The 69492-nt window shown below is 38.5% G+C and overlaps 2 protein-coding genes across 11 annotated transcripts; both read left to right on the forward strand.

The window, feature by feature from the left end:
* The first annotated feature begins 137 nt into the window (after positions 1 to 137).
* On the forward strand, positions 138 to 22561 carry LOC127441684 (metal-response element-binding transcription factor 2-like). Of its 5 annotated transcripts, XM_051699340.1 has the most exons (16): positions 138 to 364; positions 922 to 1123; positions 1221 to 1302; positions 1691 to 1765; positions 6281 to 6373; positions 6536 to 6636; positions 12607 to 12755; positions 13851 to 13946; positions 14048 to 14116; positions 16768 to 16891; positions 16989 to 17056; positions 17168 to 17338; positions 17469 to 17571; positions 17686 to 17744; positions 17845 to 17943; positions 20878 to 22561. In XM_051699340.1, exons 1-16 carry the CDS (start codon positions 360 to 362, stop codon positions 21251 to 21253), a joined length of 1872 nt encoding a protein of 623 aa, XP_051555300.1. In that variant the 5' UTR covers positions 138 to 359; the 3' UTR covers positions 21254 to 22561. The 5 variants fall into 5 exon arrangements, with proteins under 5 accessions (XP_051555300.1, XP_051555301.1, XP_051555302.1 ...); XM_051699341.1 differs by lacking the exon at positions 1691 to 1765; XM_051699342.1 differs by lacking the exon at positions 138 to 364 and having other exon boundaries at positions 949 to 1123; positions 1225 to 1302.
* An 8020-nt stretch (positions 22562 to 30581) lies between these two features.
* LOC127441681 (coiled-coil domain-containing protein 18-like) lies at positions 30582 to 49750 on the forward strand. Of its 6 annotated transcripts, none has more exons than XR_007897354.1 (19): positions 30584 to 30875; positions 31045 to 31166; positions 31415 to 31583; positions 31768 to 31917; positions 32957 to 33066; positions 33156 to 33284; positions 33855 to 33951; positions 34064 to 34185; positions 34443 to 34731; positions 37207 to 37285; positions 37423 to 37640; positions 39576 to 39686; positions 39940 to 40071; positions 40167 to 40301; positions 40413 to 40490; positions 42630 to 42797; positions 45186 to 45385; positions 49295 to 49394; positions 49489 to 49529. XR_007897354.1 is itself a non-coding variant. In XM_051699336.1 (19 exons), the coding sequence occupies exons 2-19, from the start codon at positions 31066 to 31068 to the stop codon at positions 49621 to 49623; spliced, it is 2466 nt and encodes an 821-aa protein (XP_051555296.1). In that variant the 5' UTR covers positions 30585 to 30875; positions 31032 to 31065; the 3' UTR covers positions 49624 to 49750. The 6 variants fall into 6 exon arrangements, 4 of the variants coding, with proteins under 4 accessions (XP_051555297.1, XP_051555296.1, XP_051555294.1 ...); XM_051699336.1 differs by having other exon boundaries at positions 30585 to 30875; positions 31032 to 31166; positions 45186 to 45328; positions 49489 to 49750; XM_051699334.1 differs by having other exon boundaries at positions 30585 to 30875; positions 45186 to 45328; positions 49489 to 49750.
* Positions 49751 to 69492: the final 19742 nt, after the last annotated feature.

Below are 69492 nucleotides of genomic sequence, written 5' to 3' on the forward strand. Positions count from 1 at the left end.
GAAACATCAAGTCGTTTTTTTGTTTTACCGATTTGAATTCCTAATTGAATATGAAATGAACGAATGATACACGGATTTGAACATCCTCCCACTAACGCTTTTTCAAATTTGTGAGGGAAAGTGAGTCCGCGCGGAGCGCTTCCCACAATGCACCCGCCGCTCAGCGGGAAACCAAAATGGCGAGAGCGAGCGAACAAAATCAGCCGTTTATCATAGTGTAAAAAATCACTTTATGCGTTTGAATCGTTTCTCTAAAGAAATCAGTTCACTGCAGCTTTAACGGGAACGGAGCTCCCGTTGTCAGTTCATGGTGTAGTTCTTTGTGTTTGTGAAACGTTGGTACCCGGGAAAGTGACCGAATGAGGTAAGAGATCCAGACCGGAATAAACATATCATCAGTATAATGTGATCAGGGGGTGTGCGGGCGGCTTTTATCAATCGCTTACCAGCAGGGAAACATTACTGGACTGAAACATGTCTTTACTGATATCATTGAAACCCAACTGTCCTGGCGTTGTGAATGGGAGGCATTTATTTAATGGAATAGGGTTTTGAATTGGAAATCCTGTTAGCTTTGTCCAGCTATGCTGCTAACAATAGAGGCTTTTTGTATTCACTGTCATTCTGAATGAGCGATTCACTGACCAGCCAATGCAGAGTGCTGCTCTCTATCTTAAAGAAGATCACGCATACATTTCACATGTAAAATACCTCTGCCTGTGCAAATGCAGTATACTACTGTACCAATACTAATCTTTTAGCATGTAATGTTTTATATTTTGAGATAGATAATTGCAGTTGCATGGCATGTCGAGTATAACTTTTTAGTCTGGTGCAACTACAGTTAGGCCTATCTGTGCCACCAAAAGTAGGTTTGTGACTCAATCATGATTGCCATGAGGTGCTTTGCGTTTGTGACAGAGACTCGACAAGTTCGGATAACCTGGCTGCCCATCAAAAATCACCCCCCAATCGCCAACGCAAGTCACCGGTGTCCTTGTCACAGTTTCCCTTGAAAGATGGGCTGACCGACACTGCCAAGCTCGCCGGCAAGTTTGAGGAGGGGCAGGATGTCCTGGCTCGATGGTCAGATGGCCTCTTTTACCTGGGCACTATTGCCAAGGTGTGTAAGCAGCAGTTTACTCTATATCACCAAAAAGTTGTTCATTTTTATCTAAAGTAACCTGAACTTCTTTTGATAAGATTTATGGTTTCCACAGATAGATACACTTAAGCATCGCTGCTTTGTGATTTTTGAAGATCAGTCTAAATCCTGGGTTCTGTGGAAGGACATTCAGACAGGTAAATGCCAATAGCTTTGCATTCATCGTGAATGAACAATGCTTATGCTTCTGTCTCTTTATGAGAAGTGATTTCCAGAATTAGATTTATGGGCTTGTTTTTGTAAACACACCATCTACTGACTCATTCGGATGCTGTTTGCTCTGTTATAGCATTATATAGGCTACCAGTTCCATTTATATTCTTTCTTTCTTTTTTTTTTCTTTTTTTTTTTTTTTGTTTCCAATGAGAATTTTTATAGAAGATGCTTCAGTTCTTCTATAATGTTGCAGCTGTTCTTTCTTTCTTTCATGCTGTAAGTTGTGGTTTTTCTGTTTGCCGCCTTTTGAGTTTCTCTTCCCTATCTCCTTTATTCAGCCTGAGTTATCTCTTAATTTGTCCTTGACAGTTGACAAACCACAGAGTCTCCAGGCTTACACAAACCGTAAGTCCCACATCGAGCCAGGAGACGAGAATAGGGAAGGTACCTATGGAATCTGTCGGTGTATCTCTTGGTAACAATCCAACAAAGGGGTCTATACTAGGGGTGAGCGTTATGAACGTAATTTTATATGACGTGAGGTTTTGCTGGAAATTCAAAAAAAAATTTTTTTATATATTACATAATCATTTAATGTCTTTTTTTAATAATCTAGTGAATTACATTCTTGAAAGGTACTTTCAAGGTGCAAATTCATGCAAATTAAAGGTACCTCATCTCATTAAATTATTTTAGTTTTTATTTGGAACTGGATGGCCAAAAGCCAAAAGATTTTTCATAACAAATGCATCAAGACAAAATTACTCTCGAAATAAAAACTAAAGATTAAAAACGGTTATCGGGGCTATTAAAAATCTTATTGGATGGGCCATGTTTGAAATAGCAGATACACACGACAATTACATTTTTTATGTTTTAAAAAGAAAATGATAATTTTCTTGACTAAAGATGCTTTAAATTGATCAAGAATCACAGTAAAGACATTTATACTGTTACAAATGAAATGCTGAATTCTACAAACTTTCTGTTTATCCAAAAATCCTCCACTTGCAGCAATGATGCCTTGGGCATTTAGCAGTTTAAGATGTTCAGATTCATCTCTTGCTTTCTGTAGAACTTCCCAAAGATGTAATTGGTTTGACAGTGGATCTCAATTTTTTTGGTTACGTCCCCCTTTTAAACAAAGAAAACTTGCCCCCCCCCCCCAAATCTGACTGGGGGAAAAATAAATTGCTTTTAAAAGATTACTTGCATTTTTATGGAAATATTTTAATGACAAATGTCTTTGGGAAAAAATGCACGCTTTGTTGTGCACATTTAAAAATAAACGCATTATATTAGGGCTGCCCCCGACCAAAGATTTTCCTAGTCGACTAGTAGGCGTTAATTTAAGCCATTAGTCGACTAGTCGCACATTTATGGTATTAAATTAATTACTTAAATATATATTTTTTGGGGGGCATCAGAAAATGGTTTGAGTTCCAGGGCTGAGAAAGAATGTTATAAGTAACATTGCTAACACTGTTCTACATTACAGTGAAATACTAAACCATAATAATGATCCTTTAAAATATCAATTTTACAAGCACGTGCACGCACGAAGGAGCCGCAGCGACACCGGCAAAAGCGGTCATAATTCTGAATGTGTCGGAAAAACCAGCAAGGAGACTGTCTGAACATTTTGTTAATTTATAGAGAGAAATGCACATTAGGGTTGTGCCGACAGACGATGATCTCGGGGATCGAAGAATTATTATTATCAGTTACAATGACCCTTAAAGGAGTGAAAACAGAAGTTGTGTTTTTTTTTTTTTTTTTTTTTTGGTTGAACAGATGCTTTATTGTAATTGAAACTTGAAAGCATTTTTTTTATTTTTTTTATTGAAGTTTGTGTTTAAAAAAAAAAAGTCTCCCTTTTGAAAATAAATAAAATAAATAAGAAAGCTAACAGAATTATAATAATAAACCGAATTATAAACATGATACAAAAATAGCATGTAATTATAACATGTTATATAACTAAAGCATGTTAGTTTACATGTTAGCATAGCATGTTAAATTAACTACTAAATAAAAAATAACATTAGCTGTGTGGGCTTTTAAAGTAATGTTCTGAGTATTAACAATTAACATTTACTGTAGGTGCGTGACAGCGCATCCAGACTGCTCCTGTCTGTACCTTTAACTCAACTGGTTTTGCTTCAGGACCCAGATTTTACATTGGAAATCAAGTGGTGACACACCATAGTAAAACCATAACCTGTATTTAATGTATCCTGGGTCGCATTTCCTTTTATGTTGCACAGTTTTGTTCATGGTTTTCAAGAACAACGACATGCATCAAGTGACATTATTTTTGTTGTTGATCTACGGAAAGTTTTCTCTCCCCCCTTTTAAAAATTGAAGAGCATATTTACTTATATGAGCCCATTATTTTCCCGTTTGTTTCCTAATTTCAAACATAATTCAAACACACAAAATACATATTACACAGGAGGAAAGGCTCCTCATCGCCATGGTTAGGTCAGTACAGCTAGTCTTATACAGCTAAATAATAGTAATAATAATAACAAATTATTGTATTTATGAAAAAATAAGTACTAGCTGAAACACATCTTGAAACTAACTACAACTGCCACTGTTGATATGAAATGAGGTCTAATAGAGTCTACCTTTAGATTATTTCATATGAAACTATAACATTGTGTCAAAATATAACAGTTACTTTTACTCATGTGAAATCGTGAAACAGTTTTGTAAAGGTGATGATGTATAATGAAAAAGAAAAAAATTAGCGCATAGCACAGTGTTGCTCTTTTCCTCAGTGCTGTTTGGCATGTCAGGGCTGCCTACTGTTTGAGAGGTTCGACTTGACTAATGCTTTAAACTAGAAATGTCTCACTATAATTGAAATTGGTCACATCAGTTTTGAGGTCTGCGCTCCGCAATATCAAGGAAAGCCCAGTTGTTGCACGCGCGCGCCAGAGAGAAGAGCAGATCATGATCGCGAGCTGGTTCCGTTACACTCGTGTGAAAGTGCAGATGAGAAGCCTTTAGCTGATTGCGAGATTATCATTAAATCTACTTCGGGAGTCCTAAATAGGCTATCACTTGGGCGGCCACCGAAATATCTTCAATGGGAGAACCATGGCATTGTTCTTTCCCTGCTGTCCGCGACCCACCAGTTGAGAAACACTGCTTTAACTCACACACACACTCACTCTTGTCAGAACCCTCGCCTCGCTTCTCTCTGAGATTTTCTCTACTGCATGTTTGTGTGTGGCGCAAGTTGATGAGTCTGACAGGCAGACGAGGAGTAAAGGAGATGCGCATGCGCAGGTGAGATTCTCTGTCCGGTTAAAAAAAATTTCTCAATACCGTAGATAAGCAAATGTACATGTTATGATAACCGTCAATTTTCATACCGTGTATACCGTGAAACCGTTATACGTTGCAACCCTACACATGAGTCATATGGAGTACTGTTTACGGACCCGGTTATTCACTTTTGGTGGAAAGCGTGTTTTAAGGGAGCACACTACAATTGCACATCAATTTCATCATAAATGAACCTAGAATTGTTACTGTGAGAATATGTAGTTAAAGATGCTCATTGTTGTACTTGTAATAAGTGGTGTTTTATTAAAAATAAATTAACTGAATGGTTAAAATATTTGTATTTAATTACCGTTGTCTGCTGAGCTGCAAAAAGATGCTCTGATGTTTACCTTTCAATCTGCTACATTACTGACTGCACTGACAAACTACAGCTGGCTAACAGCAAACAGACATGAGTGACATGGTTGTCAGGGACAAGGTTAATGTTATATTAGTTATATTGAAAAGGGAAAATGATGGGGTCATTGTTTAATAACTTTCAGTGTGTATTTCACAAACTAGTTAGCAATGCTTAACTCCGCATCGCTTAACTCCACCCTGTCTGCAGAGCCACCTTCAGTTCAGAGTCAGCTCTGTAAATAATGGAGTCAGAGCGGACTCTGCTGGGCAAAGTGTTATGACACCAATTCTAAAGCATTGTTTTCTGCATTATATGTTCTAAAAAAGTTTTCATATCCGCGCATATCGGTAAACATATACGCCGATACCGATATATCGGTGAGGCTAATATCGGCCGACCGATATATCGGTCGGGCACTACTAGGTGATACAGTCTCTATGTGTTGTAGTTTATCTGACTTGTGTGACGTCTCAGTGCACTAAATCTTACATTTTTTCTGCTTATTGTAATTTTGGGAAAACAATAAACTGCGTCTGGGATTGTAATTTTTTTTGTAGCCCCTATATCTGTGCCTTTCATTGTTAAGAAAAAATATGATTTTTTTGTGTGTATATATATATATATATATATATATATATATATATATATATATATATATATATATATATATATATATATATATATATATATATATATTCTATAAATACATTTTAAAAACAATCTGCCGATTGATTGGTTATCAGCTATTTCCACCAACTTAGTTATCGGTAGCAGCAAAATCCACTATTGGTCGACCTCACAATCATCGGCAAGCACAATCATTACCGCTTTACACATTTCTGCTGTCACGCTGTATAAATCACCATAACGTCCGGCCCTAGTCTATATGTACCCTAGTAAAAGATCTTATGTAATGTGGTTATAGTTTTACCTTCAGCAAATATTTCAAGTGCCACTTGCAATGACACCATATTTCACTGAGGTGTGAACACCATACAAGCGCTGATGGTTGTGACCTATTGCACATCTTTCCTCCTCTTGTGAGTTGTGACAAACTGGTTTTCATGCGCTGGCTATATTGCACAGTTTTCATCTGATTATGATTTGTATTAGGAGAAAAATTTGGGAACTTTACCTTCTTTTTGACATGTTACTATTTTTAACACTTCCACCTGTGTACAAACTGTGATGCACACAGATGTAGTTACAGTTTCTAGCTGCCCTTATGTTAATTAGTTTGTTCCTTCTCTCTGTTTCAGGGGACAGTGGAGGGGAGATGCTCTGCTCTATATGCCAGAATGAAAGCTCGGATCCTCCCAATGAAATAGTAATTTGTGACAAATGTGGTCAAGGTAGGCTGTCCTCACTCTTTGTTTTGCCTGTAAATCGACCAAGGGACATATCCATATGCCTTTTTATGGAAAATTAGATGTCACTTTATATGTATATCTTATGTCAAAAAGATACAACTCTTTGTGATGCAAAATCCATTGCTGATAATAACTCATCTGCAGGATACCATCAGCTGTGCCATGCCCCCATAATCGACTCAGATGTCATTGCCTCTGATGACAAATGGCTCTGCCGACAGTGCGTGTTTGCCACAACAACAAAGGTTTGTTGATGGCATATTTACTCCCACTTTGTTAAAGTTTACAGATCCATAACTGGTGTCTACGATTGTCTTTTCCCATTATGTGTAATGTTTTCAAAATGCTACATTTTTAAACATGTCAGAAACTCCTACACACCCAGTAGCTGTGTCCAAACTCACATTCTGTCAGAGTATGTACTGCATTTGATGAAGAACATATTTGGCCATTAACTAAATGCATTCTTTAGGCATGCAAGTGAATATTGTGAATACATTCCCGTACACACTTCATCCAGGAATGTGGGCATTGTCCTGTGACCGGAATACATGACGTAATAACAACTGTGAAAATAATTTACTTATAAAACTCCTGCGATTATTAGCTCAAACCATAAGGTATAAATCAACAACATGAGCCTTCTCAAGTGAAAAGATTTGAAGTCTGCCTAAAGCATCTGCTTTTTTTGCAGAAATAGGGCCAGCTAATTCTGTTATTAACAATTTTTATTGATTCTTGTGTATATGTGTGTGTGTGTGTGTGTATACAGAATCAGCTTTAACCCCCATTGTTTCCCCCTCCCCTCCCCAACCCCACCCTGTTGCTCAACAAACATCCCTGTGGTCAAAGCCTAAACTGCACAATGCACACATATAAACAAACAACCAAACAAAAAATATTTGAGAAAATAAAAAATATAAAAAAAAAAAGAGAAAAGAATTCGAAAAAGAACACAATTTCTCCAGCAGTTTTGTCTCTCTCCACATGGTCCTCACTGAGAGCCTTCCAGAAAGGACAAATTCCTGTCCCATTTCTTACCGTATGCGTCTAATCTGCCAAGCTGCTTATATGATATCTTTTCAAATGCCGCCACCCTGCCCAATTTGGTGAACCACTCTTGAAATGAGGGAGTTGCAGTTGACTTCCATCCTCTAAGAATTATCTGTCTGCCAATCACTACACTAGTTTGGACCCAGCTGTTTGTATGTTTCTCACCTACTTTAATAACCGCCCCATCACCCAATATGCATAATCTGGGTCAGAATGAAATTTGAGTATCTAAAACCTCACAGATAAAATTGTGGACACTTACCCAGAATCCTTGACAAACCACAGGGCATGGGCTATGTCTCTATCCTCCAACTGACATCGCCAGCAGGTAGGAGTGTATTTTAAACCAAGCCTAAACAATCTTGAGGGAGTCCAGTAGAAACTATGCAAAAACTGAATAAGGCGTACCCTTGCAACCCTAGACATAGTTTAAATTTTTTTTTAAATCCTTTGCCACTTCCCATCCAAGTTAAAATTTCTTCCCCATAACATCTTAAGAGCAGTTAAGGCCCCATCACCAAGTCTCTGAATCAACTAGGAATAATATACTGATGCTTCATGACCCTTTCCAGAGGCCATGAGCATCACACAGAGGGTGTCTGCAGCTTTAGGGGGCTGTTTACTACCCCCAAAAATAGGACAAAGTAGATGCCGCAACTGTAAATACCTGAAAAATTGAGACCTTGAAATCCCAAATTGCTGTGTTATATTTTCAAATGATCTCAAAGCTCCATTTTCATGAAGGTCACCAAGTGTAGCAACACCCCTCTCAATCCATTCTTTCCAGCAAAAGGGGGACTTGTTTATGCATAATATGGGGTTCAGCCATATGCTAGAGGACACATTTAGGTAAGTATCAAAACTGAACAAATGGGAAACCTTTGTCCATACTCATTGTAAGTGTGAAATAAAGCAATGCATTTTTACTTCTCTAGGCAGTTTGATTGAAAGACTTTGCAAAGGTGAGATTGGGGCAAGGACCGCTTGTTAAATGTTGTACCAGGGAGGAGATCTCTCGGGTGGAAGAGACCAATGGGCAAGGTGTCTGAGACTAAAAGCATAGTTATAAAACTAAATTTTGGGGAGGCCTAAACCTTCTTTTGTCAGTTGGTTTATGTAACTTACTGAAATGTAACCGAGGTCGTTTACCATTCCAAATAAAAGACTTAGATATTCTATCAAATTGTTTAAAATAAGAAAGAGGAACTTCTAGAGGAAGATACTTTAGTAGATAATTGAATTTGGGGATACAGTTAATTTTTATAACATTGACCTTCCCTACCATAGACAAACATAGTGAAGCCCACCTATCCACATCACACGACACCCTTTTCATTAATGGATCAAAATTAACTCCAACTAAATCTCAAATTTGCTGGAAATAAAATGTCTAAATACCTAATGCCTTGCTTGGGCCATTGAAAGGTGCTACAATTCCAGGAAAATCATCCTCTTTTCTTATAGCAGCTGCTAATGGTTCCAGAGCAAGACAGAACAATAAAGGGTAGAGAGGACAGCCTTGCAGGTTTCCCCGACCAAGGAAAAAAATCCTGAATCCATTAGTTTGCACTGCCGCTAATGGTTGTTTATAAAGTAACTTAATCCACCCAATAAAAGTGTTCCCAAACCCGTAAATTTCCAAAATCTTAAAAAGATAGTCCCATTCCACCCTATCAAATGCCTTCTCGGCGTCAAGTGAGATGGCAGCAATCGGGATCTGATAATTCGCTACTGACCACATAATATTTCTAAAACGTCTAATATTATCAGAAGAACTACGGCCACGAATAAACCCCACTTGATCTATATGTATAATAGATGTAATTACTCTGCATAATCGATTAGTCAGAATTTTAGACAAAATGTTTGGACCAGGTAAATTGGACAATAACTTTTACACTCATTTGGGTCTTTATCTTTTTTAAGAATGAGACTGATCAGGGCTTGCGTCATGGTTGGCAGAAGGTCACCTTTCTTTAATGACTCTGTGTAAACTTCTAACATAAGTGGAGCCAGTTCCGTGACATAAGATCTAAAAAATTCTGCAGCAAAACCATCTGGCCCCAGTGCCTTACCTGTTGGCAAGGCTTTAATTACCTCAAAAAACTCCTCCAAAGTAATATCTGAGTCAAGAAGTCTTTTGATCACTCGTCAATTTGGGGAGTTCTAATGGCTCTACGAAGTTGCTAATGTTCTTATCGGTAGACATAGATGTGGCGCTATAAAGATCAAAATAGAATTCTTTAAAGGCTTTATTAACATCTGTGGCAGAAGTAAATATATTGCCTCCAGAAGACTTAACTGAAGGAATGGTGAAAAAAAAACTCTGTTTTATGTATCTGGCAAGAAGTCTCCCTGCCTTGTCCCCCGACTCAAAACATGTCTTGCCCTGAATAACCAAAACTCTACATTCTGTGACAATAGTATTGTACCTATACTTTAGTTGAGTCAACTCTAAGACCTTTGGATGACATTCGGCACTTCAGCTCTGTATCAGCACTTTTAATACTCTTTTCCAATTCTATGAATTCTTGAGCTTTGATCTTTTTTTAATGAATGAGGCATATTATATGATCCATCCCTAAGAACTGCCTTAAGCTCCTCCCATGCCATGTCCACAGAGGACATTGAGGACCAATTGGTTTCTACATAAGCATTGACTTCTGTCTTTAACATTTGTGTAAATGCTGGGTCCTGTAGAAAGGATATATTAAAGTGCCATCTATATGATTTTGTTTTCTCTATATCAGCATATCTAAACACACCAAAGCATGATTTGAAACTAAAATGTTACCAGTTGAGCAGTCAGTGGCAGATGGAATAAGTGACTTTATATATATATATAATCTAGAGTAAATTTTATGAACTGATGAATAAAAGGTGTAGTCTCTCCAAGATGGATTCAGGAGTCTCCAAATGTCTGTAAGACCAAGATTTTTACACATCCTCTGTAGTGTCAATGTTGCTCTAAATGGTCTACACACCTTTGCATCAGTATGATCAAGGACTAGATCCATTAAAAGACTGAAGTCTCCACACAAAACCATATCATGAAGGATCCCAGCTGCTTGTAACTTTCCCTCAGGATCTATAAAAAAAAAAGCGTCGGGTGCATAAATATTAGCAAAAATAAGATTTTGCCCCAGTATTTCAGCCAAAACAATAATGACTCTTCCTAAATTATCTTTGACCTGTTTGAGACATTTAAATATTAAATGCTTGCTTATCAATGTGATGACTCCCCTGCTCTTACTCGAACCATCACTACAAAACACATGCCCACCCCATGCTCTGCCAAGTTTTTCAGTTTCCTCTGGAGAAAGGTGCGTTTCTGGAAGGAACACTATACTCAGATATACTAACACTACTCCCAATTCTTTACTCTTAAGAAAAGATACCACCTTCTTTTTATAGGGTGCCCCAGCCCATTAACATTCCACGTGGAGGGAAACATTTGACCTGTATTAAAGTGTGACATTGACATGCAAAGAAAAATGTGTACCCAAGGCTAAATTATATAGACCACTATCCAACATTGATGCAACCTCAAAATCCCCAACAACCCACAGAACAGGAAAAAATTTGCTTCAACCTCGCATATAACAGTACAAACTGGTGTCCATCGCTCTGAAATCCGGCGGTCCATGCACGCTCATGAGATTTTCTGCGACATTGTTACCAGATTGCTCAAGTCTGGTGATTTTTACACATACACACACACACATATATATACACACACACACACACACACACACACACACATACACACACTGATGGCCAAAAGTTTGGAATAATGTACAGATTTCAGAGAGTCAGGCAGGAGCCAGTGGGCAGACAACAGAGCAACAAACCCTCTCAGGCTGCATCAGTAAAATGCACGATGTGTAGTCTGTATTGTTGATTGAGTGCAGGCAAAATTACCCACTCATACCATTGATTGAATGAAGGCCATAGCTTGTCATGGGCATGTAAAAGTCTTGCATCCGTCCTTGGCGTCAATTCTCAGCTTTGCAGGAATGTGAAGCTTACCTTCTGTTGGTGCAGCAATTTTTTACACTATTTGAAACCATCCCACTTCACTTGGGTCGCTCTAACAAAGTCTAGAAAAACCATGATGTCGTGGTCCTCCCAGCACAACCCGCCCTCATTCCTTGCCACCCGCAGAAATAAGTCTCCACCAGCCGACCACAAGAATCTTGCCAGAATAGATTCTGGGTCTGTCATCTGCCCTGGGAAGCTGACCGAGAGCTCTGTGCATGCGAGCCGGCGACCTGCTGTTTCGATCAAACTCTGAATAATCCCCTCCAAAAACCTCACCACATCCCGACCTTCCTTTCCCTCGGGGATTCCAATGAAACGAACATCATTACGTCTGCTCAGATTTTCCATAACCTCTAGTCTTTCTCACACCTGCTCCACATCAGCCTTGGAAGCAGGCGGTTGTGATCAGGGTGGAAAGTTTCGCCTCCATAGATATGATCGCTCGATGTATTTCTGCGAGGCCCTCTGTGGGCCGAGATTTTCATTAGTGCTGCATAAATGTTCAAGATATCCTGACCTACATCATGAAGCTTGCTGCTGTCACTATCGACTGGATCTCCGCCATCTTGATCCTGCGAGGTGTCCGACGTGTGAGAACATAAGTGCTTTTTAATGTCCCCACAAGTCAACGATTTCAAATTTTTCGACATCCTACCCTCCCAGCACAGTTTAACAAACAAAAACTATTACAGTCCTCACCGGTTAATATTGCTTAAAATAATAATTTTGGCAAAGTTTAAGCAGAGCTCGCCTCTAAGTGATCAACCCTCACATAGCGTCACGTGACTTCCCAGCTAATTCTGAATCATGAGAAACTTGCATCCCAACTACAATTGCATCAGCTGCAGGTTAGGTAGGTAGCTAGGGTTATCACTTGCTGGTTTATCTCCCAACCATCTATAGAAACATAAAATATGAATGGCATATTTCACAGTCAGAAAGCTCCTAAAAAAAATCCCAGGGCTGTTTTGCTCATATGACTGGAACAGAAATGTAAACCCAGTTTTGAATAAATCTCCAGAGCTGAAGACTCCACCTTTGAATTAAGTGACTCTTTGAGTGCTAGCAAGAGCCATGTTTATCTATCATAAATTATTGTTGACATATCTCTGATATTATAGAGAGGTGGTGCTCTGAAGAAGGGGCCAAATGCCAAAGCCCTGCAGGAAATGAAGCAGTCCCTGCCGTATGCTCTGGAAGACCTGGTGTGGGACCAGGGCCACAAGACCAACATCCAGCAATGCTACTGCTACTGTGGAGGGCCTGGAGAGTGAGTGGAACACACTGACACCATTATTGAAAACACTTGTAGCTTGCATTATAATTTAGTGCTGGGTATGTTGTCTTTTATAATGATTTTAATAATGCAACATTTAGTTTTTTTGGAATGGTTTAATCAACAGTTCTGAGCACGGTAGGGAGCGGTTACAGTAGCATTTCCACATGAGCACGGTTCAGCATGGCACGATTACAAACCGTTCTTGGCCCAGAATTCTTGGCACAGTTAGCTAACCATACTCAACCGTGTTGGTGGAATGGCTTTAATATGTGGTGACTCACAATTGTCAATTTGCCAACACCAAGGTAACTTTTAGTTGTTTCTAGCTTGCCGAATTTACTAATATTTGGCTGAAGTTAATAAAGGTTCATAAAAATAGTGTATGTTTAGTGTATCTTCATTATTTTATGAAGATGGTTTACTACTGTAGCTACATTTAGTTTTCTACACACCGTTTTCTTCAGGGAAGTTGATCGCTAGCTTATTAAATCTCAATGTATCAATATATTTTCATAGAATACTTATATAATAATTGTCAATAAATGTCCTTTTTAGCTAGTCTGGGAACCTTTTCCCAACCCAACTGCATGTTCATGTCCGGCAGCATACACAAGCCCTCTTAAACTTCTTGCGTTTTTCTCGTTGCTTTCATTTCTTCGACATGGGACATGTCTTTCCTGTGAATTAGCAGAGTGAAAACAAAAGCAGTCCTAAAAACTGGAATATGCGATCATCCTTTATAGCGCAATCACTCAAATGTTTACCTCTCACGTTGTCGCCAAAAACGTATCTGTTACACACATTCTTCTGATTTCACTACAACATAGTGTAAAAAGGAAATGTAACCTCGCCAGTTGGCCCAGAACGGCACTGTTATGCATCGAGAACCGTTCAGCCCGATGGTGGAAAAGCGGCTAAAGTTTCAAAATCCATGTATTCATTCAGTCTTGAGCTGTTGAGGTGTTTTGAATTGTTTTGGATAAACGGTAAAAGGATCCAGTGCTGATTGAAACATAAATTGCAGAGTATTGTGGGAAGAGAAAAAAACCTATAGGCTAATTCTGAGGACTGTGTTTTCTTCCACAGCTGGTTTCTGAAGATGCTGCAGTGTAATAAGTGTAAGCAGTGGTTTCATGAAGCATGCATCCAGTGTTTTCAGAAGCCAATGCTCTATGGAGACAGGTGGAGTACTGCTCTCAACCTATCTAAATGAAGCTGTACAAAAATAATTCAAGTCTTGTTTAGAGTATAATGTATTTTAATTTTTATAATTTTTTTCTCAGGTTCTATCTATTTATTTGTTCAGTTTGTAACAGTGGACCAGAGTACCTCAAACGCATGCCTTTGAGATGGTGAGTTCTAACTAGATTTTTTGGTGCAAAAAAAAAAAAAAGTGGTGCGTGCCTGTGCAGAGCTCGCCGTCATGGTACTAGGGTGTTGTGGGTGACTGGGTGGTGCTGTGCTGATGTTTTGGGTGGTGGTAGGGCATTGTTCAAAGGTTGCTAGGGTGTTCTGGGCCGTTGCTTCCTGACATAAGTCAATTTTTATCCTTAGATATGCCTTAAATCCCTCAATCAAGCTATGTCTGTTAGATTTTTCTCACCTGTTTTATTTACATTACATTTGCATTTATTCAAAGCGACTTGCATATGAAGAGAACAACAGAAGCAAATCATCCTAAAAAGGCAGTAATAACACAAGTGCTGTAATACAAGTTTCAAAATTGTTTAGAGAAGTACCCCTAGCAAGGAGGGTTTTTATTTTTTATATATATACAGGTGCATCTCAATAAATTAGAATGTCGTGGAAAAGTTCATTTATTTCAGTAATTCAACTCAAATTGTGAAACTCGTGTATTAAATAAATTCAATGCACACAGACTGAAGTAGTTTAAGTCTTTGGTTCTTTTAATTGTGATGATTTTGGCTCACATTTAACAAAAACCCACCAATTCACTATCTCAAAAAATTAGAATACATCATAAGACCAATAAAAAAAACATTTTTAGTGAATTGTTGGCCTTCTGGAAAGTATGTTAATTTACTGTATATGTACTCAATACTTGGTAGGGGCTCCTTTTGCTTTAATTACTGCCTCAATTCGGCGTGGCATGGAGGTGATCAGTTTGTGGCACTGCTGTGGTGGTATGGAAGCCCAGGTTTCTTTGACAGTGGCCTTCAGCTCATCTGCATTTTTTGGTCTCTTGTTTCTCATTTTCCTCTTGACAATAGGTCAGGTCTGGTGAGTTTGCTGGCCAGTCAAGCGCACCAACACCATGGTCATTTAACCAACTTTTGGTGCTTTTGGCAGTGTGGGCAGGTGCCAAATCCTGCTGGAAAATGAAATCAGCATCTTTAAAAAGCTGGTCAGCAGAAGGAAGCATGAAGTGCTCCAAAATTTCTTGGTAAATGGGTGCAGTGACTTTGCTTTTCAAAAAACACAATGGACCAACACCAGCAGATGACATTGCACCCCAAATCATCACAGACTGTGGAAACTTAACACTGGACTTCAAGCAACTTGGGCTATGAGCTTCTCCACCCTTCCTCCAGACTCTAGGACCTTGGTTTCCAAATGAAATACAAAACTTGCTCTCATCTGAAAAGAGGACTTTGGACCACTGGGCAACAGTCCAGTTCTTCTTCTCCTTAGCCCAGGTAAGACGCCTCTGACGTTGTCTGTGGTTCAGGAGTGGCTTAACAAGAGGAATACGACAACTGTAGCCAAATTCCTTGACATGTCTGTGTGTGGTGGCTCTTGATGCCTTGACCCCAGCCTCAGTCCATTCCTTGTGAAGTTCACCCAAATTCTTGAATCGATTTTGCTGGACAATCATAAGGCTGCGGTTCTCTCGGTTGGTTGTGCATCTTTTTCTTCCACACTTTTTCCTTCCACTCAACTTTCTGTTAACATGCTTGGATACAGCACTCTGTGAACAGCCAGCTTTTTTGGCAATGAATGTTTGTGGCTTACCCTCCTTGTGAAGGGTGTCACTGATTGTCTTCTGGACAACTGTCAGATCAGCAGTCTTCCCTATGATTGTGTAGCCTAGTGAACCAAACTGAGAGACCATTTTGAAGGCTCAGGAAACCTTTGCAGGTGTTTTGAGTTGATTAGCTGATTGGCATGTCAAAATATTCTAATTTTTTGAGATAGTGAATTGGTGGGTTTTTGTTAAATGTGAGCCAAAATCATCACAATTAAAAGAACCAAAGACTTAAACTACTTCAGTCTGTGTGCATTGAATTTATTTAATACACGAGTTTCACAATTTGAGTTGAATTACTGAAATAAATGAACTTTTCCATGACATTCTAATTTATTGAGATGCACCTGTATATATAAGAAGACTGCACTAAAGGGGTTTGGTCAAGTGCTCAAGGAAGAGCTGTGTCTTTAGATGCTTTTTGAAGGATGTTAGAAAACCAGCTGCTCAGGTGGAGTTTGGCAGGTCATTCCAACTGCAAGGAACAGTCCTGGACAGTGATTTTTTTGCTTCTTTGAGATGGCACTATGAGGTGCCATTCACCCACTGAATGCAAACTTCTGGAGGGCACGTAGACCTGAAGTAGTGAGTGTAGATAGAGGGGTGCAGAGCCGGTGGTTGTTCTGTAAGCAATCATCAATGCCTTGAACTTAACCCGAGCAACCATTGGCAGCTTGTGCAGTTTGAAGAATAGAGGCGTGACGTGTGCTTTTTCGGGCTCGTTGAAGACCAGTCGCGCTTCTGCATTCTGGATCAATTGCAGAGGTTTGACTGTACATGCTGGAAGGCCTGCCAGAAGACCATTGCAGTAGTCCAGCCTGGATAGCATAAATGCCTGGACGAGGAGTTGTGTGGCATGCTCAGATAGGAAGTGTCAGATTTTCCTGATGTTGTACAGAGCAGGTCCGTTAATTTAACTGATCATCGAATACAACCCCAAGATTTCTGACTGTCTTGGATGGTGTGATCATTGACGAGACTAGTTGAATGGTGAAAATGTTGTCTGTTTATTCACAGGGTAGATGTTGCACACCTGAGCCTGTATAACCTGAGTGTAATTCATAAAAAGAAATACTTTGACTCAGAGCTGGAACTGATGGCTTACATCAATGATAACTGGGACAGGCTACAGCTTGGCGAGGTATAAGTCTCTCCTGTGGATTTCTTAATTGCTAATGAACTAATAAATCAACTGGTATTAATGACACTTTCTGTCATTTATCTCTTTGTACCCCCAGCTTGCAGACACTCCAAGAGCAGAACGATATGAATGCATTCTGGAAGCACTTAACAGCAACCTCAACATGTGGGTTTAGCTTTATTTATCCATCCATAGGCATTTTATATTGATGAGGCATCGGCTTCAGAACACAGGTTTGGATGATTTTCTCTGTCCTCTTGCACTGATGGCTTCTAGGTTCATGTCAGGGAAGGAGATAAAGAAAAAGAAGCACCTGTTTGGATTACGGATTCGCTTCCCACCAGGCCCTCAGTGCTCAGAGCTCCAATCAGACCGAGAGCAGGAAAAAGCTTCCCATGAGATCAAGATCAAAGGCAGGAAGGCCAGCAAACCCCCTCATTTAACCAGGTTAGTCATCATTCATCACTCATATCTTTCTCAAAGGCCCTACAGGTAGCTGTAAAGAATACATTTTATGCAGTGTTGTAAAGCCCTAAAATAACGTATGTTTTTATTGCATATATTGTAATTGTTTTAGCACTGTCACTAATGGATCAGTAAAGAAGGGGACGAGGAAACATCGCACACACTCATTAGAGACATTGGCCAAATTGAGAAGATCAAGTGAAATTTTGGCACAGGTAAAGAAGTGGAAGTGCTGGTTGTTTTGTCATTAATCCAAAAAAGTTTTCAGCTTAAATTTATTTGGACATTATAAGAACTTTTTTTTTTTTTTTACATTTTATTGAATCTAGAATGATGTGAAGTGTCCAACTCTAGACAATAACTCACTGGACCTGATGGCCTCAAAAAGGTGAGAGACAAAGATCAACACAAAATTCTGGTATTTGAAGTGACTAAATTATAAATGTCTAAATCGTGTGTGTGTGTGTGTGTGTGTGTGGTGCCAAAAGTGAAAAATCTTTGCCCTCATCAAGTACCTCTGATGTTGAATCTGTTGGTGCCACCAGCACCAGTGAAACTACCTCAACCACCATCTCAAGGCAGTCCAGGTACCATTTCATTATCAATTAATGTTGCTCCTGTACATGGACTGGGTCAATCTAACTAAAAATCTGTCAATGACATGTCATATACAGGGCTCAACATTAAACATCGTCAAACACTTGTCGGAGTAAAAAAAATTACTTGTCTGTAGAGAAAAGGGATGAAAATAATTTACAGCTAGTAGGGATCACATTAAGAACAGTGCAGAAAGAAAAGTTTAATCATTATTCACCCTCAACCCTGTCTGAATTTCTCTCCTCTGAGGAACACAAAATGAGATTCTTGGCCGAATGTTAGTCTCGGTCACCATTCACTCTCACTGTATCATTTTTTCATACAGTGAAAGTGAATGGTGACTGAAACTAACATATCTCCTTTCGAGTTTCACTGAACAAAGAAAGTCATAGAGGTTTGCATTACAACAACATTAGGGCAAGTAATGCTGAAAGAATTTTAATTTTTACATGAATTATCTCTTTAAGAGTATAAGTCAATTCTCACCAGTTACAATAAAAATGGCAGTTTAATGTTGAAAAAAATGCTTTAACTGGTAAATCCTGAGAGTGAAACCTTGCTGATAAATCAGTTATGATGTATATTGAAACAGATATGTATATTAGTGGTCAACCAATATGGGTTTTTTAATGGCCGATGCCAATATTCAGAGAGCAGGGTGTCCAATAAGCCGATACAATGCCGATATATGCCAATAACAAGATGGCCGCTCAAACACTTCCGGTGGCTGATTATAAACTGGAGTGATATTTTTACAGCATCGCTCGCTTGCAGACATTGTACAGCACCATTCATATGTTGAATTAACAGGTTTATAATATTTAATATCTGTAAAATCTTATGTTCAGTAAATATGCGCTTCCTCACTGTGCGCTCAAGTCAAGTCATTTTTATTTGTATATCGTTTCAAAGCAGCGTTACAGGAAATCATGCATTTAAAAAAAATGAAACTGTAATATCTATAAAGTCTTAAAGTCATCATTGTGTAGTTTGATTAAATATGATTGTAAAATGTGTATAGAAATTAAATAATTATATTTAGAACTCCAGTGAGCAAGCCAAAGGCGACTGTGGCAAGGAACACAAAACTTCATAAGATGTTGGTTAATGGAGAAAAATAACCTTGGGAGAAACCAGACTCACTGTGGGGGCCAGTTCCCCTCTGGCTAACATCATGAATATAATGCCATTATTAATTATTTGTGTGCCCTGAGTTTTTACGTTATTAAGATTTTAATCAGGTTACAATCCTCTTTCACTTACCCCTTTAAAAATCCATTTGTCCCGGACAAGCGTTAATGTCAAGCCCTGATATGTAAAATGTGTTTACCTATTAAGAAATGTGATTGACGAACATGTTTCCATGAGATTCAGCTAATTAGAGGTCTGCTACCTGACCCGAGTGAGGCCGATATAACTTGGGGTTTGTTTGAAGTTTGGGTTTGTAGTTAAAAGGTTAGTTCACCCAAAAATTCTCTCATGCTTTACTCACCCTCCTGGCATCCCAGATGTGTATGACTTACTTTCTTCTACAAACACAAACAAAGATTTTTAGAAGAATATTTCAACTCTGTTGGTCCTCACAATGCAAGTGAATGGGTGCCAAAATGTAAAGCTCCAAAATCAACATAAAGGCAACATGAAAGTAATCCGTATGACTCCAGTGGTTAAATCCATGTGTTCAGACACGACATGATAGGTGTGGGTGAGAAACGGAACAATATTTTGCCCAGTAGGGGGCGATATGCACGAAGAATATGAATCACCAAAAACAGGAGGAGGAGAAAGTGAAGTGGAGCTTGACTGAGCAGGCAGGAGAGTTTATAGCAAAATAGGACTTAAATATTGATCTGTTTCTCACCCACACCTCTCGTATTCCTTCAGTAGATATGGATTTAACCACCAGAGTCGTCTGGAGTACTTTTATGTTGCCTTTATGTGGATTTTAGGGCTTCAAAATGTTTTTGCATTTTATGGACCTACAGAGCTGAAATATTCTTCTAAAAATCTTAATTTGTGTTCAGCAGAAGAAAGCAAGTAATAAACTTCTTAGAAGGCATGAGGGTAAGTAAATCATGAAAGAATTTTCATTTTGGGGTGAATAACCCTTTAATGAAAAAATAAACGCCACGCCACGCTGTTAGAACCCATTCTTCTGGGTGTACTTGCTCAGAGATTCAATAAAAAGAGAACTGAGTGATTTTAGTCTTAAAATTGGACTGTTTGGGAAGGGTCAAAAGGTCTCATTTTAAGAGCGGGTGTCATATTCCAAGTCTTTTGAAGTAGAAGTAGACAGATATATCGGTTTTATCGATTAAGCGGTGCCGATAGTTGCTTTGTGAAACTATCTGTTATCAGCAAAAATCTTTGTTGAGAGTTGCTGACTTATTCGTCAAACCACATCTGGTGAAATATTTATACACAAAACCCTTGATCTGGTAAATATATAGCTTAATTTGGTTTAATACTTAATAAATGGCATTGTAATGGGGCCAAGTCTTCGTCATTTCAAATGAAAGAGTCCCAGTTGTGGTTTCTGACTTGTTTATAAAAACAGATTTTTAAGAAATATTGACCAATTGGTTATCGGCCTTTCCCAACACCTTAGTTATTAGTATCAGCAAAATCCAAGATCAATCGACCTTTATTCTGAAGGCAAACAATAGGATTTGGTGAGAAACAACCTGAAATGTAAGTCACTTTTCAGTGAAAATCTTGACGTCTGTTGCATGTTCAATAGCACTATAAGAGAAGCTCGTTCTCAATGGCTTACATGTTCACACACAAACTTGTGCTGTTAAAAGGAGCCATTGTAATCAAATCTTTATTTTAGGTGAACTACTCCTCCAATTTTTCAAAAGGAACAGAATAGAGTGATTTAGCATGATATGTACCCAATGCATCTCTCACTTTCACCAATCCAGCATAGGCAGTCCAAGTGGACCACGCACTGGATGCTTCTGGCCCACCGTCACGCAGCCCCTGATGAAGAGGCGCCGGGGACGTCCACGACGAGCACTGCAGCCGCCAAATCCTGAGATTCCTCCACCCTGCAACCCTGAACCACATCCCAGCAACAACGTCCCTGATCCCAGACCCCTTCCCTCCTGTCTCTACAGCAGCATGGACATGATGCAGGACCTGGACCCTGACACCCAGCTCAAAAGCTCCATCAGCACTTACTTCGGAGCCGCGGGTCGCTTGGCCTGTGGTGAGAAGTATCGTGTGCTGGCCCGCCGTGTCACTCATGATGGCAAAGTACAGTACTTGGTGGAATGGGAGGGGGTTACAGCCTCCTGAACTGGTCATGGGTCTGGTCACATACAGTGTATGCCTGGTGGGCCACCAGTAATGTGCTTTGTTTTGCGACAATAAAAATGTAATTCATATGGAGGTGAATGGAGCAGTGAATGTGACTGAATACACATGGTTGACTGAGATGTTTGAGTGGCCTCAGGACTACCATAAAGAGGTGGGACTTCGTAGTGTTCTCTCTGCAAATTCAAAGGACTGCCTTCACATGGATTGACACATTGGAGGTGGTCAGAATTTCAGGTTGAAGACATAATCAATTCACTGCTATGTCAAAATAACTCAAGTCCTTTCTTTTTGCCTCTGATGTACAGGTGCCTTAAAGGGTTGTCAAACATACTATATATGCTGCTGGAGACTAAGGATTTTGCTTTCCTTATTCAGTCAAAACTTTTCTCAAATGAGCAAGGAGAGAGAGCGCTATTATGGATAGGGCACTTTTATTTACATTTCATTTGATTGCACATAAGCTCTCATCCTCAACATCCACTGTTGTCTCGTCTCAGTTTAAATGAACTAGTGTACGGATTTCGTTACAAAATGAAACATTAAAAAATTAAAAATGAGAGACATTCTCCTCCCACAAAGCAAAATTAAAATATTAACAGCATTAATAGATCTTAGCATTTTGTGAGACATTACACAAATTCACTGTTAGCTCATTTAAAATTGTTTATTGAGGGTTCCTTCCCTCCCTTAAAAGTACACGACAGAGCGCTGCAGCATGAAGACATCGCCACGTATCCCCCTTTTTATACAGATATAATAAAACCGTTCAGCTGTTAATAGCTGCCACATGAGTGGTTTGAGTTCTAAAGGTTTTTTAGGCAAGAGCCATTTTAGTTTAATTCCCTCAGTTAAATGATTTTAAATATGATATCTAATTTTCATTTTTGGGGGGAATTTTTATATATATAAATATATATATATATATATATATATATATATGTATGCAACTGGATCTGTGTATTTTTCTTCAGCTTCACCATAAAATCCAAAAACAGCAGCAATATTTTTGTTACTATCGACTCAGGCTTTTTGTTTAATTGAAAAGTATTTATTACTTTCATACAGCAGTGTACACTAACCATTCACGAGAGCACTCAGGATACTTTTCACAACTTAATTGTAAGAGTTGATAGGATGTTCAGATATATTCTGCAAGAAATGAAATTAGATGTTCAATTCTCAGTTTTGTATATTCATACAATTCTAAAATCCTAATTTTAGGTTTATTCAAAATTCTCAAGTTCTGTTGAGGTAGCAAACTTTTTTTTTTTTAACTTGAGAATGCCCTGTACTCCATAACATTATCTTACCACTTGCAGAGGTTGGAAGGATACTTGGTTTCAGGCAAGTGTTTGACTTCAACATTAATACCTCCTCATTTTGATACAATGAACAAATATTAAGCTCTTGTTATGTTGTGAATTAAGCAATTTTTCAGTTGGTGTACCAGTGTTAGTAAAGCTTGCTTTGTATTTTACTGGCTTTGTGCAGGCTTTAGCCAAAGAATAAAGATCTCAAAACGTACTGGTGTGTCTGTCCATGTGTGAAAGGCCTTCAGAAACATTTTGCATCCAGTCTAGTGGTGGTGTGGCATAGTGGCTGAAGCTCAAGGCCGATAGATGGAAGGTTACAGGTTTGAGCTCTGATCTGTCACCACCATGCCCTTTAGTGAGGTGCTTTACCCCAGGTTACTCCAAGTCTAAGGGGATTGTCTCTGTAAAATGTGAACTAAGTCACTTTGAATAAAAGGGGTCTACTAAATGACCACTTGCAGTGGTAGTTAGTTTTACTAAAATGAAATTGGTGGTTGGCCTCAAATTATTAGTACTGTATTACTAAATTATTTGCTAGAAAGTGGAAAATGATGCCAACGGCCAGAGACTAGTTAGCCTGAGACGGAGCACTTACCAAGTATGCATACACATACAAGGAATTTGTTTTGGTGACCGGAGCTTCCAGTGTACAACAATACAAAAACAGCAGCAAGACAGATAATAATAAAAAATATTATATATTACTATACACATACGTACAGACGTACATACATACATATACATACGTAGTGCAATCTAATACAAATCTGTTATCTGTTATGTACAGTGCAAATGTTTTTTTTTTTTTTTGTTTTTTTTTTGCAATGAAATGGCAGAAGAGGTTGGATGTGTTGGATAAATATAAAAAAAGACTAAACTGTGTATTGTACATAGTTATTGCTCAATGGGGCAATTTAACTGTTCATGAGATGGATAGCCTGAGGGAAAAAACTGTCCCTGTGCCTGACGGTTCTGGTGCTCAGAGCTCTGAAGCGTCGGCCAGAAGGCAACAGTTCAAAAAGGTAATGGGCAGGGTGAGTGGGGTTCAGAGTGATTTTTCCAGCCTTTTTCCTCACTCTGGAAGTGTATAGTTCTTGAAGGGGGAGCAATTAATAATCCTCTCAGCAGTCCGAATTGGCCTTTGTAGTCTTCTACAAGTTTTGTATGTCTGATTTCGTAGCTGAACCAAACCAGACAGTTACTGAAGTGCAGAGGACAGACTCAGTGACCGCTGAGTAGAACTGTATCAGCAGCACCTGTGGCAGGTTGAATTTCCTCAGCTGGCGAAGGAAGCACAACCTCTGCTGGGCCTTTTTCACAATGGAGTCAATGTGTGTCTCCCACTTCAGGTCCTGTGAGATGGTAGTGCCCAGGAACCTGAATGACTCCACTGCTGCCACAGTGCTGTTTAGAATGGTGAGGGGGGGGTCAGGGTTGGAGTGTTCCTCCTAAAGTCCACAATCATCTCCACCGTTCAGCTCAAGGTTGTTTTGACTGCACCTGTTCAACCTCCCTTCTGTATGCAGACTCATCGTCATCTCAGATGAGGCCGATGACAGTGGTGTCGTCTGCAAACTTCAGGAGCTTGACAGAGGGGTCCTTGACGATGCAGTCATTGTTGTAGAGGGAGAAGAGTAGTGGGGTGGGGGGGGGGGGGGGCATCAGTGCTGATTGTATAGGTGCTAGAAGTTAATTTCCCCTGTCTCACAAGCTGCTGCCTGTCCATCAAAAGCTGGTAATCCACTGACAGATAGATGTGGGAACAGAGAGTTGGTGTAATTTAGTCCAGAGAATAGCTGGGATGATGGTGTTGAAAGCCGAACTGAAGTCCACAAAAAGGATCCTTGCATATGTCCCTGGTCTGTCCAGATGTTGCAGGATATGATGCAATCCCATGTTGACTGCATCATCCACAGACCTGTTTGCTCGATAAGCAAATTTAAGGGGATCTAGAAAATGTCCAGTGATGTTCTTCAGGTGGGCCAACACTAGTCTCTCAAATGACTTCATGACCACAGACGTCAGGGCAACAGGTCTGTAGTCATTAAGTCCTGTGATTTTTGGTTTCTTTGGGACAGGAATAATGATTGACTGAAGCAGCATGGGACTTCACACTGCTCCAGTGATCTTTTGAAGATCTGTGTGAAGATGGGGGCCAGCTGGTTAGCACAGGATCGAAGACACACTGTTGAGACGCCATCTGAGCCTGAAGCTTTCCTCATCATTTGTTTCCGAAAGACGCGGCTCACATCATCTTCACAGATCTTAAGTGCAGGTTGAGTAGCAGGAGGGGGGAGGAGGAGGGTTGCAGGAGGTGTTGTGTTTGTGTGAAGTGAAGGTCAGAGTGGGTGTGGGTTGTGAGATTGGGCCTTTCAGATCTGCAGTATAACACATTCAGGTCGTCAGCCAGTTGTTGGTTCCCTACAGGGTTGGGGGTTGGAGTCCTGTAATTTGTGAGTTGTTTCATGCCACTCCACATTGATGCAGGGTCGTTAGCTGAAAACTTGTTTTTTTTTTTCAGCTTCTTTTAGCCACTCTGATTTCCTTATTCAGTGTGTTCCTGGCCTGATTGTACAAGACTTTATCACCACCCCTGTAAGCATCCTCTTTGGCCTGACGAAGCTGCCTGAGCTCTGCTGTAAACCACGGTTTGTCGTTGTTGAACTTTAAGTCCTAGTAGGAATGCACATATCCTCACAGAAATTGATATATGATGTAACAGTATCTGTGAGCTCGTCCAGGTCTGTGGCTGCAGCCTCAAAAACACTCCAATCCATGCAATCGAAGCAGGCTTGTAGTTCCCGCTCTGCTTCACTGGTCCATCTCTTTACAGTCCTTACTACTGGCTTGGTTGATTTTAATTTCTGTCTGTAGGTTGTAAGAAGATGAACCAGACAATGATCAGAGAGTCCCAAAGCTGCTCTAGGGACAGAGCGATATGCATCCTTTATTATTGTGTAGCAATGATCCAGTATGTTCCTGTCTCTGGTGGGGCATGTAATGTGCTGTTTGTATTTGGGCAGTTCACGTGTGAGATTTCCTTTGTTAAAATCCCCAAGAATAATAATAACTGAGTCCGGGTATTGTTGTTCCGTGTCTGTGATTCGATCAGCCAGCTGTTGCAGCGCCGCATTCAAACACACGTTACACACCAGAATAAACGATGAAAACTTCCGCGGCGAGTAGAAAGGCTTACAGTTAATAAAGCGCGCTTCCAAATTAGGACAGCACATCCTCTTTAACGTTGTTACATCTGTACACCAACTTTCATTGATGTAAAAGCATGTTCCACCGCCTCTCGTTTTCCCCGTTAACTCCGCAATGCGATCCGCTCTGAACAGCTGAAAGCCCGGCAGATGTAACGCACTGTCCGGAATGGCTTCACTCAGCCAGGTTTCTGTGAAGCACAAGGCAGCAGAGGTTAAAAAGTCCTTGTTTGTACTGGGTGAGGAGATGTAGTTCGTTCATTTTGTTAGGAAGAGAGCGGAGATTCGCAAGATGAATGCTCGGCAGCATTGTTCGAAAACCCCGCCGACGGAGTTTGACTAGCGCACTGGCTCTTCTTCCTCGCCTGCGTCTCCTGAACAACAGAACTGCGCCTCCAACTAAAATGTCTAGCAAAACGTCTGAATATTCAAAAACTGGGAAAAGACTGTCTGGTATAAGCTGTTGAATGTTCAGCAGTTCGTCTCTGGTAAAACTGACAGGAAAAAGATTACTAAACACAGGACAAACAAACAAAAACAACAAAACAATAGGAGCGCTCCACACCGAGGCGACCATCCGCGGCGCCATCATGATGTATCGAGAGAAATTGGAACACCCAATATGGCAGATGTAGAACAGGAAGTCCCGACTTAAAGGTAAAAGAGCCAGTCGCCTTTCAAATACAGACAAAGCCTGTCAGTCAACTCGAGAACGCACATGCACATTAGCTGGACCAGCCTGAAAAATACAGTTTTTAGTGTGATCCAAGCTAAAGAAGCACAATTTGTGATGCCGTTGGTGACAGATTTTACTGCTGATTTTAAATATTTTCTTTGATCATAATATTGACCAACCATTTTGGAGATTTCAGCAAAGGGTCAAGCAAAAAGAGATGTCATAACAGCCAGATTTATTTTTCCCCAAAATTTGTTTACAAACCTTAAAAGGATAGTTAACCCAAAAAAGATTTACTCACCCTTATATTTTTATATTCTATGAAACAAAATATGTTGGGCAAAGTGTTAGCCTAAGGGGCAGTCAAACTGTCATCCTATGTATTCGCGATTGGTACGCAGCATAGTACGAAAATTTCGCATGAGGCTGCGTTTCCGTTCGGATGTGTTTGAATGGCAGTGAATGGAGCGCAAAGTGTAGTGTGACCACCCCTTTAGGAGCAGTCACATTTAACTTTGCACAACGAAATTCATGTGACTTCCGGTGGCAAAGAATTTCCCCTTGCAGATTTTGCGTGGTGTTCAAGTTTGGTGAACTTTGACATGCAAATTCGCCATGTTTACTAGTAGGAGGTTGCTTGGTTTGGCAGTAACCTCTGTGTGGGTGGTGCTTTGTACATCGCTACACTGAATATTCACAATGGGCAAGGATTATTGGGAGTTTATTTTTAACTTCACTCCCAGAGTATAAAGTTTAGCATAAAAAAAGAGGCTGCTTTGCAGTTATTTTTGCTGGTTTCACATGCACTCAACATTGGCCTGCACTTTCTTCGCCCACAGAATTTCGCAGCAGAGACATTCGGTTCATTCTGAGCAAAAACATTATTTTTTCATTCCGGTTCAGAAGTTCCACAGTCTCCTTTCCAAAAGGTAACCGGTTAGAACAAAATAAAAGAACGGTTAATAAAGTTATTTTTAGAATGACAGTACTCTGCACTAATGAGTGGGTGAAATACCAATTGCAGTGTTGCCAAATCTCGCAAGAGAAACAAGCAACCTGGTCTGGAAATACAAGCCCAAAATAAGCCACTTGCCTCACCAAAATAAATTAAAATAAACCATTACATTTTTTCCTGTGTGGTGGATTTATCAGCATAGAAATCATAACAAGCAAACAGTTAATTAACAGTTAAGTATAATTTTAATTACAGATCTGCTTCTGAGTCAAAACCCCACAGCATCAAATCTGTATGAATGCATCATATCTTACAATAATTCAGTGAAGACTTGGAAACAACTGAGCAATGTTTTTACCTCTAATAATATTTCCTTGTATCTGGATTAGTTGTGCATGTACAGTAAATGTAGTAATTATACATAGTTGTTAAAAAGATCTTCAATCACAGAATGTAACTTCCACAACGGGCAATTAGGCAAAGAAATGTGTGATGAAGTGGTTTCTTTCAGGATCAAAGCACATGTTTTTTCGGGCAACACGAAGTGGTGTTATTCCAAAAATTTACTGATAAACCCTTTGGCTTCATGAAAAAAATATATATATATATATATATATATATATTGGAACGAAAGTAGTTCTAAGCGAGAGTAAGTGATAACAGAATTTTCATTTTTGGGTGAACTATCCCTTGAACCCCATCAAACAAAACAAAAAACATCTGCCATTTGCAAATATGAAATGTGACGTGTAAATAACAACAGAATTAAAATAGTGAATTAGTCGAATAAAATAATCAAATATATAATAAAAAATCATATTTAAACTTATTTATCCAACATATGATCAAAGAAAACATCAAAAGTCATTCATGCAAATATACTGTATATAATTATATTACATATAATTCAAAGTATTTTAACAACAATACTGTGGCTGCATTGTGAAACAGTAGAAATAAATTAAAACATATAAAATTGGAAATAATGTCAAAAAGTAAGGCCTCTGTTACTGTAACCACATGGTCAACAATGATGGCTGAATTGCCAGTAAGCTGCCTCCATCCCTCTGATGTTCACTTCCTTGAGGAGGCTCTCTTTGGCAGTGTCTACGTCAACCTCTTTGACCCCTCTGCAGGTTTCCTCTCTCTTACAGTCTATTCTGCTCCATGTTTGCACATTAAATGCTCTACATACAGTTCTACTTACTGTATATGGTAACCAATTGTGATTACCAGGTGAAAGAAATGAGTAATAATAGTGATTTATTATGTTTGGTTTGGTCGTGATTGAAATCTCTTGTAGAAATTACAGTAGTTGATATCTTACTAACACACAATAATCAGACCAGTTAAAAATCTATAGAAACACCAAAGGATTCATTGATTAACCATTAAGATCAGTTGGATTAAATAATATACACATGTATTAAACTGAAAGAGAACAGATGCACATGAAGTTTATTTAGTGAAGAAGTTACTTTGTGATTTTGTGTATTGTACTAAAACAATTGAAAATATGCTGAAATATTTGAAAAAAGGTGCATTTTTGATGATCAGTTGTGAGATTAGTACTAAGAGTTTTGAAAATGTACCACTTTTATGGGATCAAAATCCCGTCAAAAGTATTGTGTTCGCGTGAATCAAGAAATAAGTGCAGATAAAAAAAATAATAAGCACAAAAATAAATAAAAAGCACAGATCAAAATAATTAGCGCAGATAAAAAAATAACATGCATGAGTCAAAAATATATAAACACATTTAAAATATGCTGCTGCTGCTGCTGCTGCAAAAAAAAAAATAAAGTCATCAGAATTGCAAACAAAATCATATTTTCCTTGGTTATATTACTGTTTTTTGTGCTTTCTGACAATTTTGCTCATATTTTCTTTTTTTCTTAGGCTTACACTGTATTTTTCTTTGCTTTTGTTTCCAAGTTCTGCGCTTGGTTTTCCAAACTTGTGAATAGAGTTTCATGTAAATCAGGGGGCGTTTTGCATCCCTATTGGTCCACTAGTTCTTGATCGACAGCTCCTCTAGCCAATCATTCGAAAAGGGGAGGTGACGTCACTCCAATGCAACTCCGACGGCTGCTGCTCAATATTATATTATGTGTGGTTGATAGATAGGATGCTTGTGTTTGTTTTGAGTATTTTCTGCCAGCTCTAGGAAACATTGTGTTGTCCGAGTTCAGAACCCAACTTGATCCGCTTTTCCTCGACACCAAGGCCTATTATAATACTGATGAATATAGAAATGCTAACATATAATTTGACTTTTTTTTATTATTATATCAAAAATCTAAAAGGTGTGCATTATTGCTGACACCTACATGCACACTTTGGAGTTGGTTGTATGACTGTAAGTCATTTGCTTCAAATGCTATTGAAGTTGCTTGGTCACTTGTTTCTGATTTCACTGCAGTATCGTGGAAAAAGAAACTACATGTAGCCGTGCCAACGATGCCAATGTAGGATCGGTACATAACGGCACATTCAGCAACATGGAAAAGCGGATCAAGTTGGGTTCTGAACTCGTGACTACATTGGTACAGCTAATAAAAACATGCATCAAACATCCACACCAACCCAGCCTTGTTTTTTTTTCTTTTTTTCGATATGCAGCCAATAACCTACAAACAAGGAAGTCTTAAATAATGCCTAAACTAAAGACTCTGCTAACTCGATACATGTGTTAACGGACTATGATAATGGCCTACTCTGACAACACAATGTTTCCTAGAGTTGGCAGAAAATACTCAAAACAAACACAAGCAGCGTAAACATCAACCACAAATAATATAATATTGAGCAGCAGCCGTTCGGAGTTGCATTGGAGTGACGTCACCTCCCCTTTTCGAATGATTGGCTAGAGGAGCTGTCGATCAAGAACTAGTGGACCAATAGGGATGCAAAACGCCCCCTGATTTACATGAAACTCTATTTACAAGTTTGGAAAACCAAGCGCAGAACTTGGAAACAAAAGCAAAGAAAAATACAGTGTAAGCCTAAGAAAAAAAGAAAATATGAGCAAAATTGTCAGAAAGCACAAAAAACAGTAATATAACCAAGGAAAATATGATTTTGTTTGCAATTCTGATGACTTTGCTTTAATTTTTATTTTTTGCAGCATATTTTAAATGTTTAGAACTCATGAATATTCAAGTAAGCTCCGCCCAGTGCGACGGGTTTTCCTCTCTCAGCCAATCAACTGACGTGACGATGGCAGCGCGGTTTGTTTTGGTCTCAGAGGAGTGGATGCTAAGCTAAACCTACTGGAAATAAACCGCTGTTTGCACAAATGCCGCTGTTTAAATGATAGAAAGCGGATTTCTGTAGTACTGAAATATCGTGACATTTAGCACGCCTGGAAACAGCTGATATAGAGCTGAAGGCTGTTCCTTGACAACCTGTTGAACGCATGCAATGAAGCCAAACATTCAGTCAAAGGCAGGTATGATAATAGATAAACAGTCAGTGTTTCATAGCATGTGATTTATGACAAACATCAACATGCAGGTGCTCATTGAGAACGGAATCATATTACGCAATGTTGTTTCAGCTGGTTGTCTAGTTGGGTGTCCGTATATAAAAGATAAATATGTCTCAGCCTTTGTTTACAGGTTTCGTTTTAACAATCACCAATGTTCAAAGACAACAGAGGGCTGGTAGAAGATGTGGTCTCCTTGAGAAATAAGCTGCGATTAACAGAGAAAAACCTGCAATCACTGGGGGAACAATTGAGGTAGACATAATTCTCTTTCTCAGGATATTAAAGTGTGGTTGAAATGCATTGTAGTTGTTTTGATTATATTCTGTTATATCAAATTAATATAACTATATGTAGTTGTACTTTATATAACAGAAAACCATTTCATTTGTATTTTACCTTGTTCTCTTAGACATTGCAAAATTGTAATAATTGAGTCCTGTCAGTAGAGTGCAGAGATGTGTGTCTGTTATGTCACAGTTCATGTTTGGCACTCTTTTCAGTCAATCAGGAAATGACATCATTGCTGAGGATAATGACAGGAGTGGAGCGGATGCGTTCCCAGGCCATCTTACTCTAGAGGACCTTCAGAAGCCTAATACTGGACAGCCTGGAGGATATCCACTCCCTGACAGAACAGCAGAGCAGAGGACATGTGCTTGTGACTGCAGGGTAAGAGACACAAGACACTGTGGAAGAGAGAGACTTTTGTATGTTGAATGTCGCAGCAAATAGATGGACTGTTTTGTCACCGTTTTAGTGCTTGCTGTTTTTTATTGTCTTGTTGTATATGGATAGTTCACCCTAAAGTGAATATACTCCTATTTGAGATGAATGTTTTTGTGTCCGTCTGTAGCCAGTCAGAGACATGGAGACAGAGATGTCTGTGCTCACGAGGAAGGTCAACTCCATCAGGCAAGAGAATTCTTCTTTGGTCATGGAGAACAAGCTGCTCATCAATGACCTAGAAGCTACTCAGCTTGAGTTAGCCAGCTCAAAGTCCAAGGTAATGCTCCTCACTTCAAGATCAGTTACAATAGTCCGTTCATGGTTCTCTGTGTGTGTTATAGAAGAGATATATATATTTATAGTGTTATAGAATATATATATATATATATATATATATATATATATATATTCTATAACACTATAAATATATATGAGTAGATCTAATTTATCCTAATTGTGTGTGTGTGTGTATATATATGTAGTATATATATATATATATATATATATATATATATATATATATCTTGAGTCAATGAAACAGTTTATTTTTATTTCATCTTAAATTTAAGGAGTTGGTGAAGTGAGTCAAGTGATGCAATTTTATTGGTCCGGATCTTTTAAATGATTTGAAAATACATAAAAAATGCAATTCACAAAAAACAGTTACTTGAAAACACCTCTACTATGATGAGATTTTTTTTCTGGGGCTGTAAATAAAAAATGTCCTTTTAAAAGCTAAAATTCCGGGGAAAAACCAAACTTTTGGCGTAAGTAGTTTTGACTGGAGTAATCATATTATTAATATTTACAAACTTTTGACACCAAATCAAAGTCATGTGGTGTAACCAACATGCAGGTTGCCATTTTGCTGTCATGTCATGAAAAAAAGCATAAAACATAGAGAGGACCCGTTTTGACCTCTAATGACTGTGTGAAGTTTTTTATGAAAGGAACATTTTGTTCAGGTCAAATGGAGTAACCCCAAGAAGACTACTTGGTGACTCAAACATCCATGATATTAGTATGAAATATTTTTTTACATCATTTGTTTAAAATTAAGTAATTAAGAAGCAAGGAAATATTTCAAAACCTTTTACTTGGTTACACCACTTTACATTTTTTAAGTCATTAAATAAAAAAATAAAAATGTTTTAATAGTAACATTGATATTACATTTCTGCAAACTTGATTAACATGTTTTAAAATATGGTTTAAAAGATTCCTAATTTTTATCATCACGAACAAACTTATTTGTCAGTGACCCACATATTGTTCACAGCTGATGTTAATATCGTTAACTGATGTTTGTCCTATAGATTCGTGTGTTGGGATCTACTGCTGGAGCCAGAACCTCCAGTGTGTCCCTCATGAAGGAACAAGTTTTGGGTCTAGAGACAGAACTGAACACTCAAACCAGAGCTTTAGAGTAAGTGTATCTTCTGTACCACTTACATCCTCAAAGAATCGCATGATTTTCTGACAGATAACTGGACCAACATGTTCTTATTTCTTCAGGGCTGCTGAGCAGAAGTTGGAAGCAAGTGAACAGACAGTGATGCTGAGCAACAGGCTGGTGGAGAAGCTCAGAGATGAGCTGAGAGTAGTTAAAGCTGAGCTAGCAGAAAGAACGCGTCTGGGGAAACGGTACAAAATGAGTTACACTCATGCAGACGGCACTGACTAATACATGCAGGGCACTGTAATTACTTTAATTACCTCAGTTGCACGTACTTTTATGCCAAGACATCTTCTGGAAATTATTGAAACCTTAAGAAGAGAAAGCTTACCCCTGTAGTCGCAAGTTCGAATCCAGGGTGTGCTGAGTGACTCCAGTCAGGTGTCCTAAGCAACCATATTGGCCCGGTTGCTAGGGAGGGTAGAGTCACATGGGGTAACCTCCTTGTGGTCGCGATTAGTGGTTCGCGCTCTCAACGGGGCGCGTGGTAAGTTGTGCGTGGATCGCGGAGAGTAGCATGAGTCTCCACATGCTGGGAGTCTCCGTGGTGTCATGTTCAATGAGCCATGTGATAAGATGCACGGACTGACAGTCTCAGAAGCAGAGGCAACTGAGACTTGTCCTCGAGGACCTAGTAAGCAGTGGAAATTGGGCATTCCAAATTGAGGAGAAAAGGGGATAAAAAAAAAAAAAAAAACAAGAATAGAAAGCTTAGTAAGAGATTCAGTGTTTCAATAAAACATTTGTTTCTTTCACAGTGCAGAGCAGCAGAGAAACCAAGCGCTCCGAAATGCGGAGAAGCTCACGGTTGCCTTCGAGGACTACAAGGAAGATGTGTCTGAAAAGCTCATGAAGGTAGTCTGCCTTCTTTCTTTGATTTGCTCAAAGTGCTTTTTACTCCTCAGATGACTTCAAAAACAGGAGCTGAAATATTATTTACCATTTTTGTTCTGTGTGTTTGTTGAAGGTTATGGAGAGTGAGGATCAGCTGAAGGTCAGTCTAATGGAGTGTGACAGGGAGAGAGAGGAGCTTGATAGGAAGTGTGCTGCGCTGGAGAGAGAGAAGGAGAGTCTATGTCAGAACATCTCGTAAGATAGAATCCAAATACTGATCTGAACCCTGTATTGATTTGTGTTGTTGTTAGTTATAATGATCATTCTGAAGAACACTTGCAGTCCCACGCCTATAGCACAGATTTGAATTTGTTTCAGTAACAATGCCGATACTTAATCACTTGCTTTAATGTCAGCATGCACTCTCATTGGCATGAACAGTTTCCAGACTATTTGGAAAGAGTAAACAAGATATTAGTTGTAACTCTGGTGTTTCTGTCCGGTCTGGTCAGTGAGCTGAAGGAGGTTCACGGCTGCTCTGAGTCTCTCTCTGCTGAGCGTGTGCAGCTGCAGTATCAGGTGCAGCAGTTCTCAGATCAGCTGAAACAGCTGCAGAGGGAGCAGACTGAGAAGGAGGCACAGCTGCAGGAGGTGGCGGCACTGAGGAGAGAGAATGAGGACCTGCGTCTCCTCACGGCCTGTCAGGAGCAGAGGGTGGTTCAAGCAAACAGAGAGAGAGAGCAGGACCGAGCCGAGCTGACCAGCCTTGAAAGCATTGTAGACTTATTACATCTGAGAGAGGTGCTGGAATACACACAAACACACACACACATATATACAAACACACACACAGAGTCTCTGTCTTTCTTTTTAGTTATCAATAGTATTAACATACAAATATGAAGAAGGAAGTCCTGATCCTGCATTATTAATTCTGCCACTTGGGGCCTGGATAGTTCAGCAAGTATTGACGCTGACTACCACCCCTGGAGTCGCGAGTTCGAATCCAGGGTGTGCTGAGTGACTCCAGCCAGGTCTCCTAAGCAACCAAATTGGCATGGTTGTTAGGGAGGGTAGAGTCACATGGGGTAACCTCCTCGCGGTCGCTATAATGTGTGGTTCTCGCTCTTGGTCGGGTGCGTGGCGAGTTGTGCGTGGATGCCGCGGAGAATAATGTGGGCCTCCATACGCGCTATGTCTCCACAGTAATGCGCTCAACAAGCCATGTGATAAGATGCGTGGATTGACGGTCTCAGACGTGGAGGCAACTGAGATTCGTCCTCCGCCACCCAGATTGAGGCGAGTCACTACACCACCACGAGGACTTAAAGCACATTGGGAATTGGGCATTCCAAATTGGGGAGAAAAGGGGAAAAGTGGTGTTTGCTCTTCAAACATCTGTTATAGATACTTTTTAGAGTTTTTCTGAGTGGTTAACTGTTACGTATTTGTTATTATTGTTCTTACAAACTCTAGTGTGCTGTCAAATGCAACTCCTCACATGCCCACAAAATGATGTTTCATCACACTCGTAGTAAAAACATTCAGTCATTGAACCAAATAATTAATACATTTCAAGGAGGGTTGCAAATTTTAGAAAAATCCACAGATAGACAGTGCTAAAATTAATAAATGAATAGAACAGGCATATTGTTTTACTCACAGACTAAAAGCTGTGTATTTGTGCACAGCATAGTTACAGATTCTATAAACATATGTGTTTTGTCACATTTCTTTCATGAAACATAAAAAGAATATGTGAAACTGCAATTATTTAAAGCAAATTCCCCCATTTAAAACAAGCCCAAAAACACTGTGATACGATGTGTAGATTCTGAGGTACTGTAATCTTCATAGAGCACGTTTGACATCTGAGCGTCTGAAGGGAAGTCTGGCGGCTGCTCCCAGTTGCTAATGCCTGCTGCGTGCACCCTCTGTCAATGCGACTTATACACAGATGCGACTTACTGTATATGTGTTTTTATCTCTCAACAACAAGATTTTGATCCGGTTATAGTCAGGTGCAACTTTATTTCCGGAAAATACGGTAAATGCATATCTTCAGAAGCGATATGATAGGTGTGGGTGAGAAACAGACCGATATTTAAAGGAACAGTTCAATTCTCTCATTATTCATTTACGCTAATGCCATCCCATATGTATATGACTGTCTTTCTATAGCAGAACACAAATTAAGATTTTTTGAAGAAAATGTTGAAGCTCTGTAGATCCTTATAATGTAAGTAAGCTGGTGCTATCAGGCTGCTGGCTATTTCCTGCCAGCAGTCGATGCATCAGTGACGTTAGCGCAATGGCGCATTCCCGCGAGAAGTCAGAAGCGTGCGCTTTGTATACAACAGAGGAACGAATGTCACATGAGTTAGTTAATTTCAAACAGCATCCCAGCGCTGGCCAGAACCAACGATTTAAAGTTAAAAATGTTTTAATTATCGATTTGTTTCTTACACCAACCTATCGATTTGTTTCAGAAGACATTAATTGATACACTGGAATCGTTTGGATTACTTTTATGCTGCCTAAATATGACTTTTGGACCGTCAGATAGCCAGCAGCCTGATGGCATCCGTTTACATGCATTATAAGGACCTCCAGAGCTTCAACATTATTCTAAATATCTCAATTTGTGTTCTGCTGAAGAAAGACAGTCATATACATCTGGGATGGCATCAGGGTAAATGAATAATGAGAGAATTTTCATTTTATTTAGTCCTATTTTTACTATAAATTCTCCTCCCTGCCCAGTAGGTGGCGATATGCACGAAGAATGCAAATCGCCAAAAACAAAATAAGACGGTGAAAGTGAAAATGGAGATTTATATTAAAAAAAGGAAAAAAACATTTTGTAACTAGTCAATGGAATGCTGTAATTTACACTTTTCACAAATAGTTAATTGTGACAGCTGTAAATGTAATCTTGATTATTTGTGCAGCCCTACATGGACACCACAAATTTGTGTAAAACCTGATGATCCATGTTATGCCAACATTTAAGATTGCTCCAAGGAGCATCTTGTGTACTTAAATGGAAGCAAGGGAATCTGACCTTTGGTACAAGGGAGTTAACATGATCAATGTCTCAAATTTGTTTTGACCTAATTATTTCTTATTAGTTTCACATAATTTTATGTTTTATATTTTTCAAAATCATGACACTTTCCAGGTTTAAATAGGATTTTAAAACCCATATTTTTAATGAGATCTCAGACTTTTGGACCCCAATGTACATCATTGACTTAGATGTGACTTGTGTTTCAGAATCGTGAGGGTGCGTTGTGTGTAAACCCCTGTCTGCTACCTTCTCTGTCATACACCAGCACCATTGAACACAAGACTGGTGAGTAATGAAGGGATTTCTGGCAGTCATTTAAAACTGTTCTTGAGACTGTCCAGTTTCACTTATGCATGCTCCTTTTTGTTTGGAAGAATTTTATTGGATTATCTCTTACTCTAACCTCTCACTTGTTAATTTAGGTGAGTGCTATCAGAAGCTGTTGGCGGTGCTGCAGATGGCTGAGCGAGAGAAGACCCGGCAGGCCAGTGCCGCTCAGGGTCTGCAGGAGAGACTGACCAGAGCCCAGGAGGAGATCTCCTCCCTGCAGACCTCGATCACAGAGAGATCCTCTCACTACCAGCAGCTCCACAATCAGCTCCTGGATAAAGCTACTCAAGCCACCTCCTTTGAGAAAGAGGTGAGAGGTCAATCAAATCTCCAAACTGAAACATGGAAAAAATCAGTTTCTATTCCATTATAAATACAGTGAGATTGCATGTGCTTGTCTTGTATGTTACTACAAGGTAATGATTCTGGTCTGATAATAATAGCTCTGATGACAGCTAAATCATGGAATTTGTTTGTAGTTAACAGATTTGGGGAGTAACTGAAATACATGTAATGGGATTATGCATTTAAAATACAAAATATAAGTAACTGTATTCCACTACAGTTACAATTTAAATAATTGGTATTTAGAATACAGTTACATTCAAAAAGTATTTTGATTACTGAAGAGATTACTTTGTATTTTATTGTCATTTGTTTCATTTGATATTTAGTCCTTTCAGATGGAAAACATTTATACATATAAATGATGTGATCCAAAGTGCATTTGAACAGCGGTGAAACACTTTCTTCTGATGTGTTACATTCATACAAGCAGACAGAGAAGTAAGTTTGAAGTAAGTTTGGAGCAGAAGAAATAGAAATAAACCTTGTGTAAATTGTCAGTTTTACGCTAAGCTAAAATGCTATTTCTAGCCATTTTACATGCACGTTACCAGGCATGATCATATTTTTTTATCAAGAAAATTCACGTTAGATCATAATTTTGATAATAATTCTTGATAATAATGTTTGTATTGTTTTCCTGTAAAAATATCTGAAAATCCTTAAAACAAGATCAATTAGATTTATCTTGTTCTAGAAACAACACTGCATAAGATATTTAGGTTTTTCAGAGAATGTATTTTTAACGTGTATTTTGTCTTACTGTACTGGCAGAGTTTTTATAGTCAAAACAAGTGAAAAAATCTACCAGTAAAAATATATTGTTAATTGTTTGTTCATGATACCTAATGCATTAATTCATGTTAGCAAATGGACAATGCCCCTGCAATGAGTTCCTGTTGTTTGATTAATAACATCTGAAATAGTTAAAAATACATACACAGCGCATATACATTTTTGCTGAACGTTATTTGAAGCGCTGTACGTCGTGCGGGAGAGATGGATGTTATATAGTAAGTTTATTAGGTATGAGAAATCCCAAAATATGATGTAACCAAATGCTAAAGTTTACTTAATAATAATATTAATATGTTAATGAATCTGGATATGTTAAATAACTAATGTTAAATAAAACTTAATTAATGATACAATAATACTTAGTATAATACAACAGTAATTTAAAAAATTGATCCTGGAATGTATTTCAGTCACAATGCACATTATGCAGTGTAGAGATCAGGCAATATATAATTATTAAAACATGCCTGTAGACATTGCAACATTAAAATATACCCAAATAAATATATTGTGTGTGTGTGTGTATGTGTATATATATATATATATCTCACAAGATGAGGTTTTTTATTACTATTTACAAAATGTGCATTGAATTGAAGATAAAAATATGGATGTATATTGTGAATGATGAAAGATTTATACACTGTAAACCCCTACGAGGTGTCAGTGTGGTGTTTTCACCTCTATAGGGTGCCATTATACTGTAGCACCAAGATGTTCTAACTGTTGAGGAACACAGGGGCATAAAAGTAACTATCTGCAACTATCAGCAAGGATTTTTGCAGATAACCTATAGTTTTAAAAAGCATCTATCAGCACCAATTAAATGGTAGAACCGATATATATCAGTTTACCTCTACTCTAAATGGGGTTTGAGTTATTAGATCACATTATATTTTGGACCCCATTTATACCTGTGTTAACTGCTGTCCATTTGTGATCGTTTCATCCAAAAAGTCTGTTAATACCAGGTCTAAACAAAGCCATATATTACCCATTTCTCTTTGGTACATGGTTTAAGCCCTACAATTGCACAATAATGTTTCAAATATGCTAGAAGTATGTCAGCCTAACTTTTGTTGCCTAACCTAATGTTTTTCAGCTAAAAAAGAAGAGCTCGCACGTCGTCGTACTGGAGAAACAACTGCAGGAGAAGAGTGCAGCTTATTCCCAGGCAGCAATAAAGGCCAGCCAGCTTGAGCAAGAGCTCTTGGTAACATGTATTTACACACATACACAATATCACACATAAAGCAAACAATACGCCTTATTTATAAAGCACCAGCATAAATCCATTCTTACATAAATTGGTGCATTGAATTGAATGCAACAATTTTGGCACGAATGGTTTTACGAGTGGTTTACACAAATTCGTTCGCCCATGTTTCATGAACAAGGCCAAGTGATTCCAAGAACAAACCTCTGAATAGGAATCTATGCTGTTCTTTGTATCCATGGCAAATTAGGAGAAGGCCAGCCGCATTCAGCACTACCAGTCAGTCTTGAACAAAAAACAGAGGGAATATCAGCAAACCATAGACAAGTCCAAGACTGCACAATCACACAAATGCAAGGAAATGGAGGACAGAATAGAGGTGGTATGTGCACAAAATGTATATGCATGCACTTATGAATAATATTGCGCTATTTCAAATAAGATCCTCAAAGTCCTGAGTGGGATTGTGTTTTCCAGCTGCAGTTGTCTCTGGTTCAGAAGCAGACTGAAATTGGGGAGCTGGAGCAACATGTGTCTGACCTTCAAACAGAGAAGCTGGAGTCACAACAGAGAGCTGCTCTTCTGCAGACCACTATAGATCAGCTGACTGAGGTCAGATCTGAACCATTCATTTGTACTCATCCCATGAAATGTGACAGTCATGTTGAAGTGAATGAATTGCATGTTCATAGCTCATTGAATATATCTCTGTTTCTTGGACAGGATTTCAAGGCAAAATGTAAACACAGTAAAGAAACGCGTAGAAATATTGAAGAGCAGGCTGCTAACTCCGTTTCAAAGGTGAGACTGACAAACTTTTTTACGGTTTGTCCACACATCACCTCTATGAATTGAAGCTTCCAAACAGGGTAGGCCTGTCGCGATTTTTTTTTTTTTTAAATAATAATCTGATTAACACGCAATGGCACAGAGGAGGAGACGCCCGGTTACTATTTCTGTGGAGATGATGGAATGAAGAAACAAATCTTCAAATACACATAATCTCACAGGTCTTCCTTCATATGAAACAAGGGCTAGTGGGTTTAGCTAGAGAGCCTTAAAATAACATGTGAAAGTGAAGAAATTAGGACAGAAATATTTTACTATTGCATACTTTATTATAATATAATACAAAATAATAGCAGTGTCAAGTAGTGTCAGCAAAATGCTGCCATGAAGTAACAAAATTACAGCCAATCATAACATATATAATGTTTAATATGTAGCTACATGGAGCAGGATTTTAGACCAATGTGATTCTGCTGCGGGTGGAGTTTATCGAAGGGATGAAAATAGAAACCAAAGTCAATCTTTCATCTTTAAAGAGGAATGTATGGTCAAAATCTGTTGACAAAAATGTGATTATAGTCTGTGTGTGTCATCAGGTTTCCTGCAATGTAGTCTCTTTGAGGTCAACATTAAACCTTTACTGTATGGTCTACTAGTTTCCACAAAAAAAAAAAAAAGAAAAAAAAAAGAAACAATAGGCATGCTAGAAAAAAAAACTTGTGCTTCAACAGCTTGTCACAAACAAAGTTCATGTACCTGGAGCCTCAGTACCAGCTGGTTTCCAATTACTTAACAAAGAATACGTTTTCTTAAAGTGATAGTACCTAATTATTTACAAGTCTTTTATCCATATAAAACATATTCTTAGTAACTAAATTAACAACAATACAACCTGTATAATATGTAATCAACATCAAATAAGCACAAAAATATTACTACTGTTATTAATACTACAAATGATCAAACTCAAAACACGACTGTCGATTTTGGCACTTGGGATCTTTTTAAAGGAAAAATCCAGGTTCAAGACAAGTTAAGCTCAATTGACAACATTTATGGCATAATGTTGATTACCACAAAAATTTATTTGACTTGTCCCTCCTTTTCTTTAAAAAAAAGTAAAAATCGAGGTTACAGTGAGGCACTTACAATGGAAGTGAATGAGGGCCAATTTTTGGAGGGTTTAAACAGAAATGTGAAGCTTATAATTTTATAAAAACACTTACATTAATTCATCTGTTAAAACTTGTGTATTATTTGAGCTGTAAAGTTGTTTAAATAATTTTACAGTCATTTTAGGGTTTGTTGACATTACATCATGGGAGCGAAGTTGTAAAATTGGCTATAATTTTACACAGAAAAGTTTAGTAAGTGATTTTATCACACTAAAATCATGTTTACAAGCATATTGTTTACGTCATAGGGGTGGGCGATATACCGGTAGACTATAAACCAGTAGAAATTTGGTAACTGGTGTACATTTTGGATTATCGTCTGTATCGCGGTTGTGCAAAATCGCCACCGCGTGGCAAGAAATGTGCACCTCATTCTAATCACTAAATATGCTTCTCTCACACACGCAGCTATGTTTCACGTGATTGTCGTGCACGCTGTCTCTGAAGCATGAAAGTGTGCGTGAGTCCAGCAGGCGTCCAGATTGTGCTCCACAGACAGGGGAACGCAGAGTGTGTGATCACTGGTGCTGCTCAATCTGGTTTCTCAAAACTTGTGTGACCCATTTGAATTCTTCTGAGGTTTGAGTTTTTTACCTTAAAATGCTATGGAGGAAGTCAAACATCTCAAACCGCGAGAGAGCCTGACACTCTAACCAACACTGACAAGGAAAACAGCTAAAACAATGTGTCATGCGCCAAGAATTATGTGTCACCCATCATGGATTTTTTTTAAACTACTCAAAATCACCCTTAATAAAATTCAGTTTGAATGATGTTAGATATTAGAAAACAAACCAGCTTTGCTGGAAACATCACGTGGGACAGCTGGAGCTGAAGAGCTGTGCGGTCAGTCAGCCATAACATCAAAACGCTCATGATAACATTTTCTCTTCATGTCCACCTGTGTAGCATTGATAGAACGGCAGTATGTAAATCATGTTTGTTAATGTGTCACTGAGTGTTGTATTTTCATCAGCTGTCAGAGCTGCAGGAGGAGCTGAAGAGGAAATGTTTGGCTTATCAGAGATCCAATGGGAAGAACCTGCAGCTGCAGCACTCCATCAAGAACCAGCACACCATGCTGCAGGAGAGCACGTCACGCATCGCACAGCTGGAGGAGAGCCAGAGTCAGCTGCAGAGCCAGGTACACACACACCTTTAATGCTTTAAGTGTAGTTCATTTATGCACCGCTGCTGTTTTAGCCATCAAAGCACCGCATCAGCAATACATTACAAGACGATCATTGTCAGCCGTTAAATCCTCTGTATTGGAGCCTTTCTTATTTCTTCTCTTACTTTGATAGTTTTTAACAATAAGATGTAATAGTTATTTAGCCTATATTTTTGTTGAATATCCGTTAGTTACAATGTTAAAGTGCTGCGCTTAGCATCTGTATATCCCTCTGAAGCATGTCTGATCGGGGTCATGTGAACATAACAGAGCCTAATTATACATTATTATCCTTAACACCAACTAGCAGGGTTTTTCCTGCATTTCAAATTTTTGGCAGCCGCCGAAGCAAGATTTCATGCTCTTGAAGCAGATTTTACGATATTCATCTTGCTTTTGGTGCTTTATAAGTGCTAAATATGTTTGTTTTTTTTAAGACTCCCACGATACATCGCGGTTCAAAAACGTGATGATCATGGATTTTATTTTTCACATCTATTCTATTCAGTACGCGCGGGGTCCTACGTCTATGTAACGTGGGCATGCAAATGGAAATCATTTCATTGCACACAAGGAGCTCTAAAATATGATTTCACACTAGCAGCCACAGATGCTGTATGATGAGTTTGGCTGAAACCGAAACCAAGAGCGGAAGAGAGACTTGCCTTTTCAGCATGAGGGATTGAATGTCTGTTTGAAGCGCAAGAGTGATCAGTTCTGACTGTGCAAGAAAAAATGAAAGTTTACAAAGGTTTAATGATAGTGCAATATTAATCTACTATACATAATGCTGAATATAATATAATAATGCTATGGGGGAATATAATCCTAATGTCAAATGTCATGTCTGATTTAATTTCATCAGTAAACTATTATTATTTAACTGGATAAGCATGCACTTCCATTAAATATGTATTTTTGTAATAATATTTTAGAAAAAATTATTTTCTGTTTAAAATATTATAAATTTATGTAATCAGTGACAGTGTGTAAGCAGCATACAGTATGTATCTAACATAATTCCGTATTTTCAGTAAGCAGAATTATTAGCTAATATTTCCATTTGGTGTCACCACTGCCCTGTTCTGGGCTGATTGTTAGTCCCAGTACTTCTCTGATGGATCATTTAGCACTTTTAAGAACATTACTTTTAGCTTAATTTTAAAGGAAAGGAACGGTTTTACATGTCTTTTAAAATATAATAATAATTTTAAAAAAAGCTTTCAATCTTAACTTTTCTTGATTCAGGCTTAGTTGAAGCGAAGAATCGTGAACCGAACCAAACTGTGAGTTCAGTATCGTAAATCGAACCAAATCCTGAGATGAGTGAATCGTTACACCCCTAGTAACTTCAGGATTGGGATTGTAACTAAAGAAAAATTGCATGTGCACACAGTCAAAGTCTGTGAGAAACTGTAAGAATGGCTATGAGTGTTCAGTGTCAAATTTGGACCGTTCAGGTCAGGTCAAATCACAGTTTTTTTTTTTTTTTTTTTTTTTTTTTTTAGACCAGACTCGGGCTTTAATATAATGCCTCCAAAAATGCCTTCTGGGGGCATTTTCCAACAATGTTTTTCCCCAAAGTATGACTAGATTAGAAAACATACCACACACAAATGCAATTATGTTAGACTTATGAGGAGGACACAGCCAATTTAGCCTGACTAGCGGAAACTACAATATTACATTTTTTTTTACTGCAACTGATTTAAAACCATAAACATGCCATCACTAATAATGACTAAATGATCAAACACCACATCAAACATAATATGCTCACTTGGGGCTGAGCATTTTACATGTTTCCTCTTTATTCCTATTGATCAGCGTGATTTGTTAAATGTCACCCTTATTAACAGCTGATCAATGAATAATGGAGACATTTATGTGTGTCAGGATACAGATGGCTTTGTCTCTGGGATGATCTGCTCCAGCACAGACAAGCTTCTCTTTGAGTACAAAATTTGGACGGAAGAACTTGCACTGAAGTCATTCATCTTTAAATTCAACAAACACCTATAATATTCTGAAAATACTCTACTTCCCTGCTCAGATTATAAGACTTTCATATAGAACCATATGATAATATGAAGGTCTCATCTGAGAAATGAATATAATACAATAGTCTCATGATGCAGAGCCTCTTAATGTGTTTTTGTATAGGTTCTACACGAACAGTGCTGTCTCATGTGCAAATCCAGGGCACCACCCTGTTATCTTGCTCTGAGGTATAGGCTCACTGAACTAGTTTAGTTTGAGGAAAAAAAGCAAAAACAGGTTACACAATCTCATTGATTGTCTGAAAGATGTCTCTCATCTGTATACATAGTCAGAGGCGTAACATCTACTGATCACCCTCAGGTGTCCCAGTTGGAACAAGAGTTGGAGAAGGAGCGCACAGCCTTGTCTCAGGCCTTCAGGAGAAGGGAGAGAGAGGTGGAGGAGGCCACCCAGGAGGTGCAGAAGAAGGAGAGACAGGCTGCGGAAATCTCCTGCTCCATAACGTGAGACCATCTGATATTGCAGTCTGTGTTCACCTCTACTCCCAAAAGGGTCATTATGTAAGATTGCATTGTTTGAGATGTTCATAAACACCTGCATGCTGGCGTTGTGTTCAGGCTCACCTGATCTTTGTCCTATTTGGTCAGTGCTGCTTTCTTGTCACACCAGATCTTCACATGAGAAATCCAGCCAGAGATGTTCTGAACTGGAATGCTGGCTTTTCTAGGCACTACACAGTGGCAAGAGAAGTAGGATATTTCCTGTCCTGAGGGTGTCCTTTGAGACGGTCTCATGACTGTTCTATGGCTTCAGTGCCTTTATTTGTTTCCAAAGCCACTCCTGCTGCACTCATTCTGTATATATACTGCTAATAGTGCACAGAGGAAGAGATCACTTCCTGTATTGACTGTTCACCAAAGGGCCAAATCTTGGCAGGATTGCCATTGCTTGATTTGTGAGGGGTCAAGTTAACTCTTCATTGAACTTTCTCTTTTTTACCTGTTGTCATTTTGAGGCAGCATTTCGACATTGCTAGAAGTACTTGTGAATAGACTCGTGTTAAACTGTGTATGTGTGTACGTGTGTGTTTTCAGGCAGCTGAACTCAGAGATGAGTAAGTGTCAGGTCGAGCTGTCAGACATGGAGCGCCAACCCCCATCTCAGAATAGCATTTTCATCACAATTGTACAGAGCATTTATCCGAGTTAACATAGACTTGTCAGTTCGAACCAGTCTAACCATTCTCTGTTGACCTCTCTCATCAACAAGGCGTGTCCGTCAACAGAACTGTCCCTCACTGGATGTTTTTTGTTTTTAGCACCATTCTGAGTAAATGGTAGAGACTGTTGTGTGTGTGAAAATTCCAGGAGATCAGTTACAGAAATACCAACAATCATCCATACGATTATCTAATCAGCCAATCGTGTGGCAGCAGTGCAGTATATAAAATCATGCAGATATGGGTCAGGAGCTTATTCGTTAATATTCACATCAACCATCAGAATGGGGAAAAAATGTGATCTCAGTGATTTAGACTGTGGCATGATTGTTGGTGCCAGATGGGCTGGTTTGAGTATTTCTGTAACTGCTGATCTCCTGGGATTTTCACACACAACAATCTCTAGAATTTACTCCAAATGGTGCCAAAAACAAAAAACATCCAGTGAGCGGCAGTTCTGTTGACGGAAACGCCTTGTTGATGAGAAAGATCAACATATGTTAGAAAAATCATGCAACAACCAAATGAAAACTATCAACAGCCATAAACACAAGCCCAGCACAGATGTTGTACCTATACCTTCTGATTACAAATGCAGTTTAATACTGAGACATGTTAAAATATTATTATTATCTATTAATATTATGTTACATGTAATAAGCACAGGGAATATCAATGTGCAGCCCACACCGTCTGTAACTGTCTCCACACGTTTTGTTTTTTTGACATCATGTGCTGTATTCCCCATTTTACACAGATTTCTTACAGTTTGAAGCTTGTACTTCATCACGTCACTGCTTCTAACAAAATTATATTTTAAAATAATGTCAGTTTGTTAACAGGGTTACAAAAGTACAAAATGTTACAGTTTTGTTGGGCCTCGTGTATTCAGATAGAAGACAAAGGCAGGCCTAACACAGTCGTAAAAACCTAACTCAAGCCCCCACCTTCCAAGTCGTAAAATATACTGATAAAAATCACGCCAAAATCAAACAAAGGGAGTCCAAAACAGACTACAAATCCATGAAGCCTTGCTCACTAAAGGATCGAACTCTCAACTCCTATTGGATGAGGCACACAACAGAACGTCCCTCAAACATGACATCATCAGGAGTTGAAATACCTCTGAAATGCTTCCAGGATTTGCTTCCAGCGACTTTGTTCACCGAATATAGACGTAGCTCTTTGCTGCTCTCAGGTGCAACCTCGTGGCACAAGGAAGTAACGTCTGATTTGAAACTGTAGCCATACAATCTCCATCTCACTGGACGAGTTGAGATTACTCTGTGTTCCACCGAACACTCTAACGGATCCGAAGGAGACCGCCGAGCAATTCGCATCTTCATCCGTTTGCCTACAGAAGTGAAGAGATTAAAGATTTTTCTTCCATCTTCAATCAAGTCGACATTTCTGAGTTCTCCGCCAGCCCGCCGAGAATCAACAGCCGTACCACCCGCCGACAGAGTGAGGAAACGGCCTCCCGTCATCACACGAGCCTCAAGGAACCGGGTCAGAGTTAAAGGATGGAGGAAAACACATTCTACCTGTGTCCTCATGCGATTCAAGTAAGAGGTTTACATCTGAGCAGAGATAGAATATTATAGTGTGTTATTCTTGTGTTTCAAGGTTTTTGCTTGTACAGTTTACGGACCGCCATGTCCGCTCATTATTAATACTCAGGGTATTAATTATCACAAATATGTTTTGCTGTATTGTGGTCAACCAGATTGGACTGCTGTGCAATTTCGCCATCACAGGTGAGACAGCAACTGAGTTCATCCATTAAAGAGTCAAATAACGCGGGACTGTTTACGAGCCGTCCACCGCATCTCTGAGTGATAAACTGACAGCTGTTTTCTCTCCCACGATCGCGAAATCGGCTTTAGGGCCGTCACTTAATCATCTCTCTCTCTCTTACTAATCTCACACACACACACACACACACACACACACACACACCTTATGTGTTATAGGATTATTTTTATTTCCATATCTAATCATATCACTGTTTAGTTTGTAGTTGTAAGTCGGAAGTTTACTGACTGCATTGTATTAGTTATTAATTGATATTACTGCGTAAATAAACTTTGTTTATTACAAAGAGAAGTGTTTTGGTTTGTTTTGCATACCCCTGTGTCATGCTGATGGGATGTCAGTGCTCAGATTCAAACCTTCATTCATTTGTTTTTGTTTTTCCCAAAAATCAATATTCTTCGGATGTCGATTTTCCTAAGAATACAATCTAATATTGAGACTGTTTTACTATTTGGTTATTAGTCCCTGATTCCAGGGTGGTGCCCCGTCAATGTTAATCCTTATTAATATTCTATTGATTTTTGATAATTGATAATTATCTTTGATTGAATTTGAATGATCAATAAGCTAGTGTTAATTTTAATTAATGTTTCATCGATGTTAACAGTTAACGATTATTTTTGATAATTGTTGATTTAAAGGATTTTAAAAAGCTAACATTGATTCTCATCAATGTTCTATTGATTTTAATAATTAATAATTATCTTTGATAATTATTAATTATTGCTAATAACCAAACTTGCTCAAACGTAGCGCACTACATTTACTGGAGCCCCATATGAAGTTTTAATGAGTTAGATCCAATTAATTAATTTAAATATTAATTAATAACTACAGAAATAATTATTAATTATTTCTGATAGTAACTCTGATCTAAACAACTGGTAAAGCCCTACAGTTTCATATCCCATACAACAAACACTGTTCAGTTCTTAAATTTCAACATGTTTTTTCCAATTTAAGAAAACTTGAGCAATTAAATTGCCAAATAAAATAAATGCCCCAGTGGTCCTTGGACAAGTTATGTTGCAGATCTGTGCTTTTAGCAATGTAATGCAACAGGCCACCAGTAAAAGGTGATGTTACAAAATAAGGAAAGTTGTCAAACAGGTTTCCCAAACATTTTCCTGGTCTTCTGTTGTTGGAAAAACAGTTAGCCCTGCTCCAGTCTTGCCATTGGTTAAGCCAGTGATGCTGTGAGATGCTCAAACAAACAGAGCAATGATTTGAAGCACCACAGAGTCACAGTGTTTGCATTTTTCAGGGGAATCGACCTAATAATGGTTTACGTATAGTTGATTCTGCATATTAAGCTGAAACAGGAGAAATTTTAACATCGAAAAAATTACATATATCACCTTTAACTTTGTTCTAAACATGTTGCTTTAAAAACAATAAATAATTTATCACTTCTATTATTGTATGTGTTTTGTAGAGAGAGTCAAAGGGAACTGGAGGAGAAGAACTATGAGGTATTGGATCTGGACACTGCACTGAAAGAGAGACAGGGGGAGCTACAGCAGAGAGCAGAGCTGGTACCACACACTTAAACACAGTACAAGATCTCCATCATCTAGATGTCAGTTTGTCCTGTCTGTACATTTTTGAAGCATTGTGTTCTCTTTTGAGCTGGGACAGCTGGACGCGACCATTAAGGAACACAAGCTGGAGATGGAGAAGAAGTTGGAATATCTACAGGAGGCTCTGGAGAAGAGCCAGAAGGAGCTGAGAGAGAGAGACCAGCAGGAGAGTCATTGGAAATGACTTCAGATAGGCTTGTAAACGGAGCAATGAACTGATGAGGTGTTGCTGCCCTCTGTGCAGGTCCAGTTCCTGACAGAGAGGCTGGAGATGTTGAAATCACAGCAGCTGCAGGGGAAAGAGGTGCTGGAGAAGGTATGACATGTGATTGATGGGAACTATAGAGTAGATTTATTTTTACCCATTATTTAACCAAGGAGACTGTGTTGGAATGAATCTCAAGAAACATGTCAAGAACATGTCTTGTATACTTATTATAATTTATAGATATTTTGCTTGAAGAAATAATCATATTTTGGACATATATCATTTACTCACCCTCATGTGTCATCCCAGATGTGTATGACTTTCTCTGGCAGAATAAAAATGAAGATTTTTAGAAGAATGTTTCAGCTCTGTTGGGCCATACAATGCAAGTGAATGGTGACCAAAACTTTGAAGCTCCAAAAAGCACATAAAGGTAGCATGAAAGTAATATACACACCTCCAGTGGTTTAATCCATGTCTTCTGAAGTGATCCAATCAGTTTTGGGTGAGAACAGACCAGAATACAACTCCTTTTTTTACTTTAAATCGTGACATCAGCAGTCTCCTTTGCGATCAAGATTTCAAGCTCGATTACACTTCCTAGCATCATCTAGTGCTCTGCACATGCATCAAGCGCTAGGAAGTGTAATCGAGCTTATAATCATGATCATGCCTAGAGACTGCAGTGGCAAGATTCATAGTGAAAAAGGAGTTTTAAAGTATATTTGTCTGTTCTCACCCAAAACCAAATGGATCACTTCAGAAGACATTGATTAAACCACTTGAAGTCTTATGGATTACTTTTATGCTGCCTTTATGTGCTTTTTGGAGCTTTAAAGTTATTATTACATTTACTTATGGAGATTCGAACCAGCAACATTCTGATTACTGGTATGGAGTGTCACTAAAATCAGTAGGGGGAAAAATTTGAAAACTTCCAAGACAAAACAGAAGTGACAAAGTTACAAACCTCTTGCTCAGTTGTTAAACAGCGTACCAGCAAGTTGTGTAATGCTGAATTTCACATTCAGATAAGATTGTTTGAGCAATTTCCTCTATCATGGGTGAACTGTCATTCTGACTTGTCAATCTCAGCCATTATGCATCTTTTTCTGCAAGGAATCCAGTGTATATATGTTCAGTGTTTACTGTATGACATCAAAACTCCTAAGTATTTAACGAAAGACAAAGCCAAAAAGGCTTAATGATTCAGCCGATCAGAAAATTAAACGCTTAAGTCTCTCTTTAAATCTAATAAATAGTTTATATAAGAGTATGTGTCTTTCAGGGTGCTCTAGAGCATGGGCAGCAGCTACATGCATATCGTGAGCAGCTCCAGAAAACAGTGAAGGAGCTCCAAGAGGCACAAACACGCTGTGACACTCTGAACAGACAGATAGATGAAGTCAGCCAGCAAGCACGTCAGAAGGTGAGACGCACACGCTGCAGAGCAAACCCTGGGGCCTCATTTATAAAAACGTACGTATGATCAGATTTGATCCTAAATTCCATGGATATGATCTAGGGCTGCACGATTAAAGCAAAAATCATAATTGTCGATTATTGCCCTTGATATTGTAACCGCGATTTATTAATGTCGATTCAAATATTAAATTACCGTGACATCACAAAGCAAGCAACCATGCGGTTCTTCAGAGTAGCAGATTTCAATGGGGGATATGAGCTGCACTCCAGTTTCTTTTAAACATCTTTTAAGCAATAATATTGTAATAATGTTTGTTAATGTTAGGCCAAATAAAAATGATTTTAAATGGACATTTATGGTATAAAATAAATTAAATTATTGCTAAATTACTGCTTAAATTATTAGTCCACATACAGTAAATAATATGACATATTCAATATTCAAACTTATTAACAGCCGATTTAAATTTACCATGTTACTTATTGCATTCAGTAAGCCCTTTGTTGGCGAGACGGGATCATTCATCCTGTTAGATCTTCAATGGTGATCTTGTTCATGTAAGATCATCGTTAGATCATTTTTGGCCTCCGTGGTTGCACTTTGGAAATTAAAAACAGTCATTTGCGATCGGAGTTTGTGTGATTTGTGAAAATGTTAATTCTACCAATACCAGCTGCGTGGCAAATGAAATAAAGTTCTTCTGAATGCAAATGATTGATTATTTTGAGGAACAAAACACTACTTATATACTTTTTAACTACAAATGTTCGCTTCCGTACATCTCTTTGACCTGAGCTCATGAGAGGGATGACGAAAGCTTGTTGGTAAGGTCACGCATCACTTGGAGGAGTCGTCAGGATGCGCGTCAATGTTTACAAGAGAAACTTGTGCCGTTCACAAAACAAACAATTTAAAAACAATATAAAATTAAAAAAATCATTTCCAAATAACAATAAAAAAAAAAACCAATGTAAACAATGACGCGCTTCCTGACTCCTCCACGTGACGTGACCTTACCAACAAGCTTACGTCATTTCTCTCATGAGCGCAGGTCACAGAGATGTACGGAAGCGAACATTTGAAGTTAAAAAGTATATAAGTATTGTTTTGTTTCTAAAAATATAGTGATGCAAATACGAATCAGTGACTGACTGACTGAAACATCAGGATGTGGTCTTATTTAGATTATGTATATGAAATATAAGTGTTTTATTTTGTATATCCGCTGTAACAGAATATTTATTTACCCCATCTGCATGTTTCTATAATTCATTTAGAGATTTATGAGAGAAAAGGCAAGTGTAATATACGGTATGTATTATGTCAAGCACATTTTTTAAACGAGGAGGAGAGATTGTTGTTAAACATACAGTAGCTAAATCAATATACAGATGATTAAAAAGCACTGCAACTGTCTCATATTTAAACAGGGATGCAAACTACTCACCTTTCAGCAAAATTCACAAATTGTTACAAAGGGTTACTGTACATTAAAGGGTTAGTTCACCCAAAAATGAAAATGATTTCATGATTTACTCACCCTCATGCCATTCCAGATGTGTATGACTTTTTTTCATCTGCTGAACACAAATGAAGATTTTAAGAAGAATATTTCAGCTCTGTAGGTCCATACAATGCAAGTGAATGGGTGCCAACATTTTGATGCTCCAAAATCCACATAAGTGCAACATAAAAGTACTCAAGATGTCTGGTGGTTAAATCCACATTCTCTGAAGCAATATGATAGGTGTGGGTGAGAATCAGATCATTATTTAAGTCCTTTTTCTTTTCTTTTTTTTTTTCTTAACAAATACGTAACAGTTAACCTCTCAGAAAAACTCTAAAAAGTATCTATAACAGATGTTTGAAGAGCAAACACCACTTTTCCCCTTTTCTCCCCAATTTGGAATGCCCAATTCCCAGTGCGCTCTAAGTCCTCGTGGTGGCATAGTGACTTACCTCAATCCGGGTAGCAGAGGACGAATCTCAGTTGCCTCCGCGCCTGAGACTATCAATCCGCGCATCTTATCATGTGGCTTGTTGAGCGCGTTACTGCAGAGACGTAGCGCGTGGAGGCTTCACGCAATTCTCCGCGGCATCCACGCACAACTGGCCACGTGCCCCACGGAGAGCGAGAACCACACATTATAGCGAACACTAGGAGGTTACCCCATGTGACTCTACCCACCCTAGCAACCGGGCCAATTTGGTTGCTTAGGAGACCTGGCTGTAGTCACTCAGCACGCCCTTGATTCGATCTCACGACTCCAGGGGTGGTAGTTAGCATCAATACTCGCTGAGCTACCCAGGCCCTCAATTAAGTCCTTTTTTTAACTATAAATTCTCCTCTCTGCTCAGTCAATCTCCACTTTACTTTCATTTTCACATTCTCCTTCTGTTTTTGGTGATTTACATTCTTCGTGCATATCACCCCCAATTGGGCAGGGAGAAGAATTTATGATAATAAATGTAAATATGGATCTGTTTCTCACCCACACCTATCATATCATGTCTGAACACTTGGATTTAACTGGAGTCATGGATTACTTTTATGCTCCCTTTATGCGCTTTTTAGAGCTTCAAAATTTTGGCATCCATTCACTTGCATTGGACCTACAGAGCTGAATTATTTTTCTAAAAATCATAATTTATGTTCTGCAGAAGAAAAAGTCATACATATCTGGGATGGCATGAGGCTGAGTAAATCATGAGAAAATTTTAATTTTAAAGTTGAAACACTTAAAGCTTTAAATAAAACAAACAATTCAGCTGAAAGTGTACATCAGGAACATTTGCTATGACTTTCTCACCTTTTTCATCTCTCATGAGTTTGCATCCCTGTTTAAAACTTGTCTACATTTTTATATATAAATTCATCCTTCAGCCTCTTGTCTGCTGTTGTTAGGGACATAAATAAAAATGATTTCACTGAAATGCAGCGTAATCATGGCAAGAGTGAGCAGAAGAGAACCGCTTGAAAAGAATGTAGACTATGCATATTTCAATATATATGTAAAAGAGCATGGAAACCTCTTTTTGAAATTAAGGTTTAGCAAGAATGTGGTCATTGGTTGAATAATGGTGTGGATTTACAGTAAACGTGAATGAAAATGAATAAGTAATGATGAGTTGAATAGGCTGCACTGATCAGTCACAACATAAAAACCACTGGCAGGTGAAGTGAATAACATTTAATATCTCGTTACAGTGGCACCTGTCAAGGGGTGGGATATATTAGGCAGCAAGTGAACAGTCAGTTCTTGAATTTCATGTGTTGGAAGCAGGGAAATTGGGCAAGCATAAGGATCTGAGCAACTTTGACAAGGGCCAAATTGTGATGGCTAGATGACTGGGTCAGAGCATCTCCAAAACGGCAGGTCTTGTGGGGTGTTCCCAGTATGCAGTGGTTAGTACCTATCAAAAGTGATCAAAGGAAGGACAACCAGTGACCTGGCGACAGGGTCATGGGCGCCCCAGGCTCACTGAAGCGCATGGGGAGCGAAGGCTAGCCCGTCTGGTCCGATCCCACAGAAGAGCTACTGTAGCACAAATTGCTGAAAAACTTAATGCTGGCCATGATAGAAAGGTGTCAGAACACACAGTGCATCACAGCTTGCTGCGTATGGGGCTACGTAGCCGCAGACCAGTCAGAGTGCCCTTGCTGACCTGCGCCTACAATGGGCACGTGAGCGTCAGAACTGGACCATGTAGCAATGGAAGAAGGTGGTCTGGTCTGATGAATCACATTTTCTTTTAGATCATGTGGATGGCTGGGTCGTTTTCCTGGGGAAGAGATGGCAGCAGGATGCACCATGGGAAGAATGCAGGCCGGCAGAGTCAGTGTGATGCTTTGGGCAATGTTCTGCTGGGAAACCTTGGGTCCTAGCATTCATGTGGATGTTACTTTGACATGTACCACCTACCTAAAGATTTTTGCAGACCATGTACACCCCTACAGGAATGGTTTGAGAACATGACAAAGGGTTCAAGCTGTTGACTTGGCCTCCAAATTCCCCAGTTCTCAATCCAATTGAGAATCTATGGGATGAGCTGAACCAACAAGTCCGATCCATTGAGGCCCCACCTCGCAACTTACAGGACTTGTAAGATCTGCTGCTAACGTCTTGGTGCCAGATAATACAGGACACCTTCAGAGGTCTTGTGGAGTCCATGCTTCGATGGGTCAGAGCTGTTTTGGCAGCATGAGGGGGACCTACACGATATTAGGCTGGTGGTTTTAATGTTGTGGCTGATCGGTGTATATGGGCAGAAACCTGTAGCTGCACTCACTTTTTTAGAAAACCTTGCCAACCACAATAAACATTCCATATGAATGGATGAATGAATGAACGAATGAATAACTTGCGCATGCACTTTTATTGTATTCTGTCTCACCATATTAGCATATTTGTGGCCGTTCTGTAGGTGGAGTCCATGAGCTCGTTCACGTGAGCATGTTTTCTGTGTGGTGTGTGTGGTGGAGTCTGCGGCTTGGGTACATACAGCTGAGACAAATACATTCTTTGGAGGACCAGATCAGAAAAGATTAGTTTAACATTTTAAGAGTAGAATTTTCTAAGGTATGATGTCATGCTTAAGTCATAGTAAATTAATAAAGCTATTCTCATGAAGCATGTCAAGAAAAGACCCTGATCCTATTTTACTCCAACATAAAATAATACATCAATAAAATGTTCATTACTACATGTTAAAAACATTAAGGACACAATTTCCAACCTCTTATACTGAATTGCTTAAATGACAATCTCCCCAGAAGTATTAATTTTCCTCTGAGACCTTGATCGTCTTTAATATGGTTGTTGTGTTTCTATAGGAGAGTGAAGTTAATTTGCTGCAAGAGGAGATGGCTGTGATGGAGAAATGCTCTACACAGGCAGAGGTCAGACTCCAAGCCAGCGTTAATGCCCTACAGCAAGAACTTGAGCAGCAGAGAGAAGAGCACCACAAAGAGGTATGCACACTGTTTCCCATTGAAACAGGAAGTTTGTCTTTATTCCCACAGGACAAACTCCTGTTTCCAGCCACAGGAGTTGAGTGTCTGGTTTGCAGGTCACGACCCTCTCTTCATTCTGTAGCTTTCAGCTCTGCAGCAGACGCGTGGGCAGCTACTGAAAGTCTCAGATAAGATCTCCAGCACCCTGTGTAATTCTCAGGAGCAGCTAACTCAGCGGCTACAGCAGGACCGCGACCAGCTCGAGGAGGCCAGAGCTACCTCGGCATGCCTACACGCAGAGCTTCAGAGCAAAGATCAGCTCCTGCAGAGTTCTAATAAAAACCTGCTTATCAAGGTACCAGACTTACTGTTTGGTGTCTTTTAAAATCAACACCAACCACAAGGACAAAAGTGATATTAAAGAGGTCCAAACAGTGCTAAATGTGACCTATTAACAGACAGAAATTAAGTTTGGTAACACTTTATATTACAGGGCTCATATTACATTTTGCATGCAACATAGGTATAACACCAGCAAAGTATATGCTGGGCCTCATTCATGAAATTTTCATAAACAGAGTAATTTACAAGTAAAATGGACTTTCCTGATGTACACATCAGATTTGTTCATTAAACGTGTGTATGATAGAGAATTCCAAATGTTCATAAATAGGGCACGTGTGCAGGTTATTCACAATTATCATAATCCACACCAATAAAAGCTCCATATAAAGGCATTTTCACACAGAAGGCAACGAAATAATGAGATATGAATCGCAGATGAAAGGCCTTTCACATAGAAAGCGACATGAATGACCCCCCATTATCACATTCGTGCCTTTATAATAGGTGGCGCTTATTGACAAGCAATTTTACCCCGATAAAAGAAAACGGGTTTGTTTAAAATCTTGCGTAATGCACACTCATAATGACTATTAAAACATGTTGTTAATACTGATGGAACGATACTGATTGTATCTTATTGCTGCTTGTGCAATAAGCACATTTGCACAAAACACTGTATGTTACTAATCAAACGTGATCATGCTGTCAATGACTGTAAATAAGCACAGCAATAACGATTACTTAATTATGTGGAGACATCACTACGTTTTGATACAAACACATATAGCCTATACAAAGTGCACTGCAAGTCACTGCCAAATATGAATAATGTTAATACTATTTCTAAGAAGAACACTTAAGATCTGTGAAGTAGTTTATTAAAAAAGATGATAAATAGGTAATGCTGCGCTATATAGAGAGAACTTGCGTAAGATTAAATGCAAAGGTAAAAATGCAGCAATATGGAAACATTATGAAGATAATCCACGTAAAATCAGAGAGGTTTTTTTAAAGGAAATGCAAGGCAGTGGTGCAGCAATATCATTTACATGTTTAGAGAACCCATGTGAGAAATTTTTTTTTAAGACATTTTATGCAAATTAAATACACATCCTCACTGCTGGTAAATGATTTCCTCCTAAAGTTTCTTCAGCATTTAATGGCGGTGGTCAAAACAGCTTTCCGTGCTGTAGCGCCACAGGTTGCAGTGGTTTTGGTAACTGCAGCAGCTCCTGACACGTGATCCAAAGAGCATATTTATTGGTCAGGGCATTTCATCGGCGGGCGAAGAAAGAAAAACAAATTGATACACTCACTGTAAAAGGAAAAAAAAAAAAAGCTTTGCTTTGTCGTTGTGCGATTCTGTATGATTGTTCGCTCTAGGTGAGAATTGCTTGTTAGGAATCCATTGTTTGGATTCAAAATGTTAATCGCGGCGAGAAATTGCGGCAAATATTAGCATTTGGTGTGAAAAGTCCTTAAGGAAAGCACCAGACTTGCTAGTAAATGAGAATAGGATGCTTTTAACATCAGTGCGAACAGTAATAAAAGTTTTTTTTATTTTTTATTTTATTATCTATTAAAAACAAATTATGGAGTGCATTCACATAGTAAAAATATTGATTTAGCAAACACATAGCCCTTTTCCACTGAAATCGCGATGGTTCTCGTGCCGAGCCTGTGCTCCGCTGGTTCACGGCCCGATTGTCAGAGACGACATCTATGCTAAAGATGACAGGTAATGTAATTACATTATATTGTATGAACTATGGCTTAACTTGCTAAGTTCTGTAAACTGTTACAGTGGAATAATTATTAACATTTGTGTAGCAGATGGTGGTATTTGTATTTTTGCCATATATAATATTATTGATTGAGCATCCCACCATTTTACTTAACAGATAGCCGTGATTTTACAAACTTAGTGAGTAGCTGGTCAAAAATCCCCTTACAGAACAAAACAATGCACAAAATAAGATGACAACAGTGTAAGAAAAGCTTACAAAGTTGGCAAATATAACAACTTACTGAGATCAGCTGCAGAGGACACCGGCGATTCACTGTTTATCACGAGCGTTACTGGCTGAATTCAATGCCCCGGTTAGTTAACAGGCTGGTCGGTGTCCAAAACATCATTGCTCCGTCCACTGTCGCTTTTGCTTATGTCATTATGGTCCCTGTAATCCCTTAAGTGTTTTTCAATTTGTTTATGATTTGGTCAAGTGACCAAAGAGTGAAGAAGTACTCCTTGCTGCAGACGGTAGCTACTGTTGTTGTTTGGGAAAACGTTTCCATGGTGATGAAACATTATCCCGCCCTCCGTCCCCTGACGGTCAGAGACCAACAAGCTTTTGGGTCCGGTGTGGAACCAGGTTTTCGGCCCCGGAACGTTTGTAGTGGAAATGAGCGGAACAGTTCAAGAATTCGCACCGGCCCAGGAACCCGCACCTGAACCATGTCGGTGGAACAGGGTTAACACTAGTGTGTCCGGTCTCAAAGATAGTGAGGAAACTACAGTCATCATATGCTTTTGCAGTTATCAGAGGATCTTTTGTGAATTAAACAGTCTAAGACTTCAATAAAATGTTTTGACATGAAGCTTTAGAGTAAAAGATGTTGATGAATATTGACATCATGTACACTTTCCAATTCTTGAAATGTCTATGTTAATGTATCACATGATTCAGACGTGATTCCCATGTATTTATTTATAACCTAAACTTATATAAATCGATAGAATGCCTGAAGAATTTCTTTGACCGAAACACTGAAAGCTATGGCAATGCAGGGCTTTTTCTATTGTATTGTGTACACACCTGCCCTCGATGTGTTTATTTATAGCTTTAACAGCATTAACATTGATCTTATGTTATCAACTGAACGTGATATATAGATGCATTTACTAAATTAGTGAAATCTAAATTATAGAATTCATATCAAATGAAGAAACTGTCCAACCAGTCAAGTTAAAGTGCATATATTGTTTCAAGAAAATCAAACAAACTGCAAAAAAAAAAAAAAAAAAAAGATATAACATTTATGAAGCAGAGTTGGGTATAAATGATAGTTTCAAGAAATAAATGCAAGCACCAAAGAAATGCTTTAGAGTAAGTAAATGTTTCAAAAAATGCCCTGAATAATAAACTCTTCAGTTTTTTTTATTTGTAACATCTGGCAGAGTTCTTAATATTGTATTATAGTCCTAGTTATACATATTATGGGACAAAATACGAGTTAAAGCAGAGCTCGACATTAACGCTTGTCTGGGACAAGTGGATTTATGAAGGGGCAAGTGAAAGAGAATTTTACTTGCCCGAACAGACAAGCAGACTGATTAAAACGTCAATAACAAAAAAAATAACCAGCTATATTTGTGATAGCCTAGGCCTGTGTCACTTATTAGAAAGTTCATATTCTTATTCTGCTATTGAAAGTAATCCAGAGCATGTAATTTTATAATTTGCAAGTGATCTAGTAACAGCTGCGCCCTGTTTGATTGACAGACGGCGTATTTGTGTGTGCTGAACATGCGCGTGTTCCGAAAATGCCCGCGCTAATGCTCACTTGAACAGTCAAATACATTTAAAAATTCCACCAAAATGCCCGTCTTAGTGAGGTATTCATGTAAACACAAAGAGTGATGTATAAAGTGAACATAAACGGTGGAGAAAAATGTGGATTTGTATTAAAATGTCAGACATGTAAGTATAAATGTAAGCTAATAGACCTGCCGTCTAGTGTGTCGTTATAATAATCAACAGAAAACACTCACTGCTCTTGACTGAATAACTTTAGTAGCTTTAAAAAGTATTAATGTATTATAATCATACAGTAAAGACCAGTAGTAGTTTTATGTTGCATTTCATTCTTAATGTTTACTTGAATACTTGATAGCCTACTGCTGTTAAAAACTTTTAAAGCTGTAAAAAAAAAAAAAAAAAAGCACAGAATTTTCTTAATTTGTATTTTATTACTGACTGTTTACTAGTCTTGAATAATTACTTAAGAACTTGAAACCGTTTTTCCATAATTAACATACCACTGCTCAAAAAAATTAAGGGAACACGAAATCATCACCGTGTAACACCAAGTCAGTTAAACTTAAGGGATATCAATCTGTCCATTTAGGAAGTCTAAGCGATTGTGAATCAATGTCACCTGTTTTGGTGTAAATGAAAGTGACAACAGGTGCAATGGAGAGGCAAAATCAAGACAATCCCCAAAAAGGGAATGGTTTTGCAGGTGGTGGCCACAGACAATTGCTCTCTCCTTATCCTTCCTGACTGATTCTTCTCTAGTTTTGCATTTTGCTAGAGTCCTTGACACTACTGGTAGCATGAGGCGGTACCTGCAGCCCATTCAGGTTGCACAGGTAGACCAGCTCCTCCAGGATGTCGCATCCATACGTGCCATCGCAAGAAGGTTTGCTGTGTCTCCCAGTACAGTCTCAAGAGCATGGAGGAGATACCACTAGACGGCCATTACACGAGAAGAACTGGACAGGGCCGTAGAAGGGCATCAACTCAGCAGCAGAACCGGTATCTGCTCCTTTGTGTGAGGAGGAACAGGATGACCTGTGCTCACAGCCCAGCACCGTGCAGCTCAATTGGCATTTGCCAGAGAACACCAGAATTGACAGGTCCGCCATTGGTGCCCCGTTCTCTTCACAGATGAGAGCAGGTTCACACTGAGCACGTGACAGACGTGAAAGAGTCTGAAGACGCCGTGATGAACATTATGCTGCCTGCAACATCATCCAGCATGACCGGTTTGGCGGTGGGTCAGTGATGGTCTGGGGAGGCATATCCTTGGAGAGTCGCACAGACCTCCACGTGCTAGCCAACGGTACCCTGACTGCTGTTAGATACCGGGATGAAATCCTCTGACCCATCGTCAGACCTTGCGCTGGTGCAGTGGGCCCTGGGTTCCTCCTGGTGCGGGACAATGCCCGGCCTCATGTGGCCAGAGTGTGTTGGCAGTTCCTGGATGACGAAGGCATTGATGCGATTGACTGGCCCTCACGTTCTCCAGACCTGAATCTAATTGAGAGCCTTTAGGACATTATGTATCGGTGCATCCGACACTGCCAAGTAGCGCCACAGACTGTCCAGGAGCTCACTGATGCCCTGATCCATGTCTGGGTGGAGATCCCCCAGGACACCATCCACCGTCTCATCTGGAGCATGCCCAGACGTTCTCGGGAGTGCATACAGGCATGTATGGGCCATACACACTACTGAGTCACATTATGAGTTGCCGTTATGAAATTCACGCAAGTTGGAACAGCCTGTGATTTCAGTTGTTTACTTTGATTTTCGGTGTGAGTTTCAATCCAGCCCTCAGTCGTTGGTGATTTTGGTTTCCATTGACTGTTGTTACGTCATTTTGTACTCAACGAATTACACAATGTACGGTAAAGATTTTGATCTTCAATATATTTCGTTCATCGAGATCCGATGTGTGATTCAAGTGTTCCCTTAATTTTTTTGAGCAGTGTATTAGTTGTTGTGGTATTAAAGCTGGTATTGAGAATCATCAAATTTCACTACTGAAATTTTGGTATTGTGATAATGTATAGCCTTTGATTGTACATTGTAGATCTTGCTGCAATAACATGATGAAAAAGTAGATCTGATTCCATAGAACTATGAGCACCCCTGCTGTAAATGATGGCAATTGAGGTTTTCCTTTATTTGACTACCATACGTAACATAAAATAATTATCACATGACAATAGTCTCCTCCCCTACCCAGTGAAGTTTACATTTCTGTCGCAGAGAATTGAGTTGATTGCATAGGTACACTATTAGGTTGGGCATCGGAAATTATTTAAATTAAATTAAATTAAAAATATACAACATAAACTTTGACATGTTACTTGAATATGTAACTTAAATGTTAAAAGTCACTTTTTTACTTGGACAAGTGAATGACTTGTCTGGCGGACAAGCACATGACAATGCTTAATGTTATTTAGATGTAATAAATTCTCAATTTTGAATGAATTGGTTAAATTGACATATTTGACATGAATGAATGAGAATATGAATATGAAATGGTTAGAAAAATATGCCCTCATAAAGGTAAAATATTTCCCTTAAAAAATAAATACAGGGGCAAATATTGACTCTTAAAGAAATAGTTCACCCAAAAATGAAAATTCTCTCATCATTTACTCACCCTCATGCCATCCCAGATGTGTATGACTTTCTTTCATTTGCTGAACACAAACAAAGATTTTTAGAAGATTATCTCAGCTCTGTAGGTCCATGCAATTTTTGGGTGAACTATCCCAGTAAAATTTAATTTCTGAGACCGTATATGATGCTGTTTAGTTAGGCAGTTCACCATGTTTTGGTACCAAACTTGTGTATGACTATCTAAAAAAAGTCATTTATTTGGTCAGGTTTTTCCTTTTTGCGCAAATTGTCAACCATATTCTGTCCCACTTTATATTAGGTGTCTTTAACTACTATTTACTGAAGCATTTGACACAATGTACTTACATACAGTATGTGTTGTTGCATTGTACTTACATTTAAAGTACCTGCATTTAATTACATCTGTAGTTACTAGGGGTGTGCAGCAAAGCCATTATCTGTAACTGTATCTATATTTGTTCATATGACAAAATGATCTGTATCTGTCTCTGTATTCGGATAGAACCGGAAGTGGGCGGGGCTTAGACTGGAAGAGCATCAAAACTAAATGAAGCACCCATTTTTAAGTGTTACTCATACATTTATAGTTTCTATTAATAAAATATGCCCTGTATATGCCTTTTCATAATAATAGCCTAATAATAATTATTAGTATTATAATTTAATGAAATTATTATTTAATTCTTTTTTTTTTTTTCTTACCAGATGAGGCTGAATTTGTAGGCTACATTAACTGTGGAACATGTGGTTTCTCCTGGTATTTCAGATATTAATATCTGCAAGAAACAGAATTTTCATTTGTCTGTGCATGTATAACAAAATTATTCTGGAGGCAGGAGGTGTCAAGCAAAATGTGAAATGTCAAGCACACATTTTGCAGTGAATAATAAATACAAATATTAAAATAAATAAAAATAAATCAATATAGCCTGCAAACAGGTGAAAGTCTTATAAGTCTATCAGGATTTTTTATGATAGGACACCATTATATAGTTTATTAATAATAATAAAAAAAAAAAAAATTAATATAGCGCCTTTCCAGAGTTCAAGAACACTTAACATGCACAAATTTAAGAAGTTTAAAGAAGTAAAAAAGATGGAGCATGATTAACTTTATTCGTTTTACATAAGCAGGAATGTCCCAAATAGATGAATACTCTGTGGAGCATTTAAACCTTTATGGAGCATTTTAACTATTTTCTGAGTAAAGTCTTAACCAGATAATTACCTTAATCACTGATGTGGATATAAATGTGGTCAACTTTAAGAGGCAGATATATGAGCTCCGATGTGTGAATCATGTGATACATTAATATAGACATTTCAAGAAGTGGAAAGTGTACATGATGTCAAATCGTAGTTAATGTTACACTTGATAAGCTCCAGATGCGCACAATTAACAGACTGCAAACGGAGTCGAGACCACAATCATCCGATCTGAAATCACACCATGTGAATTTTCATTCATGAAGTTTACACTTTAGATATATTGGCTGCAGAGATTCATAAATTTGTTGTAATTTTGGATATGTGTATTTAAAATGTCGCTTTATCCTTGTGCTTCTTGGATAATCAGTCAAATGACTATATTTTATATTATTCGGATGAATCTGTTATTCGTTTTGAAGTCATTATTCGTGCCTTTCCGAATAGGGTATTCGGCTTCGGGCACATTCCTAGTAGTTACACTGTTAACCTTACCCCTAACCCAACCCTTAGCCTAAAGAATACAGCCCAAAGTATACTTTGATTTTGATGCGAAAGCTCAGCGTCTGCATATAGGTGAACGTGAGCCTGTCAAAGTATACTTCATTTGATGGTGCGCACATACACAGGCAGTTGGTGCATGCGCGCTACGACTGTGCAGTATGAGACACCGGAATATTTCTCTTCAGGAGTTTAGACCTGTAAAGATGTATTTGTAGTCCTTCAGACTAGAGTTATACAAATGCAGATATCTCCAGACTTCCTCACACACGCGCTCTTGACATACACATACACTGTTGACGTTTTTACCTTCGTCTGCTGTTGTTAACCAGCAATTACATCTTCTTCTAGTGCATCTTTGTGACAACAATGGCTCAAATGTTAGTGTTGCCAACTTTTGGACCCACTATTTAGTGCAAATAATTCCAGGCGCATGCGGAGTCTGCGCATTGAAAGACGTGCAGTTAGAAAAATCATGCTACACTCGTTCAGTGCTCGAGCACTCTGCTGATGACGAGAATTGCGTCACGGTCCATTTGACTGAAGTATACTTTGGGCTAGGCCTAACTTTAACCCCTAATCCTAAACCTCCCCGTATACCTCCGTAGCAGCAAATGTGAATTTTGGGAGAATTTTGCAGAACAAAACATTAAGTGCATTATATTGTATGTATTTTAATATTAGTACATAGTTGTTAAAGACACCTAATGTAAGTGGGACCTCATATTCCTTTTACTCTGTTTTTTTTAGGAGTCAGAGATCACCCGTCTTCAGGCAAAGCTCTCTAGCTTTGAAAGAGCCACAGAATTACACAATATCACACTTCGTCACAAACCCAGCACCCCTCCCCCCCTCTCTCCTCCTCTTAAAGACACTATTCTTCACGGCTCCCTGTCCCCCTCCCACAAAACCTCCAGCCTCTCCTCCTGGCACAACACCTTCTCGGACACCTCTCTGGAGTTTTCAGACAGTTTGAAAGCCAGTGTGCAGGCTGCACTGTTGCCACCTCCCTCCCCAGACCAGGCCTGGCAGGGTCTCAGAACCCATGAGGTCACTTCCACAACAGACATGTCCTTTAATCCACTCAAGTACATGCTGGACCGAGAAGAACCAGAGGAACAAGACCTTGACACTCTCTCAGGTATGCTGAGGTTTGTTAACCAGACACTGGCCCTTCAAGAGCAGCAATCCCTCTGTGACATCAGCACCCACAAACAAGTAAGTAACTCTTCAAAACAACTGTATTCCTATGTCTGGTGTCCACAATGGAGGTTTTTTTAATGTGTATTTTGCTTTTTTTTTTTTTTTTTTTACTTTAATTTATTATTGATGTTTGCTTAAGCAAGAATCACTGTTACTATTGCTCATACATGGGCATAGGGATTTGAAAAAACCCCTTACCCTAAGTATTAAACTTAAGCACATAACTTGTAGCATACCCTTAGTGGTACAGACATAAATGATTCATTAAAACTAAAGGAAGTGGAATAAAATTCTTTGACTTTGTTCACATATGGTATCTGAAAACTGAAATTGTTTTTAAAAATTACCATTTTCTTTACATTTTTCGTTTTTGTTTTATTTCACTGTTATACATGTTTCCCGGTCAAAAATGGCCGGCCATTGGAAACTAATGGATTAGACTACAAAATACAGAAATATTAAGTGTTCAGGAGCATCCTAGTCCTTTAGATGAGCACTTATGTGGATGTGTGTTTGCACACACCAAGTCCTCAGACATGCATACACACACATGCATACACAAACATACACACACACACATCGTGTGTTGAGCGCCCTCTTATGCATCATCTTTCCATGTACACTCTTTGAGGAATATTTCAAGATCTACTTATCATATTATGTTGTGTTTGAGCTTGTTTGAATTGGGATAGTCTGCTGTAAGTTATGATACATCATTGTCTATGTTATATGTATTTTTCAGGAAGTAATAATGGAAAAACGTCACAAAAAAAAAAAACACTTCTGTTAATTATATTTATGTGTGTCAGTGGGAATTTCATACACTAATACTCACTGCAGTTTGGCCTCTGAGTGAAACAAATTTGCTTATCGCATTTTACTAATTAGCACCCTTCCAACGATATATAACACATGGCCATCTCATCTTTTTTATAGTTTTACCAGCTCTGAATATAATTGTTGTGATAACAAATTTGCAAGAGATGAGAATGAAACAGTTCTTATTTGTAAACAAATTAAAAAGCATTATTTAAGAATTGGTATGATCAGCTATATGCATTGTAAAGTCTAGATTCTAAGTTTTAAAACAACACCTATTTTTTTCAGATCAAGCAAGTGGTTATTAATTTATTTATTACGTAATTATTTATTTATTTAATTATCTTTGCAGGGAGTGCCTCCCATTGGCCTGATATATGCTCAATTCGATATATCATTCTATAAAAAAAATTAAATAAATAAATATATAATTATTTTTTTATTATTTTATTTTTTATTTTTTTATGTTAAAAAAAGTAAAAAAAAAACCTGTCATAACTACCATAAAAGAAGTTGATAAAAAAAGATATAATGCAATATCTTGTGATAATATCTGCAATATGAGAGATTTATAAACAATCATAGTGGGCCGGTAATTTTTGACCGGGAACACAAATGTGTTAGCACAAATCAAACAAAACACAAGGGTTAGAAGTCACTGAAAAGTCATGGAAATGTGTTTAGTGAATGTTTAGTTTTCTTCTGCTCTAAAATTATTTGCTCTTGTGTTGCTGTTCAGACCGAATATGTTCATGCACTTAAAAAAAGCTATATACAGCACAATTAATATAAAAAAATGCAAGTGTCTAGGGATGCGTTTTTAGAAGTTGCCGTTCTTTTTAACCTGACATGGCATCTAAAAAAAAACTGCATTTCCGCACGAGACACTGAGAAAACAGCAAGACATTCCGCAGCGGTCAAAGATGTCCGTCTACCATGTTTACATTGATAAACAGTTGAAAAATAACACAGACGAATGGAAAAATGTGTTTGGTGTGAATGGCCCCTAAAACTTGCTCTCTCAAGTTATGTCTGATTTGTGAGAGAATTGTTCTTTTGGTTCAGTGATGGGTCAAAACGGCTCACAAATCAGTCTGAATGGTTCATCACCAGATGATGGTCTGAATCAAAATTATTTCTAAAATTCTGTATCCAGTAGTCAGAAATGCCTTGAAAAGTCATGGAATTTTATTGGTTATAAAAAGGTGGGAATCCTGAATGGTTTTTAGCTCATTGCTATGAGGTTGCTAGGTGGTTGGTTACTGGCACAAGTCTTAATGATATTGTGCCATACAGACTACCTTAGCAACTGCATAGCAAACACCCTCAACACTCTTGCATCACAGTAGCAGCAGAGTTAAACATTTCTCACATTTTCTTCAGAAAATGTAAAAACCGAGTTTAACTTTTTTTTTCTGCAGGAACTGAATGAATGAGATTACAGCTCTACAGGGGATGTGTCTTAACTGAAGAACCGATTAAGGATTCATTTTCCTGAAGTTATCACAGAATGAACTCATTGTCCAAAACATGACTTGACAAGACTCATTGTATTTGACTTGAGCTTCTAGGTGATTTATGTACAAAGGCTAAATACTAAGTTAAACTCCATTCAGTTCAGTTAGCTAAAGCTGTTTGAACTTGTCCAGTAGCATGATCATGCTCTAAACATTGTCTTAGTCTGTAGTTGAAACATTGTTTTGTATTTATGTATTTTGTTTTATAATGCTATTTTATAATAAATTTATGATTTGGGATATTTTGAAATGTCTCCTCTTTGTTGTCCCAGACATTTGATTTGCTGTCATGTTTAACCACACTAAATGTTTTTGAAATTTAAGTCTACATTTTTTAAGATGTACTACATAAAGGAAGTGTACCAAAATTTGACACACTTCCTACTCAAATTAACTGAGTGATGTGAAGAAGACATACAGTCATGCTGCCAGTGCTATAACAGAATTAATATGTGTAATTCTTTGCAGGAACGTTTGCGTGCGTGTTCACGTGCGTGCACTCATGCATATATTTACACAGGCCCATTGTTGAATGTTGCAGTAAACATTTTGTTTGTAGGGGAGGGGTGTTATGTTTGCCAGGGGTGGAGATGTATTTGCTTCTCACATATAGACTGACAGGTCTTTTGCGTCTCTTTTGGTTACTAGCGAGGAATCTAGGGTCAAGGTGTGTAAAAATGTATAAATAAATACAACTTATCCCCAGAGGATGCTGAAAATGCTAAGTATTCAAAAGCATGGTAAATAATATAGAAAAGAACACTAGCAGTGTATTGGCCCTTCATTTTTTGCTCTCATACTGGAGGAGGTAGCATTGCATGAGTAAAACAGTCTTTGGTTTGCAGTGAAGAGGATGTGGTCAAAGACTATGTTGCGTTATAGCAGTGAGCTCACACTATGTGCTTTTTTTGTCATGCAAAGTTACACTTTTTCTTTTTTTTTTTCGTGTTTTGAATTCATTTTTGATGTAATTTCTCTTTGAAGTTATAAGAGGCCATATGGGAGGTGTTCATATTCTTTCAGTTTGTAGTTGTGCATGTTTATCATTCATAAGCAGTTTTCTTGGCACACTTTAAATGCTATATATGCCACAAGGTGGAAGTAAAAGGCATGGAGGACAGAGTTTATGTAAAGTGCTTCTGCAAAAATAAAACAAAAAAATCTTATAGCACTTGAGGTTTGAGAGCTTTGTGGTCTATGGGACAGAGAGCACGCATTACGAGTTGTATTAAAGGAATATTCCATGTTGAATACAAGTTAAGCTCAATCGACAGCATTTGTGGCATACTGTAAGCTAAATGTTAAAATACTCACTGTTTCAAAAGTATAGCCACAAGATTTAAACAATATGCTTGTTAAGATGATTTTAGTGTGATAAAATCACTTACTAACCTTTCTGTGTGTAGTTATAGCCAATTTCACGACTTTGTTGCTATAATGATGCAACATCAGCGACTGATAACTAGATGTTCATCCACTTGGAACAGTCTGCTGCAAAATCTATGATTTAAACAATTTTTTAATTTATTTTATCCCCTTTTCTCCCCAATTTGGAATGCCCAATTCCCACTACTTAGTAGGTCCTCGTGGTGGCGTGGTTACTCACCTCAATCCGGGTGGCTGAGGACAAGTCTCAGTTGCCTCCGCTTCTGAGACTGTCAATCCATGCATCTTTATCACGTGGCTCGTTGTGCATGACACCGCGGAGACTCA

The sequence above is a fragment of the Myxocyprinus asiaticus genome, chromosome 5 (assembly GCF_019703515.2).
Source record: "Myxocyprinus asiaticus isolate MX2 ecotype Aquarium Trade chromosome 5, UBuf_Myxa_2, whole genome shotgun sequence".
Taxonomy (NCBI): domain Eukaryota; kingdom Metazoa; phylum Chordata; class Actinopteri; order Cypriniformes; family Catostomidae; genus Myxocyprinus; species Myxocyprinus asiaticus.

What these genes read in the sequence shown, in the direction of transcription:
- LOC127441684 (XM_051699340.1), top strand. An exon ending in GTGGAAGGACATTCAGACAG is followed by an intron (nt 1,303 to 1,690) that starts GTAAATGCCAAT and finishes TGTCCTTGACAG; the next exon opens with TTGACAAACCACAGAGTCTC. An exon ending in CAAGTGAAATTTTGGCACAG is followed by an intron (nt 17,572 to 17,685) that starts GTAAAGAAGTGG and finishes TATTGAATCTAG; the next exon opens with AATGATGTGAAGTGTCCAAC.
- LOC127441681 (XM_051699336.1), top strand. Translation starts at nt 31,066, where the DNA reads ATGTTCAAAGACAACAGAGGGCTGGTAGAAGATGTGGTCTCCTTGAGA. An exon ending in TAGCCAGCTCAAAGTCCAAG is followed by an intron (nt 31,918 to 32,956) that starts GTAATGCTCCTC and finishes TTTGTCCTATAG; the next exon opens with ATTCGTGTGTTGGGATCTAC. An exon ending in TGGAGGACAGAATAGAGGTG is followed by an intron (nt 40,072 to 40,166) that starts GTATGTGCACAA and finishes TGTGTTTTCCAG; the next exon opens with CTGCAGTTGTCTCTGGTTCA.